The 72,089-nt window shown below is 45.3% G+C and overlaps 2 protein-coding genes across 5 annotated transcripts; both read left to right on the top strand.

Annotated features, from left to right (window-relative positions):
• The first annotated feature begins 21,868 nt into the window (after nucleotides 1–21,868).
• Nucleotides 21,869–70,984, top strand: MACROH2A2 (macroH2A.2 histone). Of its 2 annotated transcripts, none has more exons than XM_066600435.1 (9): nucleotides 21,869–21,959; nucleotides 53,389–53,609; nucleotides 55,120–55,226; nucleotides 56,465–56,662; nucleotides 59,458–59,565; nucleotides 59,861–59,960; nucleotides 64,541–64,630; nucleotides 67,231–67,405; nucleotides 70,367–70,984. In XM_066600435.1, exons 2-9 carry the CDS (start codon nucleotides 53,438–53,440, stop codon nucleotides 70,530–70,532), a joined length of 1,116 nt encoding a protein of 371 aa, XP_066456532.1. In that variant the 5' UTR covers nucleotides 21,869–21,959; nucleotides 53,389–53,437; the 3' UTR covers nucleotides 70,533–70,984. The 2 variants fall into 2 exon arrangements, with proteins under 2 accessions (XP_066456532.1, XP_066456531.1); XM_066600434.1 differs by lacking the exon at nucleotides 21,869–21,959 and adding an exon at nucleotides 22,067–22,225.
• LOC136625869 (lamina-associated polypeptide 2, isoforms alpha/zeta-like) lies at nucleotides 39,607–43,933 on the top strand. 3 transcript variants are annotated; one of them, XM_066600432.1, is made up of 3 exons: nucleotides 39,607–40,813; nucleotides 42,151–42,746; nucleotides 43,443–43,933. In XM_066600432.1, the coding sequence occupies exons 1-3, from the start codon at nucleotides 39,757–39,759 to the stop codon at nucleotides 43,737–43,739; spliced, it is 1,950 nt and encodes a 649-aa protein (XP_066456529.1). In that variant the 5' UTR covers nucleotides 39,607–39,756; the 3' UTR covers nucleotides 43,740–43,933. The 3 variants fall into 3 exon arrangements, with proteins under 3 accessions (XP_066456529.1, XP_066456528.1, XP_066456530.1); XM_066600431.1 differs by having other exon boundaries at nucleotides 42,151–43,933; XM_066600433.1 differs by lacking the exon at nucleotides 42,151–42,746 and having other exon boundaries at nucleotides 43,443–43,530.
• Nucleotides 70,985–72,089: the final 1,105 nt, after the last annotated feature.

Here is a 72,089-nt window from a genome sequence, read left to right as displayed (position 1 = left end):
GACAGAAATGGAGTAATGATGTGGTGAATGTTTTGGGGGGCACACCATAGGACCTCTGATACCCGTGGATAGATGTGCTGCTGAGATGCTGTGGTTTCAAGAAAAAGTAAATCAATGCTTTGCAGTTAACTGGCTTTCTATATTGATTACTAATAAAATAATGAAAATGTGGTTTGATTGTTACAGCTACATACAAATACAAGTTAGCGCTGGGCGATTTACCCTAAAATCAAAATCTTGATATTTTCCAAAATGTGCTCAGTTCTTGATTTTAATCTCAATTTTCTTGTTTATTTGCTAAACAAGCTAAAAGAATACCAAAACACATTTTTTACATAAGTGAATTGTATGCCCGGCAATTTCTTAATATACTGATTATCTGCATTGTATGGGACAGTGTTTCCCAACTCCGGTCCTCAAGGCACTCCAACAGGTCATGTTTCAGAATATCCTATGGTAAGAACACCTGTGGCAATGTCTGAGGTACTGACAACAATTACATCACCTGTGCAATACTGAGGAAATCCAGAAAACATGACCTGTTGGGGTGCCTTGAGGACTGGAGTTGGGAAACACTGGTATTGGACTATTCTGATAATCAATACATATTAAAGGGAATCTGTAAGCGCCTTTATGGACAGTAAACCACCAGCCTACCATCATGTAGCTGGGTTTAGGTTTCTAAATTTGCCCCTGTGACAAGCAGCTGTCTCACCATTATCTAGGGCTTTCGGTCTCTTTATTCCACTTTTGGAGCATTTGGGGTTTTCAAAAAAAAAACTAAACAGATATAACAGAAAGGCTTTGTTCCATTTGACTCCGTTTTTTTATCTGAATGATAAGTGCTGCCAACTGCATTATTTCTTAATTTAAAAAAAAACAAAAAACAAACAGCATGAAAGCAAACTGAAAGCTTTCCGTTTGCTGTTTTTTTTTTGTTTTTTTTTAAATCAATGGATAAAAAATAGATTGGTTTATTTCCATTTTAATTCTGTTTCTCTGCTCAAAAAATGAATGGAGAGTAGAGATGAGCGAGCACCAAAATGCTCGGGTGCTCGTTACTCGAGACGAACTTAGTGCGTCTGCCAGAGGAACCGCAGGCACACACTGCAGAGGGTTGGCACGGCTAGGCAGCGACCCTCTTTAAAGGGGACGGGGCGATAGTCCACAATGCTGTACAGAAGCAATGAGAAATCCAATCCTGTGCCACCTCCATCTGGAGCTGCACACGTGGGCATAGCAATGGGGAACCTATGTGCCACACACTATTCATTCTGTCAAGGTGTCTGCATGCCCCAGTCAGACCGCGGTTTTTTATAAATAGCCACAGGCAGGTACAACTCCGCAATGGGAATTCCATGTGCACCCACAGCATGGGTGGCTCCCTGGAACCCACCGGCTGTACATTAATGTATCCCATTGCAGTGCCCATCACAGCTGATGTAATGTCGTGCTTAATGCAGGTGGGCTTCGGCCCACACTGCATGCCCCAGTCAGACTGGGGTTCTTTAGAAGTGGACACATGTAGTTACAACTCCATGTGGACCGACAGCATGGGTGGGTGCCAGGAAGCCACCGGCGGTACATAAATATATCCCATTGCATTGCCCATCACAGCTGAGGTAATAATGTCATGTTTAATGCAGGTGGGCTTCGGCCCACACTGCATGCCCAGTCAGACCGGGGTTCTTTAGAAGTGGACAGATGCATTTACAACTCCCTGTGGACCGACAGCATGGGTGGGTGCCAGGAAGACACCGGCGGTACATAAATATATCCCATTGCATTGCCCATCACAGCTGAGGTAATAATGTCATGTTTAATGCAGGTGGGCTTCGGCCCACACTGCATGCCCAGTCAGACTGGGGTTCTTTAGAAGTGGACAGATGCATTTACAACTCCCTGTGGACCCACAGCATGGGTGGCTCCCTGGAACCCACCGGCGGTACAAAAATATATCCTATTGCATTGCCCATCACAGCTGAGGTAATAATGTCATGTTTAATGCAGGTGGGCTTCGGCCCACACTGCATGCCCCAGTCAGACCGGGGTTCTTTAGAAGTGGACAGATGCATTTACAACTCCCTGTGGACCGACAGCATGGGTGGGTGCCAGGAAGCCACCGGCGGTACATAAATATATCCCATTGCATTGCCCATCACAGCTGAGGTAATAATGTCATGTTTAATGCAGGTGGGCTTCGGCCCACACTGCGTGCCCCAGTCAGACTGGGGTTCTTTAGAAGTGGACAGATGCATTTACAACTCCCTGTGGACCCACAGCATGGGTGGCTCCCTGGAACCCACCGGCGGTACATAAATATATCCCATTGCATTGCCCATCACAGCTGAGGTAATAATGTCATGTTTAATGCAGGTGGGCTTCGGCCCACACTGCATGCCCCAGTCAGACCGGGGTTCTTTAGAAGTGGACAGATGCATTTACAACTCCCTGTGGACCCACAGCATGGGTGGCTCCCTGGAACCCACCGGCGGTACATAAATATATCCCATTGCATTGCCCATCACAGCAGAGGTAATAATGTCATGTTTAATGCAGGTGGACTTCGGCCCACACTGCATGCCCCAGTCAGACCGGGGTTCTTTAGAAGTGGACAGATGCATTTACAACTCCCTGTGGACCCACAGCATGGGTGGCTCCCTGGAACCCACCGGCGGTACATAAATATATCCCATTGCAGTGCCCAACACAGCTGAGGTTACGTCAGCTGTAATGCAGGTGGGCAAAAAATTTATTGGATTACACTGTAGGCGAGGGCCCCCAAAAATTGGTGTACCAACAGTACTAATGTACCTGAGAAAAATTGCCCATGCCCAACCAAGAGGGCAGGTGAAACCCATTAATCGCTTTGGTTAATGTGGCTTAATTGGTAACTAGGCCTGGAGGCAGCCCAGTAAAAATAAAAATTGGTTGAGCTGAAAGTTTCAACGCTTTAATGAGCATTGAAACGTATAAAAATTGTTTAGAAAAATTATATGACTGAGCCTTGTGGGCCCAAGAAAAATTGCCCGTTCGGCGTGATTATGTGAGGTTTCAGGAGGAGGAGCAGGCGGAGGAGGAGGAATATTATACACAGATAGATGAAGCAAAAAGGTCCCCGTTTTGGATGGTGATAGAGAACGATGCTTCCATCCGCGGGTGCAGCCTACGTATTGTTTAGGTACCGCTGCTGTCCGCTGGTGGAGAAGAGAAGTCTGGGGAAATCCAGGCTTTGTTCATCTTGATGAGTGTAAGCCTGTCGGCACTGTCGGTTGACAGGTGGGTACGCTTATCCGTGATGGTTCCCCCAGCCACACTAAACACACTCTCTGACAAGACGCTAGCCGCAGGACAAGCAAGCACCTCCAGGGCATACAGCGCGAGTTCTGGCCACGTGTCCAGCTTCAACACCCAGTAGTTGTAGGGGGCAGAGGCGTCACCGAGGATGGTCGTGCGATCGGCTACGTACTCCCTCACCATCCTTTTACAGTGCTCCCGCCAACTCAGCCTTGACTGGGGACCGGTGACACAGTCTTGCTGGGGAGCCATAAAGCTGTCAAAGGCCTTAGAGAGTGTTCCCCTGCCTGCGCTGTACATGCTGCCTGATCTCTGCGCCTCCCCTGCTACCTGGGCTGCGGAAATGCGCCTTCAGCCACTAGCGCTGTCGGATGGGAAGTTTACCATCAGTTTGTCCACCAGCGCCCTGTGGTATAGCATCATTCTCGAACCCCTTTCCTCTTCGGGAATGAGAGTGGAAAGGCTCTCCTTATACCATGGGTCGAGCAGTGTGTACACCCAGTAATCCGTAGTGGCCAGAATGCGTGTAACGCGAGGGTCACGAGAAAGGCATCCTAACATGAAGTCAGCCATGTGTGCCAGGGTACTTGTACGCAACACATGGCTGTCCTCACTCGGAAGATCACTTTCAGGATCCTCCTCCTCCTCCTCCTCCTCTGGCCATACACGCTGAAAGGATGACAGGCAAGCTGCATCTGTACCCTCAACAGTGGGCCAAGCTGTCTCTTCCCCCTCCTCCTCATGCTCCTCCCCCTCCTCCTCTTCCTCCTCCTCCTCTGGCCATAGACGCTGAAAGGATGACAGGCAAGCAGCATCTGTCCCCTCAGCAGTGGGCCAAGCTGTCTCTTCCCCCTCCTCCTCATGCTCCTCCCCCTCCTCCTCAACGCGCTGAGATATAGACATGAGGTTGCTCTGACTATCCAGCGACATACTGTCTTCCCCTGCCTCCGTTTCCGATTCCAAAGCGTCTGCCTTTATGCTTTGCAGGGAACTTCTCAAGAGGCATAGCAGAGGAATGGTGACGTTAATGATTGCAGCATCCCCACTCACCATCTGGGTAGACTCCTCAAAGTTTCCAAGGACCTGGCAGATGTTTGCCAACCAGGCCCACTCTTCTGTAAATAATTGAGGAGGCTGACTCCCACTACGCTGCCCATGTTGGAGTTGGTATTCCACAATAGCTCTACGCTGCTCATAGAGCCTGGCCAACATGTGGAGCGTAGAGTTCCACTGTGTGGGCACGTCGCACAGCAATCGGTGCAGTGGCAGATGAAACCAATGTTGCAGTGTCCGCAGGGTGGCAGCGTGCGTGTGGGACTTGCGGAAATGTGCGCAGAGCTGGCGCACCTTTCCGAGCAGGTATGACAAGTGTGGGTAGCTTTTCAGAAAGCGCTGAACCACCAAATTAAAGACATGGGCCAGGCATGGCACGTGCGTGATGCTGCCGAGCTGCAGAGCCGCCACCAGGTTACGGCCGTTGTCACACACGACCATGCCCGGTTGGAGGCTCAGCGGCGCAAGCCAGCGGTCGGTCTGCTCTGTCAGACCCTGCAGCAGTTCGTGGGCCGTCTGACTCTTCTCTCCTAAGCTGAGTAGTTTCAGCACGGCCTGCTGACGCTTGCCCACCGCTGTGCTGCCACACCGCGTGACACCGACTGCTGGCGACGTGCTGCTGCTGACACATCTTGATTGCGAGACAGAGGTTGCGTAGGAGGAGGAGGAGGGTGGTTTAGTGGAGGAAGCATACACCGCCGCAGATACCACCACCGAGCTGGGGCACGCAATTCGGGGGGTGGGTAGGACGTGAGCGGTCCCAGGCTCTGACTCTGTCCCAGCCTCCACTAAATTCACCCAATGTGCCGTCAGGGAGATATAGTGGCCCTGCCCGCCTGTGCTTGTCCACGTGTCGGTTGTTAAGTGGACCTTGGCAGTAACCGCGTTGGTGAGGGCGCGTACAATGTTGCGGGAGACGTGGTCGTGCAGGCCTGGGACGGCACATTGGGAAAAGTAGTGGCAACTGGGAACCGAGTAGCGCGGGGCCGCTGCCGCCATCATGCTTTTGAAAGCCTCCGTTTCCACAAGCCTATACGGCAGCATCTCCAGGCTGATCAATTTGGCAATGTGCACGTTTAACGCTTGAGCGTGCGGGTGCGTGGCGGCGTACTTGCGCTCGCGCTCAAACAGTGGCGCTAGCGATGTCTGGACGCTGCGCTGAGAGACATTGCTGGATGGGGCCGAGGACAGCGGAGGTGAGGGTGTGGGTGCAGGCCAGGAGACGGTAGTGCCTGTGCCCTGAGAGGGGGGTTGGATGTCAGAGAGGCAGTGGTGCAAACCAGAGGCGGTGAACGGCCTTCGTCCCACCTTGTGGGGTGCTTGGCCATCATATGCCTGCGCATGCTGGTGGTGGTGCCATCCCAGCTGATCTTGGCGCGACAAAGGTTGCACACCACTGTTCGTCGGTCGTCTCTGTGAAAAACTGCCACACTGTAGAGCACCTTGACCTCTGCAGGGTGGCATGGCGCGAGGGGGCGCTTTGGGAAACAGTTGGTGGATTATTCGGTCTGGCCCTGCCTCTACCCCTGGCCACCGCACTGGCTCGGCCTGTGCCCACACCCTGACTTGGGCCTCCGCGTCCTCGGCCGCGTCCACGTCCTCTAGGCCTACCCCTACCCCTCAGCATGCTGTATTACCAGTAATGCAGAAACAGAACGCTGTAATTAAATGTGCCGCTTATTGGCCTGTGGTTGGAGGCTGACTTCGCTTACGGAACGCCAGGAAATAATTTGGCGCAAGCCTGCTGTAACACTTAGCTGGCTGCGTATAATTTTGTAGAACTACTACACCCAGCACACACAGACCCAGAACACTGAGCACAGTGACAGGCAGGCCAAATAGATTTTTTGCCCAATATTTTTTAGAAAAGGCCCACTGCCTATATTCAATCAATAATATGTCTTCTGTCCCTGCCTAAGCACTTCTGTCCCTGGAGTATTACTGCAGGTGCAATGCTCTGCACGGCCGATATACCAAAAACAAAAAAAAATGTGCAACACTGCAAAAAGCAGCCTCCACACTACTGCACACGGTTAGATGTGGCCCTAAGAAGGACCGTTGGGGTTCTTGAAGCCTACAATAACTCCTAACACTCTCCCTATAGCAGCACCAGCAGCAGCACTTTCCCTCAGCTATGTCAGAAGGCATTTGTGGCGAGCCGCGGGAGGGGCCGATTTTTATACTCGGGTGACACCTGATCTCGCCAGCCACTCACAGCAGGGGGGTGGTATAGGGCTTGAACGTCGCAGGGGGAAGTTGTAATGCCCTCCCTGTCTTTCAATTGGCCAGAAAAGCGCGTTAACGTCTCAGAGATGAAAGTGAAAGTAACCCGAACATCGCGTGGTGCTCGTTACGAGTAACGAGCATCTCGAACACGCTAATACTCGAACGAGTATCAAGCTCGGACGAGTACGTTCGCTCATCTCTAATGGAGAGATTAACCATCATATAAGAGCTCTAGTATAGGAGTGACTGGGCCCTAAAAATTAATGGAGAGAAGTCCAGAGCTCTTCTCCACCTGCATTGAGTGCATGCACAGTGAAACAAAATGTATTGTCCTCAGCATGTGCCCGATGCTGGTTGAATAGAGTTCTGGATTTATCTCCAGTAAGTTATAACTCCATTTTTTAGCTAATTTAGCAAAGCTTGTTGCAAGGTCTATTTTGCATCTTGGACTGTTAAAAGTCTGGTAGCTGCTATTCTTGGGAGCTTTCAATCTTCATATTTCACGTTCTCCCCCTATTTTTTGAGTATTATTCACTGTCTAGTGCGGGTGTATGGTCATTACCAGTTTTTGAAACTTTTTATATGACACCCCTGATGAAACACAATAGGGTAGAAACGCGTTGGTTTAATCCATAAGAGTCTTTATTATCCATTATAATAAAGTTTGAGTTCGACACATCATGGATCGGATTTACAGAACACATTCCATCAGCCAAGTGTGCCGTGTACAATCATGCATTTGCAAGCGCTAGTAGCGTACTGTATTTGCTGTATGTACCACAAAATTCAGTGATATAGCGAAAAAACTCGGTGAAAACACAATTATATATGGTCTTTTTAAAATCCGCAAAGCACTGAAGCAGCAATCAGTGAACCGTGATATAGCGAGGGATAACTGTATATATATTTTTTAGGTCATATAACAATGAAAAAACAAAACAAACAAAAATGTTCCAACTTTATCGCCCAGTTGAAACAGAGGGAAGAAAGGGTACTGGTCAGTGTGCATAAGACCACCTCCACCTACAAGATAGACCAGTGGTAAGTGTAAATATTTATGGGAGAAGTGAATGGCTACTGATAAAAGCCTTGGGATCCGAGTGTTGCTCGGTCAGTTTTAGATTTACAGGGAAGGGCTTATATCTCAATGCCTGCATCCCAATGCTTTCTCAAAGGGGCCCTTTGAGAAAGCAGATGCAAAATATGCGTTGGGGCTCAGGATATAGGTCTTGACTAGGATGTGGTAACAGCTTTGCATTTATATTTTGTGTGATGTGACAGTCTTAATTTATTGTCTTGTTTGCCTGGCTTGGATTATATGACTCAGTAGATCCACTATTGTATTTATTGCAATCCTATTTATACCATGAATATATTTTTATTCTATTGTTTAGGTCCTGTTCCTGCAATCCAGATACTCATTTTTTCCCACAATATATATGTTTTTAACTGCTATTTTGTTTTGTAACAAAGTTTATCTATTTTAATTACTCTAAGCTCTATGTGTGGATCCATTTTTGTGTCCTCATAATTAATATACAATGTAATGAGCAGCATGTTCTATCTGGGCACATATTACACCTGCATACACGTCACTAGATCGCCGGGCAGGGAGGCAGAAGGGAGAATGCAGAAGACGCTGGACAGGTAAACAGATCCCCCCACGGTGCAAGCTCCCGGCTCGGCGTTCATGTGACCACTGGGGGGCAGGTAACACCGGCGGTCACATGATCGCCGGCCGGAATCTCTGTGCATTACATAGCGCTAATTGAGCACTATGTAATGTGTAAAGGAGAAGGCAGAAAGGGTTAAAAACCCTTTCTGCCCTCTCCTCGGGGGTGCTTGATGAGGATCAGTGCAGGAGTGCATCTGCACCCAATGTGTCTGATGATCGGGTGCAGATGCACTCCTGCACTGCAGTGTCGGACCTGTCCCGACATCGGAGCTATGGAGGGAAATGATGATGTCAGGGCAGGCCCGACATTGGATTGGAAAGGGTTATTATACAATGTAATGAACAGCATGTTCTATCTGGGCACATATTACACCTGCATACACGTCACTATAGTACATTGCTATGGTCAGCACGCAGCCAGTACACAATGTCATTGCACACTGCCAGATATGTTCTTGTGAGCCTGGCCTAAGGGCTTTTTATCAGAGGAATGTATATCGGCCGCTGTTTTCGTGGCCGGTTGATATACGCTACAATATGAGTTGTCTTCCCCCTTCCCTCCCCCTCGCTGCCTGTCTGCCGCTCTCCTCCCCTCCAGCTGTTTGCAATAGGAGAGGGCTGGATGGGGGTGGAGTTAAGCCCCTCCCCCTCCCTCCCATGGCTGGCTGCGGACAAGGGGAAGGGGCGGGAGCTTAGTTCCACCCCTGCTCCTCCCTCTTCCATTGCAAACAGCCAGAGGGGAGGAGAGAGGCAGAGTGACGGCGAGGGAAGGGGGGGTGGGGGATGACAAATCAGATGGTAGCATATATCGGCCGGCCGTGAAAACAGCAGCCGATGTATGCTCCTGTGAATAAGCCCTTAGGGTGTCCTCATGCGTGGCGGATTTTGGTTGGCATCCACATCAAAATCTGCACTATTTGCTGTAGATTTTGACTAGGATCCGCAGCTGACTAGATCCCAGAAACTAAAGGGGTGAAATCTGCTTTGAATCCTCATCAAAATCCACACATCGTGCCCTCAGTCATGGCATACTGGTGAGCGTGTATGCAGGGAATGAACACAACAGGCCACCAATTAAGTTGCATCCTTTAACCCCTTAAGACGAAGCCTGTTTGCACCTTAGTGACAGAGCCAAATTTTGGAAATCTGACATGTGTCACTTAACGTAGCATAACTCTGTAAAGGCTTTGCATATCGAAGTGCTTCTGACATTGTTTTTTCGCCACATGTACTTCATTTAGGTGGTAAAAATAGACCGATAGAATTAAAAGTGCCAATATTGGGAACATTTTTTTAAAAATTGTCATGTTTTTACATTTTCAACTGTAATATCTCAAATATGTGCAAACATTCTGTACATATTTCCATCTGTTTACTTTATTCTGAAAGCACATTTGAAAAACTTTCTTGTTTTTTAACATTAAAGGGGTTGTCCCGCGGCAGCAAGTGGGTCTATACACTTCTGTATGGCCATAATAATGCACTTTGTAATGTACATTGTGCATTAATTATGAGCCATACAGAAGTTATAAAAAGTTTTATACTTACCTGCTCCGTTGCTAGCGTCCTCGTTCCCATGGTGCCGACTAATTTTCGCCCTCCGATGGCCAAATTAGCCGCGCTTGCGCAGTCCGGGTCTTCTGCAGTCTTCTATGGGGCCGCTCGTGTAGAATGCCGGCTCCGTGTAGCTCCGCCCCGTCACGTGCCGATTCCAGCCAATCAGGAGGCTGGAATCGGCAATGGACCGCACAGAAGCCCTGCGGTCCACGGAGACAGAGGATCCCGGCGGCCATCTTCAGCAGGTAAGTATGAAGACGCCGGACCGCCGGGATTCAGGTAAGCGCTGTGCGGGTTGTTTTTTTAACCCCTGCATCGGGGTTGTCTCGCGCCGAACGGGGGGGGGGGGGTTAAAAAAAAAATAAAAAAAAACCCGTTTCGGCGCGGGACAACCCCTTTAAGGAGACATACAAATTTAACATTACTTTTCAGCATTTTGAGTAACACTTTGTTTTCCTGCCCCAAGTAAAGATTGCAAAGACTCATAGCTGTCAGAATGATAGATACCCCAACAAATGACCCTATTTTAAGAACTACACCCCTTAATGTATCCATTGAGGAGGGTCATGAGTATTTTGACCCCACAGGTTTTTTTCAGGAATTAATTCAATTTAGAAGAGAAAAAAGACATTCATATTTTTGCAACTATGCCATTTTAAAGACATATTTTTTTTTTATAGTGCACATGAAAATGTGAATTGACAACCCAAAATGGATACCCCTGTTTGTCCTGTTTTCAGAAACATACCCATTGTGGCCCTAATCTTATGTCTGGATGTACAACGGGGCCCAAAATAAAAGGAGTAGTCGATGGCTTTCAGAACAGAAATTTTGCATGAAGATGATTTAGGCCCCATTGCCCACTTGTAGAGCCCTTCAGCGGCCAAAACAACAGAGAACTCCCACAAATGATTCCATTTTGAAAACTAGACCCCTTAACGAATTCATCTAAGGGTGTACTGCGTATTTTTACCCTACATTTTTTGAATAAATCTAAGCAAAGCAGTAGGAAAAAATTACAATTTTAATTTTTTTGGTAATTGTGTCAATTTAAAAACACTTTTTTTTGTACATATGAATACACATATGAATGAAGACTTTCACCCCAAAATGGATCCCTCTGTTTGTCCCTCGTTCAGAAACATACCCATGGTAAGGTCTATAATGCAGGGAACACCCGTTGGATTGCAGGGCACAACTGAATAAATTCCAGGCCCCATTGCTCACTTGTACGGAATAAAAATTGACTCCCTAAAAATAATCCTCCCCCCCCCCCCCCCCCCCCGTGCCTTTTTGGCGTTCCTCAAATCTTAGATAAAAGTAATAATGTGAACTGTGTGGTATTTGCGAAGACAGGGGTAATTACAGAGGCTGTTTGGGATGGGCACATGGGTCAATAAAACCGGGTATGCCCTGTCCTCTCATGCTTTTTGGGGGGTACTTCTTGACCTTAGCGGCAGGGATGGGGTGTAAAAAGTAGCGCTCTGTGAGGCTTTGTAATCTTTTTGAGACGCTCAACAAGCTCTGCGGCTTTTGTGCATGTGTCAGCCACATCGGCGATGGGCGCGTGCGCAGAAGCTGGGGTACGGTCTGTGGATAAATCTGAGGGCCTTAGGTACATAACTTCACCCTCCCTCATGGATATGATCCGTGAGGGGAGCTGAAACATAAGTTTTTAAACTTTTTTTAAACTTTTTCAAACTTTTTTTTTACACTTTTGTTTTACTTCATAAATTACTGTTATCCATTGGATAACAGTGATCACGTGCCAGGTGACATCTCTCAGACATCTAGACATGGTAGCCAGGAGCAGAGGGATTTTGAATTTCCTGGGGCGTGAGCCCCTCTGTGCACACGCCCGATGAATGACATTGGGCGTGCATGTGCAGATGGGAACTTCAGGTCCCCGGACACCGGAACATCGCGGAGGACCTGGGGTGAGTATTTTTACCTCCACCATGGATCTGATTCATGAGGGGTGGCGAAACAAACTTTTTAAAAACTTTTTCATTTACATTGGATAGCAGCGATCACAACTCCACAGGGACCAATCAGAGGCAGCTCTCAGCTGTCATTCAATAGCTGAGAGCTGCCTCTGATTGGTCCCTGCGCTCAGCCAATCAGAGGCAGCACTCACTCACCCTGGTGAACCAGTTGAAATCGAAGACTCCAAGGTACTGACCATCAGAGTGGACGTCACCTGTAAGTCACTTTGTTTCTTCTTTCTGCGTCTAGTCAGTATTTTATTAATGTCTCCAGTCTGCAGGGGGTGATACTCTACAGCTGTCTGGGTAGTCTTGGACCACTACACGATCTCTGCAGTCACCCTCAAGGCCCATTTAGACACAACAAGAATTGCTTAAAAATCACTCAAAGCCGTCTTTTGAGCGATTCTCGTTCCGTCTAAATCCATTGACATTGTGCAGTTTTCGTGCACGAGTCACTGATCGCTTAATTCTAGCATGCTAGAATTTAGCAATCAGCTGTTATCAGCGGAGCAGGCTGTTATCGGCTGGCTGCGCTGATAAGATTCTCTGTGCCTGTGTCCTGCTGTGAATTCACAGCAGGGACACTAGCAGTCAGCACTTAGAAAAATACATCTGTTTGCTTATGCAAAACAGGTGTATTGTTCTATTAATGGCCACGACAGTGTCCTGCTCCGCCTGCATATCATATTAAGGCATTATTTAGTCATATATCTGGTCCCAGTATGGCGGTATTACACAGTCATGATAGTGATGTTATCTAGTTACTTTATGGTGGCCGTATTTAGTCAGTGCATGATAGTGATTAACAGTCACGGTACAGTGATGCTGTCCGTCCATGTGGGGGATTCGCCCGTTCTTCCATTATTTTTGGAGACTCCTTGACAATCCAGAAGCCCAGACAGTTCAATGTACAGAAGTAGCAAACGTTAACTTGACTATTCCAACGGCTTTAATTGTATTAAATGTCAACTTGAATGTTGAATGTGAATGTTTTCTACAGTTTGTCTGTAAACCAACGCTGCTGACTTGTTGGCCGGTCACTAAGGTTATATCATAGGGACGGGACTGGATTATACCATATACTATATTATTATGGGGCATTAAAAATAAAGTAAAATGTACTTTTTTGGGACTTTTGCCAGTTCAGGGAAGCAACAGCAATTAATAGTTGTTAAATTCTTAATCTAAAAACCACGGGGTAAAGGTGAGTAGCGGTGATAATGAAGATCCCCTTACCTGCCGTGCCATTATATCACATGGAATGGTTTATGAGTGTTCCTCTTATAATGTATATGTTTATTTACAGCATCTTCCGCTAAAGAGGTTCCGCATCAGGCTGCGGCTGATAAACATGCAGAGCGCCGCAAGCGTATTATTCATCTTCTGAAATGCTTTGGAGTCTTTATCAAGATGCGATGCCCAAAACTGGATGTCCTGAGTGCCATAGGACCAGTCATGGGGCTACAATTCATAGATCCCACTCTGACTATGGATGGTGAACAAGAGAAGAGCCTGTTCACCCCAGGAACCATAGTGTTCCAATACATGCCACCTACCACCAAATACAACATCAGCTACCACCAACTCCAAATATAACATCAGCTACCACCTACCACTAAATACAACATCAGCTACCACCTACCACCAAATACATCAGCTACCACCTACCACCAAATACAACATCAGCTACCACCTACCACCAAATACAACATCAGCTACCACCTACCACTAAATACAACATCAGCTACCACCTACCACTAAATACAACATCAGCTACCACCTACCACTAAATACAACATCAGCTACCACCTACCACTAAATACAACATCAGCTACCACCTACCACCAAATACATCATCTACCTCCAAATACATCATCAGCTACCTCCAAATACAACATCAGCTACCACCTACCTCCAAATACAACATCAGCTACCACCTACCACCAAATACAACATCAACTACCATCTACCTCCAAATACAACATCAGGTACCACCTACCTCCAAATATATCAGCTACCATCAAATACAACATCAGCTACCACCTACCACCAAATACAACATCAACTACCATCTACCTCCAAATACAACATCAGGTACCACCTACCTCCAAATACATCAGCTACCACCAAATACAACATCAGCTACCACCTACCATCAAATACAACATCAACTACCACCTACCTCCAAATACAACATCAGGTACCACCTACCGCCAAAGAAACACCAATTTTTCTTTGCAAACATGCAAGCTTCATTATGTTTCTCTAAATATATACTTTTGCATATAATATAAATAAATAATTTTAAAAAAACCTTTTTTCGTATCTGCTGTAGTTATCCTCCACAACCTCCACAAGAGAGAATACGGAGTTCGGGTAGTTTTACATGGGACAACTATCCGCCAAAAAATCTCTCAAATGAATGATTTCCAGTGGTAGTTGTCCCGTATACAGGGCGCCAGGTGGGGAAGCACTCAGTAATTGCTAGTCGCTACTCTTCAGCTCACCTAATAGCTTTTTTGCGCGGTGTTTCACGCATCCCCTTGGACATTTATATTCTATGGGGCCTTTGCTGTGCAAAACGTAGAAAGATCGAGCAGGTCCTATTATTTTCCTCACATGCGAAATGTGCGCACAAAACCCAGAAGTAACCCATTGCAATCAGTGGATCCTATCCTCTGTGTTTTGCGCACAAACACGGTCGGGTGAAGCCGCTCTTAGGCTCTATTCACATCTGCGTTAGAGATGACTGCTGTACCGGCGGCTATTACTGCTGGACTTTACACAGGAGCGATAGTCGTTCACGTGAATGGAAGCGGCATCCAGCGGTTATGGTGCACGTTGGCACGAATGAACAAATTACAGGTCAATGGAGGGCCCTCAAAAATGATTTCAGGGACCTAGGGTCCAAGCTTAGGGCGAGGACCTCCAGGGTAGTTTTCTCAGAAATACTACCTGCACCACAAGCCACAATAGAAAGGCAGCAAGATCTTAGGGAGGTAAACAATTGGCTCCGGAGTTGGTGTAAGAAAGAGGGAATTGGGTTCCTGGAGAACTGGGCTGACTTTGCTGTCGGCTACAGGCTCTACCGTAGGGACGGCTGCATCTTAATGGGGAGGGTGCAGCTGTGCTGGGGGAGAAGATGGCTAGAAAGCTGGAGTGTTTAAACTAGGGACTGGGGGGAGGGCAAAAAGAGAAACAAGGGGGCAGTCAGTGTAGCTAGCGACCTGGATCCAAGTAATAGAAATGGGGGTCAAGCAGGGGTGGGGTTAGTACAGTTAGAACTGACAGAACAGCCAATAATACCATTAGTAGCAAAATGAATGTAAAGAACAAAAACAACCGTATAAATTGTATGACTACCAATGCAAGAAGTCTGATCGGCAAAGTGGGTGAGCTTAAAGCGAGAATGACTGATGAAAACTACGATATTGTTGGAATAACGGAAACATGGCTTGATGATAAGTGCGATTGGGCGGTGAATTTACAAGGTTGCAATCTCTTCAGAAGAGACAGTGGAAACCAAACCCAAGGGGGAGGGCTATGTCTGTACGTTAAATCGTACTTAATGCCGAGGCTACGGGAGGATATAAGAGCAGGAGATGAACATGTGGAATCTCTATGGGTAGAAATACAGGGAGAAAGAAATAACAAAATCCTGAGAGGGGTTTTGTATATAGGCCACCAAAAGCAACAGAAGAAACTGAAATCTTATCACAGGGGTGATAAGTTCTTGAGAACAATTAAAGATGACTACCTTACCCAACTGGTACAGGAGCCAACTAGAGGGAGGGCCACTCTGGACCTAGTACTAATCAACAAACCAGACCGAAAAATGGGGGTGCAGGTTGAAGGGCACTTGGGGAACAGTGACCACAATATAATTAACTTCCAGCTGTCATTCAATAAAAAGCCTTATCAGGGAGCGACAAATAAACTAAACTTTAGTAAAGCAAAATTTGAACAGCTCAGAACTACTACTATCGGTAACATTAATTGGGACAACATCCTCAAAAATATCAGTACAGACGACAAATGGGATAAGTTTGAAAAGATCCTAATCACCTCATGTGAGCAGCTAATACCCTTTAAAAATAAAAGAAGCGGCTCGATAAGATGGTAAGAGGGGCAATAAACGAAAAAAAGAAAGTGTTTAAACTACTAAAACAAGAAGGCAGCAAAAAAGAGCTAAAATTATACAGGGAAAAAACTAAATATGCAAAGAAAAGATCAAAATTGCTAAGGAGGAGGCAGAAAGACTGATCGCCAAGGAGAGCAAAAACAACCCTAAACTATTCTTTAATTATATTAACACTAAAAAGATCTGCACTGAAAGCACTGGCCCTTTAACAAATAATGCAGGAGAAATCATTGAAGATGATGGGGGGAAAGGCAAACCTATTAAATATCAAGTGTATTCACAAATGAAAAAGAAAAGTCACATGAGATACAGGGGAATAAAATGAACCCCTCGCAAAATATTACATACCTAACACAGGAAGAAGTGTGGAACCGGTTCAAGAGGATTAAAATCGATAAATCGTCAGGCCCGCCCAGATGGAATACACCCAAGGGTTCTAAGGGAACTAAGTGATGTGATAGCTAGGCCGCTATTTTTAATATTTATGGATACTATTAAGACCAGGTGTGTACCACTGGATTGGCGCATTGCCAATGTGGTTCCAATATACAAAAAGGGGACCAAAAGAGAGCCTGGTAACTACAGGCCGGTAAGTCAAACTTCAGTAACTGGAAAAATATTCAAGGGGTTTCTAAGAGACACCATCGTAGAATACCTGGGAAAATATTCAATGGGTTTCTGAGAGACACCATTATAGAATACCTCAAGAACAGCGGAATAACTCCTCAACAGCACGGGTTCATGAGGGGTCGATCAGGTCAGACCAATCTGATCAGCTTCTACAATGAAGTAAGCTCTAGGCTGGACCTGGGAGAGTCTATTGATCTTGTATATCTGGACTTCTCTAAAGAATTTGACACCGTGCCGCATAATAGGTTGATATACAAAATGAGGCAGCTCGGATTGGGTGAAAACGTGTGTTACTGGGTAAAGAATTGGCTCAGAGGTAGAAAGCGGAGGGTGGTAATAAACGGCTCATACTCTGATTGGGCCACCATCGCTACAGGGTGCCACAGGGTTCCATAGGGTTCAGTATTAGGCCCGATTCTGTTCAATATATTTATCAACAACCTGATAGAGAAGCTGCACAGTAAAATATCAAAAATTATACAAGAGAATTAATACAACGGAGGGCCAAGTACGACTGCAACATTACCTAGATAAGCTGGGGGCTTGGGCAGAAAAATGGCAAATGAAGTTCAATGTGGATAAATGTAAGGTTTATATACATGGGCAGAAGAAACGGATGTTACCAATATACACTAAATGGAGTACTGCTGGGGACAAGTGATATGGAAAAAGACCTGGGGGTACTAGTGGACTGTAGATTTAACTGGAGAAACCAATGCCAGACAGCTGCTGTAAAAGCAAATCAAGTCTTGGGGTGCATTAAAAGAGGCATAGGGGTGAAGGATGAGAACATTATTCTCCCACTATATAAGGCACTTGTCAGGCTCCACATGGAATACTGTGTACAGTTCTGGTCACCGGTGCTCAGGAAAGATGTTGCAGTGCTGGAGGGGGTTCAAAGAAGGGCAGCTAAATTAATAAACGGAATAAAGGGACTGGAATACCCAGAGACACTATCAAAATTGGGATTATTTAACCTGGAAAAAAGACGGCTAAGGGACGACCAAATAACCATGTATAAATACATAAGGGGACAATACAAGGATCTCTCCCATGATCTGTTTATACCCAGGACTGCGACGATAACAAGAGGGCATCCTCTACATCTAGAGGAAAGCAGGTTTCATCACCAACACAGAAAAGGGTTCTTTATTGTAAGAGCAGTGACACTGTGGAACAGTTTAAAGGAGTTGAACAACCCTCCAGCTCCTGTCTGCATCATGTCAGCGGACCAGCTCTACAGCTTAGCAGTCACAGCCCTGCTCACCCTAACAAGGTATTTCTTTAACTTATACTCACTTCCCCTGTTCAGGGTCCTCGTAGATTCAGCTCCCGCATCAAGTGGGCAGTTCTCACCTCTCACTGTCAATCAGATGTTCATCCTTTGATAGTCTGGTGGAGACTGCCCACTTGACACATTCACAGCACCATGGGGTGACTCTACAAATAAGAAGAGACCATATGAGGGAACCAGGGGAGGGGGGATGGGAAAATAAACAAAACACGTTGTTGGAGTCAGGGGGCTATAGCTCCATGGCTCTGCAGCAGCCGGCCCCGCTGACATAAGGACATGACAAGTCTGCTTTAATCTTTACCATTTTAACCCTTTCCAATCCATTTTCCCTTCCCACGCACACTCCCCAGCTCTTATTTAATTTGGGTCGGAAAGTGCGTTGTGGATTACTTGGAATTACTCAACAGAAATGCATAAAAATGACCAATTGTGATGAGCAATTTTTTGAAAATTAAACATGAGTTCTGAGTGTTTCACATCGGGAAGATCATTTGTAATAATCCTGTAAATGTATGTATATTGATATAACATATTTATATAATAAGACTATTCATTCCCATGATCTGTTTGTACCCAGGATTGTGACAGTAGGAGGGCATCCTTTATATCTAGGGGAAAGAAGGTTCCATCACCAACACAGAAGGGGGTTCTATACTGTAAGATCACCGAGACTGTGGAACTCTCTGCCTGAGGACATGGTGATGGACAAATCCATAAAAGAGTTTAAGAGGGGACTAGATGTCTTTCTAGAGCAGAAGGATATTACAGGATATAAATTTTAGGTGACCATTGGGTTGTTGATCCGGTTCTTAAAGACAGGGATTAGTCTGACGGCCATTAGGGAGTTGGGAAGGATTTTTTTTCCCCGGAAGGGCTAATTGGCTTCTGCCTCTTGCGGTTTTTTGCCTTCCTCTGGATCAACAAGGAGGTAAAATCAGGCTGAACTAGATGGACATTGTCTTCATTTGGCCTTACAAACTATGTTACCTATGTTTGAATACTACTGTGTACTTCTTTTTCTTCCAGGGAAAGAAGTCTGGGTGAAAGATTGGCACCAGAGGCCTCACAAACCAAGGTGGAAGGGTCCATACACCGTTAGGCTGCCTGTCCATGGGTGTATTTTCCTTGTGTTGCCCGCGACGATAATCCGGCCGCGGGGAACGCAGTGAAAACTTTCCATAGCGTTGCTATGGAAAGCGCTTCCCCCCCTGTCGACGAGCGGAGAATCATAGCGATTCTCCGCTCACGGGCAGCAATTCACAGCATGCTGCGATTTGCCACGATTCTCTGCGGTCAGCCTGTCAGGCTGACAGCGGAGATCCATCTGCCAGCTCCGGGGCAGCGGCGATCCGCCGCGGGATAACACAATGCCCGTGGACAGGCAACCTTATTCTATCTACCCTGACTGCTGTTAAAGCGGCTGAGATAGGACCTTGGATCCACCATACCAGAATTAAATTGGCCTACACGGACCATGCCTGCATACCACACCCGACAGATCCCCTGACGTTCACCATAAAATACTCCAGAAGTGCCTTGGACCAGGCAAAGACCTTGTCCTCTGCTGGAAACCCGGAGAGTGGGCAGGCACCTGCTGACATATAAGTTTACTGCACAGAGACATTGTTTCCCCTCAATAGCAAGAACAGCCACAGCTGGTAGACAACAAGTAGAATGAAGAACCTACTAAAGACTGTGTTGGGGGTGGAGGGATTACTCTCCATATAGGACATCTGGACTTATCAATTGTGATAAATGTATACAAGAAGCTAGAACAGGTACATGTACCACAAGAACATTAGTGTAGCATACTTATTATACATGTACGGGGAGCCGAGTAGGGGGTTGCACACACAATATGACCATTCACTCCATGTGTGAACAGGATTCCCAGATCATATGCTATAATCCAATATATCCTCCTTCAGAATATAGAGACTTAGTTAAATTCTAAACCAGAAACATTGATGGCATGGGTACGGGCAGACCCGCCCAACGAGCCAGCCTTCCTGTTGTTCAAAGGATGTCGGGTAATGGAAGAGTGTGGTGGTAAAGAATGGAAGAGGACATGCACACACAATAAGAAATATATGTGCTATGCTAAATCATCCCCAGGACTCATAGGCCTATGTGACTCAACCTGTCCGAGATGGGGTTGTGTCTCACTGGAGACTAATGGAGCAAGAGATGTATTGGCTACACTCAATTCTATGAAGTCTATCTCTGCATGTGAAGCAGGAAATTGTAACCCTCTAAATTTTGCGGTCTTGAACCCAGAAGATCCTGATTGGGCACGGGGCGTGACTGTGGGATTGCTTTTGATCATCTGTTTATTGATATGATAGGCTACAAGCAAATGATAGCTATCAAAGGGAGGAAACTGTGGTACGAGGACATAAAAAAGTAATATTGTAACAACGGCTATTACTTTCTGCTATCAACCAGAAAGCTGAGTCAACTAAGGTGTTTCCTCCTAAAAATACTATATACTGCTGCTAGACTGCATCTGCCTCGCATGACTGTAACTTGATGCAGAGAAACACCTCGGATACATTTCCCCCTCTTCTGTATTCCTGTATGAAAGTAAAAGTAGATATTCTCTGCCTTGGCCCTTTGTTTGAACTGTTAACTAATAGTCATGGAGCTGTGAATAAGTCTGCCCACTTTTGTATATAGTTTTGTGTAATTGTGTTGTACCGCCTCTAGCTTGGATACAAGATGTGATACAGGCAGGCATGGAGGCTCTAGTACCCTGTTGTACCGCCTCCAGCTTGGATACAAGATGTGATACAGGCGAGCATGGAGGCTCTAGTACCCTGTTATACCGCCTCCAGCTTGGATACAAGATGTGATACAGGCAGGCATGAAGGCTCTAGTGCCCGGTTGTACCGCCTCCAGCTTGGATACAAGATGTGATACAGGCAGGCATGAAGGCTCTAGTGCCCGGTTGTACCGCCTCCAGCTTGGATACAAGATGTGATGCAGGCGGGCATGGAGGCTCTAGTGCCCTGTTGTACCGCCTCCAGCTTGGATACAAGATGTGATACAGGCAGGCATGGAGGCTCTAGTACCCTGTTGTACCGCCTCTAGCTTGGATACAAGATGTGATGCAGGCGGGCATGGAAGCTCTAGTGCCCTGTTGTACCGCCTCTAGTTTGGATACATGATGTGATATGGGCAGGCATGGAGGCTCTAGTACCCTGTTGTACCGCCTCTAGCTTGGAAACAAGATGTGATACGGGCAGACATGGAGGATCTAGTACCCTGTTGTACCGCCTCTAGCTTGGATACAAGATGTGCCACATGCGGGCATGGAGGCTCTAGTACCCTGTTGTACCGCCTCTAGCTTGGATACAAGATGTGCCACATGCAGGCATGGAGGCTCTAGTACCCTGTTGTACCACCTCTAGCTTGGATACAAGATGTGATACAGGCAGGCATGGAGGCTCTAGTACCCTGTTGTACCGCCTCTAGCTTGGATACAAGATGTGCCACATGCGGGCATGGAGGCATACAGGCTCTATACGGTATCCTGCAGCACATGGCTCCACACTTGCTGTAACTGACCCTCTGAATCGTGTAAACTCGTCGGCTGTGGAAGTCAGCACCCCGATGGTCCCATACATGTTCTATCGGTGATAACTTTGTGACTGGGTAGGTCACCGAAGTATAACAATGTTGTGGGGACATTCTTGTAACTCTCCGGCAGCTGAGACACTACAACTCCCAGCAGTTCCTAAAAGGCATGAGAGGCGGGAAAAGAACAGCGGAGATGTCTGTCATTCAGTCGGCCATCTCCACACACTAGAGGGGACAGTATGGCCTCCCGTTCAGCTCCTATCATGGTGCCTGTACAGAGGTCTGCGCACCGTCCGCTACTGCCGGCTCTCCTCACAGCCACATCTCCCGCTCACTGGCTGACGTCACGGCAATGGGCGGGGCCTGCAGGCAGCTGCTAGCTATAAGCCGCTGGGGGGGGGGGGGGGGGGGGAGACACAAAGAGGGGGTGACGGACGGACGGCTACACGTCTCCCCAGCTACAAGCATACAGACTAGCGGTGCCAGCAGTGGCGGATAGCCCGGCCGTAGCAGAGGATGGTAAGTACTGCCCTCCCCCACTCCCACAGCCAATCCTCTGCGAGCCGTCCAGCACGGGCGGCAGCTCCACCCCGGCCAGGACGTGGATTTGAATGTGACCGCAGCGCCTCCCTCTGTCCCTGCTCGGAGCCGCCCACCTCCTGGTTTTACTATCAGCCATTTACACACCGGCGGGGGGGGAGGGCGACGGCGGAATAATAGGAAAGACAAAACAAGGCGAACAATAAGCGAGGAGCCGGCGGGGGGCAGCCTGGCATCTGCGGGAGGTAAGTGCGCGGGAATGAATGGCTGCTGCACCGGCCGACACACGCAGCATCCTTAAAGGGGCCGCGGGAGCGCCGGACATACATGTGCGGCTACATGTTAACCCTTCCGAGCCTGCAGCGGTCACGTGTCCCCCGCGGCAGCAGATGACCTGCACTCTGATACATTCATAGATTTTTTTATTTTTTTGTACTATTTATTTTGTGCCATTTTTGTGTGTTTTGTAGGTGTAACATGACCTTGACATGTAATATGTATATATATATCCTGCACCGCTCACAGCGCCCCCTGGAAGCCAAGGAGCAGCAGTGCAGTCTCCCTGTCATCTGCGGTGGTCCTCGCTCTCCTCGGGGGCTTCGGCTCCTGGATCACAATATTCTGCACTTTAGTTTCTTTGTGTCTGTCTGTGTGTGATGCGACCCGGAAGAGCGCGTTGGGTGCAAGCGTCACCTGGAGGGGGCGCCGGCGCCGGTTACCTGCGCTGTAATCCTAGACGGACCGTCTTCATACATTGATGGATAATCCGGCTCGGCTTTGCTTTCTCTGGATTTGCAGCTAGGCCTCTTAAAGAGACAGGTACCACCGGCGGCGGGCGGATGGGCTTACGGTGTCGGACATGTTTCCTGGACATCTAGGTGGCCTTCTCACAGTCTGGCGGGCCTCGCGTGTTGCTGACGGGTGCGTTCATTCATTCTGAGGTGCCGCCCTCTAAACAGCGCGGTCTGTCAGGATCACGGCTGCGGGACTTCTGATAAGCCCGTTTTATAGGGGGTCTCCTGATCCGCGGCGCCTGGAAGGCCTCCGTAATCTGTCCTAGTGGCCTAAAAGGCGAAGACGGAGGCCGTGCTCACACAGCGATCGGTGCGGCGTTTGAAGCGCCGCAATAAACGTCCCCATTGATTTCAACGGGGCCCCGCAGAATAACGCTCGGCCGCGGCGATTTTCCGAATGCTGCCTGCTCTATTTTTGCGCTTTAATGCACGTCATCGCCCAACACAATGGTGGGGGGCGCTAAGAAAACGCAGCAGAATGCTTTCAAACCGCAGCACGAAATCTGTCATGTGAGAGCGGCCTGAGAGTAAGACGGCCTGATGGAGCGGGGAGGCTGCAGAAATTACCACAAAAAACGGAAGCGCTGGCGGTATGTTTTATTACTAAGAACTGTAACGTTTATTCATACCTTGGAAAAACCCGCGTCCTTCATGTTTAACCCCTTAGTGATGGCGCGTACGCCTTTTTACTGACCGCACTACAGCGGCACATACGTCTTTATAATACGGTTTCACACAGCTGAGAATGTCGCAGGAATATGAGCCCCATTCTCCTGAACGCGGTCGTACGCATCAGCGATGTTTTCCACGATGCAGGAGAACAATCGCGGCGGGCTCTGTCATCGGGCGTTCCCTCGCATCACATCGCCAATTGGACTCAATGGGGCCGGCGGCATCACACCAGGTGCAGGAGATGCCAGGTCTCCCACTGAAAACTATGGGGGAAATTCCGCAACCCGCCGCCGCGGCCGACCGCTGCTATCCCAAAGTGATGCGGGGCAGTTTGGATTTAAAAAAAACTCCTTGCATCCACAGAAAAATCGCATGTTGGCGAGCTCAATATCGGGTCTGCGATTCACGGCTCCATATCGCACTCACCCATGTGACATTAGCTTAACGGTCAGGAGAGGAGAAACCTCAGATCCCGCAGTTTAACCCCTTACATGCCACAATCCACAGCAACTGCAGCAGATGATGGGGGAGAGGCCCCCCCTGTTGCAAGGTAGCAATGGGTTCCCATAGCAACTGGAAGCCTGACCAAGACCTCTGAGTATGTGGTGTAACTCAGCCTATTAAGTCCCGCCTCTGGCAGAGTCTACTAGGCTGCTGTCATAAGTTTACTAAAATGCACTACTTAAGTAATGCAGTGTATTATCCTCGCATGTTCAAGTTTCCTTGTGGGACTAAGAAATGGTGTTGAAAAAAGTTCATAAAGTTTTTAATTTAGAAAAGAAAAAAATCCAATTTAAAAAAAGAAAAAAACAGTCCCCCCCCCCCCCCCCACTAAACTAGTTTTTAAATGGATTAAATGTCAAAAGCTACGTTTTTAGAATGACCCAGATAATGAAAATATTTTATTTTTTCGCGCATGGTGAACACTGTAATAATTATTTTTAGACCTCTCGCCAGAATTGCCATTTTTCTTTTGCTCACCTCCTAAAAAAACAAAATCAAAAGCAATCCGACGTCACACGTGCCTCAAACTGGTCCAATAAGAACGGCAACTCTTCTAGGAAAAAACAAACCCTCACAAGGCTCCGATACCGGAACACTATAAAAAAGGTCTTGGGGCTCGTGGCCATGTGTCCACCATGTATTACACGTGATACACATTGGATAGAGTCAGTGGACTCTCATTGATCCATGTTACCAGCATGTGGACACTGTATGTAGATAAGCTAGAGAAATGGCAGCATGCTGTCTCTGCGCTCATACGCCATGTGAGCCCTGCAAATTGCGTTTGGACATCGTTTTCATAAGTAACCTCGTTGTTAAACAGAGCAGGGAATTTAAGAAAAAACCCGTCACATTGTCCATGACCGTGTGTGATACGTGGCCATGACCGTGTGTGATACGTGGCCATGCGCTCTACACTCGCAGCCAAACACAGTCTCTACAAACAGCGGTAAAACATGGCAGGGAGACCCGCAGCGTCATACGGGTATGGCCCTGGACCGGACGCCTTAGAATGCAGCGATGCACGTTCAATTGTGTTCTTTTAGAAATGATGGTTTCATTGTGTAAAAGTGGTAAATACAAATAAAATCTCCATAAACGTATCGCAGTAATCGTGCCGAGCAGGTAAGAAGGTTATCGTGGTGGTCTTCCCAAATGGTGAACGCTGTAAAAAAAAAAATAAAACAGTGGCTACATTTCTGGCCTTCTTTTTTTCCTCAAAAAGTGTAATAAAAGTTCCACAACCCGTTCTATGGACCCCAGAGTGCGGCCTCTAAATATATAACTGGTCCTACCAACAACAAGCCCCCCGACAGCTGTCAGCCAGTTCTGGCTCTTGCAATGCAATGATGAAAACCGCTTGGTTCTTAAGGCACAAAATAGGCCGGTCACGAAGGGGTTAACCTAGTTTTATTAAGAAAAGGAAAAATCTATATTTCCGCTCACTTGTGTTTGTACAGAATTAGAGATGTCATAACTTCTATGTTTATTTGAAATTTTTCATAGTTTTTTCTGTGACCCAACTTCGGCCTGAGCGTATGTGCAGAACAGTGTGTTGTGCGGCTGTGGGAGCCGGCAGCACCCCCCCCCCCCCACACTGGCTCCATTCACCACGTTGTGTGTGTGTGTGTGTGTGTGTGTAATATGTGATTAGATTACGGTGGTGTGAGCCCAGCTAATAGCAGGATATGGAAATGTTTACTTTTTTAATTTTTTTTTTTATGGTTTTCCTTGCGGTTTCATGTTTTGGGGTTTTTTTTCTACCGTTGAATTTAGTGGAATTGCACCAGATATTTTAGATTAAAAAAGGTTGTACCAAGATCTAAAGCTATTCTCTATCCTGTTAACACCGCTGGGACCCCACTGATCCTGAGAATGGGGGTCCCGACGGTTCATGCAGAAACGGATTGGAAGTTGCGCATATACGCTGCATTCCTTTCAATGATTGCGCCAGGGATTGCGGAGTATGAGTGCTTGGTAATATCTGGCACTGAAATGAATGGAGTGGCGACCTCCATTGTATTCATGCAGGAAGTGTTGGGAACCCCGTTCGTGTCATCACAGGGGTCCCAGCAGTCGGACCATAAAGTTATTTCCGCGAAAGTATATGCAAGTGTGGAATATATGGTAATGAGCGAGCGTGCATGGGTTGTTCAAAGGCGTTGTGCCAACATTAAAAGTTATATCCTGCCCATAGGATAGTGGATAGTTTTTTTTCATCAATGGGGTCCAACTGCTGGGATCCCCATTGATCACAAGAACGGGGGTCCTCACATAAATGGTCACATATGTGCAGCGCTGCTTCATTTACTTCAATGTTACTACCAGAGGTAACCAAGCGCTTGAACTTGGCTAACTCCGATAGTCCCATTGAAAAGAATAGAGTGGCGGGACGCACAGTCAACCAGTGGTCCACTCATGTCGGGTCCTTTGGGACCACCGTTCTCAGAATCATTGGTGGTCCCAGTTGTCATGAGATAACTTTCTGATCGGTGGAGGTCTGTCTTGTGGTTGGGAGATAACTTTTAATATTGGTACAATCCCATTAATGTTAATGTAGATAAAGCGATTTGAAGGGCCAGTAATAAGGGTGCGCGAATAGTCATTTCCACAAGCCTAAATCTCTTTTTGACATTGTGGTATGTAAAGTGAAATCTCTTCACATGGATGTACTGTGGGTTTCAGCTGCGCAATTGTGTGAGTGTTAATACAGTATTTTGTCGCATAAACGTTCATAAAATGGGATCTGCCTCAATTTTTCTATTTGCGCGACTGAAATATGCCAGGAAAATATGCAAATATGAATGAACCCATTGAAATCAGTGGGTTCTATTCACGGGAATCACACATGCGTAAATACGTGCCATATATGCGCTTATGTGACCTTATGGCTGACGTTAGACATTATTAAATGGCAACCAAACAACTTTTCTCAATTACTGAGAATGAGTGTAAATGCTCTGTAGAACAGGGGGTTCCCTGACCCTATCCCCACTGGAGAGGTGAAGTTATGTACACAGACCAGCTTGCAAGTGCCACGCTGCTGCCATAACTCCCATAACAATGAATAAGGCTGCCGGTCCACGGGCGATAATCCGGCCGCGGGAAACGCAGTGACCGCTTTCCATAGACTTACTATGGAAAGCGCAGCCCTGCTGTCCACAAGCAGGGGATCATAGCGATTCTCCGCTCATGGTTTTTAAATCGCAGTATGCTGCAATTAGCCAAGGTGAGCCAATGTGTCAGATAGGCTCAGCGCAGAGAACCGCCAGCTCTCCCTGGCGGCGGAGATCTGCTGTGGGATATTGCTATGGCCGTGGACAGGAGCCCTAAGGGTGTTGCAGAATGCTCCACTCCATGACCATCACTGTTTCCTCACCGCTCATTCACTTGGGTGTTCTGGAAACAACATGGCAAACTCTGCTGTTCTCATAATCCAGACTACCTCTCTATCCACTGCCTGGATGCGGCTGCCAGAGACCTCCTCACCTGGTGGAATGGGGTCGGGGATCCTCCATTCTAGAGATCCATGCAGCGCCCATTGCTGCCCTTGTGAGACATATATGGGATATCCTGGGGACATGCTATAAATATCTAAGATGGGAATACACCTTGGTGCAGAAAATAGAGATTTTTCATTTTTCACCTCTCGCAATTTAACAGCCATACTTTTTTGTTTTTCAACATTAATGTAGCAGTAGGAGAACTTTTTTTGTTTACATGCAAAACAAGGTACAAAGAGCAAAGTTAGTATTCTATTTATTGTTACGTTATTTAAATCCCAAATATGTTTGTGTTTTTATAGTCTTGTTATGCTTTTTCAATAACATTTATTTTCCTTGTATGTTTATTATTTTGTTTTACTGTTATCTTGATGCTTTTTGTTTGTTTTTTGTTTTCCTTTGTCCCATTACAGTAATTTAAAGGAGATGTCCCATGAAAGCAAGTGGGTCTATACACTTCTGTATGGCCATAATAATGCACTTTGTAATGTACATTGTGCATTAATTATGAGCCATACAGAAGTTATAAAAAGTTTTATACTTACCTGCTCCGTTGCTGGCGTCCTCGTCTCCATGGAGCCGACTAATTTTTGGCCTCCGATGGCCAAATTAGCCGCGCTTGCGCAGTCCGGGTCTTCTGCAGTCTTCTATGGGGCTCCGTGTAGCTCCGTGTAGCTCCGCCCCGTCACGTGCCGATTCCAGCCAATCAGGAGGCTGGAATCGGCAGTGGACCGCACAGAAGAGCTGCGGTCCACGGAGGAAGAGGCCATCTTCAGCGGTGAGTAGAGAAGTCACCGGAGCGCGGGGATTAAGGTAAGCGCTCCGGTGAGCTTTCTTTACCTCCCTGCATCGGGGTTGTCTCGCGCCGAACGGGGGGGGGGTTGAAAAAAAAAAAAACCCGTTTCGGCGCGGGACAACCCCTTTAAGGCCAGTCTCACACAGGTGGTGGTGTTTTTAAGCACTGTGTTTTACAACGTTCTGGAACAGTATTTTTAACACACCCTGTCATTGCATTGGGTGATGGGGTGTGTTTAAAAAGCGCTGCAACGCGCAAAAATAGGACAGAAAGCGTTCGATTAGTGCGGCGTTGAAAATCCAGCGCTAAAACGCCTTTCTGAGAAGCCCCATTGAAATCAATGGAAGCTCAGTACAGTGTTTTTTAGTGATCGTTTCAAACACCCGCTGTAAAAACCTCCTGTGTGGGAGCGACATTATCCTTATCATATGCCGGGATATTACTGCATGCTATGGCATTATACCTGTGAAATTTAGGCTGCCGGCGTAATATGGTAAAGGCCGTTCTCACATGACGACTGCATGTTTACCGCACATTACGCAGTAACTCGCAATCAATTACCTTAGCATTAGGTTGTCAGATGCTGTAATACATGAATGCAGAATGTTCTATTTTTCTGCGCATATACACAAGATAGAGTCCATTGTTTCCTATGGCTGTGTATATACATTGTATATGGGCGGCTGGTATACGTGTCTTCGCTAAGTAACAATGCGGAAAATATATACCAAAAAACAGGTGTACTGTGCATGACAGCATGCGCGAGTACGCAGTAATTTCTGGAGAGGAAATGGAAAACTACGGACTTGAGGAAGATGTGACTTGGTCCAGCTGTAAATTACTAAGTTTCATGTATTCAACTGTATCACTAATTAATGTAGAGCAACTGCTACACGTTTGAAGAGAATGTCAGCAGAAATGAGCACCATAAACTCTTAGGTCACTCTCACACAAACGTTTTTTTCAGCTTTTAGCGCAGCGCTTTTTGAGTGGAGTCTGTTCTATTTTGGGGGCATTTTAGAGCTTCTCATTGATGATGAGGAGTACTAAGAGCTGCGGCTGAAAACAAAAGTAAAACGTGGCAATTTGCCACGTTCGTGTGTGAGGGAGGACTTAAATGTTCGCTAGCTTTTAAACAACTTGCGCTTATTTCATAGCCAACATAAGTAGCAAAAGTGCAAATCTTTTTACCTAAAGTGACATTTTTGTGTGGAAAAATCTCCTGACGAGCTGGCCACTTTTCCCTTTCTTCTAATTTGCTCTTAAGTAAAATTTTGGGGAGGAGGGAGACATAAACCGAGACACACACAGAAGTGCTGCTGCAGCTAATGGTGAGTTGTTTACTGTGTCAGAGCTACTGAACCCATTTACACTGCTCTGTATTGCTGGAGTATCCACATGATTGTGTGTGTGTTACAGACAGGTAGCAGTATCTGCTCCATGTGTAAAACACTGTATAATAGCAGGTTTATCCCCAGGAGCTCAGGGACAGCTGAAAATTAGAGATGCGGTCTGCAGAGGGAACAACTAGTGGAACATGCAGGATCCAAGTCATAAGTCATGCTTACTCTGAAAAGTCTGGTTTAATGCCGCTAAATAGATGCGAGGTAAACGTGTTCCTCGTATTTGAAATAATAATTTTTTCCAATCTATTTGGCTTATCCTTTATTTGCTCCGCATGCTAATGAATCATTAAAGGGGTTGTCCCGCGAAAGCAAGTGGGTCTATACACTTCTGTATGGCCATATTAATGCACTTTGTAATGTACATTGTGCATTAAATATGAGCCAAACAGAAGTTATTCACTTACCTGTTCCGTTGCTAGCGTCCCCGTCTCCATGGTGCCGTCTAATTTTCAGCGTCTAATCGCCTGATTAGACGCGCTTGCGCAGTCTGGTCTTCTCCGTTTTGAATGGGGCTGCTCGTGCTGGAGAGCTGCCCTCGTAGCTCCGCCCCGTCACGTGTGCCGATTCCAGTCAATCAGGAGGCTGGAATCGGCAATGGACCGCACAGAAGCCCTGCGGTCCACCGAGGGTGAAGATCCCGGCGGCCATCTTCACAAGGTAAGTAAGAAGTCACCGGAGCGCGGGGATTCGGGTAAGTACTGTGCGGTTTGTTTTTTTTTTAAGCCCCTGCATCGAGTTTGTCTCGCGCCGAACGGGGGGGCTATTGAAAAAAAAAAAAACCCGTTTCGGCGCGGGACAACCCCTTTAAGTGTCAGCCGTGCATTCCTTCATCTATGTAGTGTTCGGAGTTATCATTTACAATGTCTTCCTCTCGATTCTTGGTGGACTTCTCTTGCCTCATCTGATGTCCTGTAAGTCTGGTTTATGATGGCAGACATGGGGATGTCCTCCCAGCAACAACTTAGTAGTGTAAGGCTGTCTGTCCACGGGCGGGTTTGAATTGTGTTCCCCGTGGCGATAATCCAGGAACGGAGAAGCATTGCGATTCTTTACTCGCGGGCGGCAATTTGCAGCATGCTGCGATTTGCTGCGATTCTCCGCGGTCAGCGCATTTGTCAGATAGGCTAACAGCGGAGATCCGTCTGCCGGCTCCTGCTCCCGCCACGTGGGATACCGCCACGCCCGTGGACAGACAGCCTTAAGAGTTTGAGAATCAAACCTGCTGATCGGTTCCATTCAAAGAACACAAGTTGAAGTCTATACAGTGTATGTACTAAATACTCCCCCTTCATATGTGGAGGATAGTACTGCATCATGTTCTCTCCTACCAAGCACATTATGGTCTCATGAGGCACGGCCAGCCATTGCAGTAATCATTAGCATCTGTTCAGGCTATATTGGGAGTTTTGCCTTAATTAAAAGAGGAAAGTCAGAGCCCGACTGGACTGTAAAGACATCAGTTGGGAAATAATCTTTTGATTACCTCCCATGTTTCAACTGCTTCATCTTGTTAATATAATTCAGTTTGATACAGAACTTGGGGGGGCCCCCCTAGACCACTAAAGGAGAGTGCTGTTCGCATCTGCGCCAGAACATGCAGCTGGATGTTCTGTCGAAGATCTGCTGCAAATGCTGGAAGAAAAGTGCTACTTGCAGTGCTTTTTCCTCCATCCCAAAGCCAGTCAGCTAGGTGGACCCCATTATAGTCAAAAAGGTCCACCAGGTGCTGTTCGTTTCCGTGTAGAGATGGGACCATTCGGCCACGAAGATTATCCCCAGGGCAGATGTGAAAGCACCCTAACAATAAGATTTGATTTGTATGAGAAATGGAACACAAATAAAAACTTTTTTTTTTTTTTTTTTTAAAGATGATATAAAATCTTTAGATGAACTGGCTGCCTGACTTCAGTGACCTGTCCAGCTGTAGAGGAACGTCTCGTGTATTTAACTCTAGTTTGATTCATTAGATTTAGGCCCCCTGTCCACGGTAGTGATTTCGCCGGCGGTAAATTGCCAGCAAATCATGCCATCTGCAGCTTTCCATAGCATTGCTATGGAAAGCGCCGGCCCCCTGTCCACGAGCGGAGATTCATTGCGATTCTCCGCTCGCGGACGGCAATTGGCAGCATGCTGCGAATTGCCCCGATTCTCCACAGTCAGCCTATTTATCAGATTAGGCTGACCGCGGAGATACGTCTGCGGCTCCTGCTCCCACGGCGGAGCTCCGCCACGGAATACCGCAACGCCCGTGGACAGGGGGCCTTAGGTTTGCAGAAGAGAAAGAATTTTTAAACTTTGCAACATTTTTTTTTTGTTTTCTACAATCTTTCTGGGGTGTCCATTTTGGCGTTACACCGACACCGTATTGTCTCTATAGGCGTGTTCTCTGTGGCAGCTGAAATTAACAGGAGTCGCTTGACAAATTTAATATCCTTGATAATCGCACTTTTTAGGGAATTGTAGAATATAGCTCCCTTTCCCAGGGAAGGGCAAACGGAGCGTTATTTGTTTGCATGGGGTTTCTATTTATGTGACTGAGCAAATAGAATAGAGTCTTGTCTTGTTTAGGCCTCAGTCAGCGCCGTAGAACTACTAACCCTTAGTGACCAGCCATACATGGTTTTACGGAGGTCATGCTGGCATGCGAAATGAATCTTGTCGTTTTACACTTACAGCCGCATGAACCTGACCTAACACTGTATTTAGTGTTTGAGGTTCTTTAGTAAATGTTACTGTGTAATTACCATTCTATCCAAAGCTCTCTGTTTATAATGGAAGCCTCTATACTCTGCCGTATTTATCACACAAATGACCCCCTTGACCGCGAGGTGTCTTTAGTTTTAAGACTCAAATAACTGTTGGGGCTCGTTCATATCCGTATTAGGCCAGGCTCACACGAACCGGTAGCCCGCAGCGGATTCAGACGGAGAGGCCGGCCGGTCATCCTGTGTACCTGGTTTTTCATGCGCAGTGCAGTTTGTTTGCTTTTTTTTCCTTTATGGTTTGTATTTCCCGCGCTGTTGCAAAGTGATTCCCGCAGCTCATACGCAATATTAGTTGCGTATGGGCTGCGGGGTCGGATGGCCTCCATTGACATCAATGGAGGCCGTCCGTGGCCATTTTTTTTTTTTTTTAAGAATATCGTATCACTTCTGCCCGCGATAAAATTGCGCACTTGTTTTTATTGCAAAAGTCAATAGGACTTTCTAATGTTAACATCATGTTTCGTGCGTTGTCATGTGATAAAATACAGGCTTCATGAAGAAACATGGGCAATTTAAAAAAAAAACCCAAAGATAAAGCATGCTGCGATTTTTCTTTTGCACAATCGCATTAGTGAAAACCTCTTTAACGGAAAGGAGAGTATTGTAAATCATTGCATTCATAATTTGCTTTTTTTTTTTTTTTTACTGAGTCGCATGATTTTCTTGCCCGTGTGAAACCACCCTAAGGACAATTCTACATGGGCGATTGCGATAAAATCGCACAATTATTATTTTTTTTTTGCAAAAGTCAATGGGGCTTTATAATGCTTAAGTCACAATGTGCGTTTGTAGTGTTGTGATGCAATAAAAAGAGGCCTTCATGGGAATACATGGGAGATAAAAAAAAAAAATAGCACATCGCAGAAAGATAGAGCACGCCGTGATAGTTTTAATTTTTTTTAATCCCTACAGCATTGCATCAGTGAAAACATCGGAGATGGGAATGAAACCAACGTAAATCATTGCTTTGATATTCTGCTTTTCTACTGACTATCAGAGCAGGCAAAAATCGCCTGTTTTTCCTGCCTGTAAAACCACCCTTAGGTCTTCAACTGCAAGCAGTAAGATTGATCCATTTAGAAGAAAGCTCCTTGACAATAACATTCCAGTCTTATCCCAAGTGGTTCGTGTTCCTTAGAGAATTCTTATTCTCAGTGTCTTGGAGGTTGTTGATTCAGCTATTATTGTTCCTGAATTACTACCATCTTCAGCCTCTTGTTGGGTCCCAAAGAGCATCCCTTTTGTCCAACCCCCTACATAACCCTGTATGTTGTACTAAATGTCTCCCTTCAGAATCATTAGAACAGTATCTGTGCACCATAAGATGCGATGAGCATGGTCGAATTATCGCCCCAGTGGACAGATATTTAATGATCAACCGCTATCAAATATGTTGGTGCTTCCTCATCCCTCCTCTTGTGATACCTCCAGTTATTCTCCAGCACCTTGATATCTGCTTCATTCGTTCTAATGGACCTTGATGAAAATAGGCACAGTAAATAAGATTTGGCTGTATATTGGTATTTAAATCGGTCTGGAAAGTTTGATAATTACTGTATGTGGTTTTCTTTATAGAGAGATGCGTTTTTCTTTCTTTTCCACCCCTGCTAACCGGCCAAAGGGACCCCTGCTGAAAGTAGAAAACCACAAGCAGTGAGTCACCATAGAGCAATGATATGCTGGTATACAGGGACTATATAGTATTCGGAGTGGCTGCGGTGGCAAAATAGAAATGGTCTGCAGGGATCAGTAGATCTCTAATATGACATGGTGTGTTTCCCAACGGGGAAGAACTCTCAGGCGTCGAGGAGGGAGAAAAGAGAAGACCGTGTAAGACATGGAGGGGTTTGTTTTTATGGGATAACCTCGGTAACGCCAAAATTTGCTGCATATTAAGTGATTACAAATATATATAATTTTTTAATAGTATAATTTTTTTATGGTCCTTCTACACGGGGCAGTTATTCTTTTGACCAGACGAGCTGTTTGTTTTCACTGATTTACATGCATCGATAATCCTTAATATTTTTTTTCCTATTCATTTGTCCTAGCTCGTCGAGTCCATCGTTGCCCGTCATGGGAGTATGGGAACAGTTTGCGAATGATTGCCTTTTACACCCAGCGACTGACAAATGATGATTTTTACGCTCGTATAAAAGGAACGGCAAATGATAACCAAAAGAATTGTCGCTCATTCATCGCCAGGTCATTGTTTATTTTCGCACGATTCAACGATTGTTTTGAGCCGACGATCGTTCCATGTAAAAGGGCCCAAAGGCGAGTTAATCAAAGGGGTATTTTGTAAACACCAGCTGTCAATTCCTGTCACTTGTTCTTGAGTGGAGATGTGTGCGCTGTAAGGTGCGAGGCGTTCAGGTCGGTATAATTATTATTTCATCACGTATTTATGCCAAACGCCCTTATCCTGCCTTTCCTGTATTTCAGAGTGCTAATAATAAGTAGGCCATTGTACGGTGAGGCCTTCTACTTCACGGTGGAGGCACATTACAGTAATGTAGACCATGATTGTACTACTGTAACGCAGGACATTGAGCCTCATTATTATTTTTTTTCTGAATCTAAAATTTCACAAACTTTTCAGTTTTAATAAGCGTTGGACTTCTAAGGAAAGAGCTTTGTTTGTGTCACCCAAACTTCACCGCACCCACATCCTGAGCTCCTGTGCGTTGGGCAACTGTAGAGGAAGCCTCTCGTATAGAACGCTTTCCTTTATGGTGTGTGTTACACAATCTCACTTCGTTAACCAAAATGACACTTTTTAATCTTCGGTTACACATGCGGAGAGGTGGTGCTGGAGAGTTTTATGACTTCTGGGTAAACTTTCCTTCTGGTATATAGTAGTATCTAGAGAGGTTTCCCTGTATTATATAGTTGTTACATTCCCCGCACTATTTATCTGCTCCTCCATAAACTGCTGGCAGCTCTTCCAGATCTCTGCTGCACCTCCTGTGTTACCGGTTCCAACATGTCCAACACGCCTGCAACTTCCTACCCACCATTATGACTTGCGTAACTGACAGGCAATGCCTTCAGCCCAGCCATGTGCATGTGGAATTTGCAATGAAAAAGTACAAATGAAGTAGATCAGAACATACGTGAATGAATGAATGAATGAATGGTGTTCAATGTGGAAACAAAACCTACAGATTTAACATGCTGAATATTATCAGATTTAATAATTCGATAACTTTTTAACTTATTTTTCTAAACTTTCATCAATGCCGAGCTCATACTGTCATCGTAAAATGCTGCACGAGTCCTGCAGCGTTTTTACAGCTGTGGAGCCAGCTGTGACCCTGCATACTGCCGCGTATGCTGGCGAAGTCGTGCTGCACATGACCGCGTACTCACTAATGCTGTTATGCGCAGTACACCTTTTTTCCAAGGGGGTTTATATTTCTCGTGCCCTCGCTTAGTGATTACAGGTATACCCGCTACCTGTATGCAGTGGGTTCTATTTTACATATATACATGGCAAAATGGAATATGCTGTGTTCTATTTTGCGCTTGTGTATTACGCAATTCTAGCACACTAATGTGAGCGGAACTGCATAAGAAATGTAATTGCCTGCGAGTTACTGCACATCACGTGGGCGTACAGAGACCACGTAATACATGGTGAACGTACGGTCGTGTGAGTGGCCTTACTCGTCAAAAGCTGAAATAGGCTTTACAACAAAATCATGTATATTAGAAAGTATGGCGGCAATGTAGCACTAAACGTTGTAACCTGACAGCAGGTGGTAGATTTTCTGGGGTATATCCCCAAGCTGGGATGCTAAGAAGCAGAGCGGGAAATTAAGGGAAAAAAAAGGGGGGGAAACGGTGACCCTACGCAAGATAGCGTGTGTGAGATACGCTGTCATGCGCAGTGCACAATCTCCGCCGTATACAGTGATAGTCGGCTTGCACGGTGGTGACATGCTGCATAATACACGCAGCTGTTTAGGCATACAGCCGTGTGAATGAGCCCTTTTTGTACAGCCTGTACAAATAAAAATCGCAGCCTGTCCTATTCTGGTCCAGCCTCGCGGACAACAATCGCCCATTGAGGGAAATGGGTGCACACAATAAAAAAACACAAGGTACAAGAAAATTGGGTATCCTTCACTTTATTTTTCCTTTAGCACACGAGAAAAAAAATGACACCCAGAGATCAGACAAGGATGTAAGGCTAAATAAAAAGGCACACACAGCACATGCGGATGTCACGTGGACATGCAGAAGCATTATGAAATCATCCGTTTTTATGCGCGAAATTGGATATGCTCATGTGAGTAAGACCGAAAGGGCCAGCCCGGGCCCCCTAGTGTTCTTTTTCATGTGCAATTACACAATCTTTCATGCATCTCCTAGCGTATTTTGCACGCACCTGCGCATCTTCATTGACTTCTATGTGGACTTTTGCTGCATACAGGAAAATAGAGCATGTTGTGTTTTTTTTTTTTTTTTTTGCGTGACAAAATGCACAGGAAAAATATGCGTATGTGAACCAACCTATTGAAATCAATGGATTCTGTTCGCGTGCGCAATTATATGATCGCAAACACACCCGTGTGAATCTGGCCTAATCGTTCAGTGTGCACGCAGCCCATGACTGAACTATGACCGATAATTAGTTTTGCTTATTGTTCATTTCATGTAGACATAACAATCATTGTTCCCGTCAGATGCTCTCATTCACCGGTATAGAGAACTGAATGAGTGTTAATATACTATCTGTCTTTGTGTTTAGACTGAGCGACCTGTAACATGTACTCGCTCGGGCGACTGATTTCTCGTTACGTATAAAAGCGTTGTTAGCCCCGTGTGCAGATGATATCCGCAGGAACGTTCTACCCGGTGTTGGACATAAGTGAGCAGCCGTCGCTGGCATCGTACCGGCTGCTGCCTCGGACTCCTTACATGTAATAATGTACAGTATATTAAAGCCTCATCCTAAGACAGTGGAGCGTAAGATGTAGCCGTGTGATACCGCTGGCAGTAATATATTGCGGCCGCGCAGTTACTGCTCTTTCTGCTACGTCTACAATTACTTGCTAAATTAAATAGTGAATTTAAAGCATACCATAATATAATTTATTGACTGGCAGCATTTAGCACGTCTGTCTCTTCTGATAGCAATCCATTATTTCACATTTAATTGTCCCCTGACTTCATGAAGAGAAATCCCATTAAGCCAGCTGGTGAATGGTATTCAGGTCTGACAGGTGACCACGCGCAAAAATTGATTTTTCAGGAAAGATTCATTATGCAGTAACAAGACATGGAAAAAAGCGTCCTCACAACACCCCTGTTAACCATTGGATTCCTTATCTGGTAGCACCATTGGCCATCCCTACATTATTCATCTGTTCCTATTAGGCCGGGCTCGCACTGGCAGACCAGATTCTGCATGCGGGAGGCCTGCAGCCGATTCCCGTGGTGAGCCCGGCTGGTGACCCTGCCTACCTTATTTTGCTGTATTGTGGAGGTCTACAGCGGCTCGCCATCGGTGATGCGCAGTACTGTTTTTGTGGGGTTTTTTTATGTTTGCATTTCCCGCGCCGTCGGTGATCCTGACAGGTGCACGCGATAAAGGTGGCCCCGTAGGCCAGGATCACATAGGCGGACTGGATTCCACATATGGGAAGCCTGCAGCGGGTTCCGGCTGTGAGCCCGGACGGCGACCCTGCGTACCTGAATTATTTGTATTGCGGATGACTGTAGCAGCTCATCATCGGTCATGCACAGTACAGTTGTTTGTTTGTCTTTTTTTTTCTTTTTACTGTCTGTATTTCCCATACCTTCGCGTTTAGCGATGGCGCTGGTACCCACATCAATGGAGGCCATCCACATGAATCTGCAGCAAAGTAGCGCGTGCTGTGTTTTTGTTTGTTTCTTTCTTTCATCTGCTGGCTGAATATGCAATTTGTATCTGCGAGTGTAAGAGAAATAGCGAATTTCCACGTTTTTTAATGCGTATGTTTTGCTGCAGATCCTCCGCACAGAAGCCAGCCGCAGATTCTGCAATTGGAATCCACACATGTGAACCCAGCCTAAGATAAGTTAGTGTAGGATGCCCCCCGGAGATTTCTTTCAGCCTCCCGCTTCCATTAATAGTAAACAGGCAGTTGTTAATAGATGCACTGAATTACTAGCCATAAGGAAATTAATTATTGCTTACACCATTTACACTGAACGATTACCGTCCAGTTTTGCTCAATCCAGTGATAAACTAAGCTAAAATCTCTCCATGTAAAAGAGCGCTAAGAGGCAGTGCAAATGCTTGTTTTCACCACAGCACAACTGGTGGAAGAGCGGGGTACTACAATTCACCTGCTGAAATTAACGTTTTCCAGAGCGTCATCCCGACGGCCCCATTACATATGGAGGTTGCCCTCTGACCCAGGTAGGGACAGGAAGAGTTTAAAAGCACCTCCCTTTCCACCCGTGCTTCAGTGTCTTCCTGTCCCTACGGTGGGACAGAGGAGCAGCTCCAGAGCTGCAGGAGATAGGAAGCTGCGGAGGCAAGAAGACTTACCGCAAAGAAATACTTACCGCACGCTGTGCGGCCCCCCTGGAGGGGTAGAGGTCGGGGCCGCACACTCAAGAGTCCCTGCATCCCCGACCTGCGCCGCCGACGGAGCCGTCAGTCGCCTAGTAGCGCTGGTCTCCCTCGCGCGGATCGCATGTTCGGGCCGCCGCTGCTGTGATGGGATAGTTCCTCCTGGCAGGGGAACGGCAGCGGCGGCCTCCCTGGACCTCGGGCGCATAGCGGTGACGTCATCCGGCGTGGTGACGTCACGCGCACAACGTAGGGGGCGTGGCTACCGGCGAAAACCCGGAAATGGCGCCAAATTCGAAAATCCTCCCCATAAAAGCAGGCTAAACTCCATGGAGGTTCCTGCTGACTGCCAGACAAGTGTATGTGAGTATGTCTACCCGCGACAGCTCAGCACGTGAGGGAGAGATTGACACCCTACCAACTGTAAGTAGGCTATACGCCAAAACATGCGCAAATGGTCACTTGTACAGCGGATGCATATATGTTCCCTTTCTTGTCTCCCCTCTCCCCCACTTTCATGGGTAGATGGATAAGGAGGGTCCAAAGAAAATGGACCCGAGGAAAAAATCGAAAAAATGCGTCCTCTGCAACAAAAGGCTCGAGGGGAGCTATAAAAAACCCCTATGCGAGGAGTGAGTGTATTACCGCAAGTAATGCTCCTGAATCCAACGCTTGCACTGCTATAACAGTGAATTGCTCTGCCTTCACAGATGCACGGGGAAAATTCTCGCAGAGGAGAAAGCAGCATTCAAATCCGATATCCGCTGCATGATAAGGGAAGAGCTGCAGGCTTCCATGGCGTCCCTTCCCCAGGCCCAGCCAGGTCCGTCACGGGTCCCTAAAAGACCTAGACAGACCGAGTCGGCGAGTTCGATCTCCGGTGAATCGCTGGAGCTCCTATCCGAAGGGGAATTAGAGGACCCACCGGTTCCCATAGAAGACGAGAAGAAATATTACTTCTCATCAAACGACATTGCGCACCTCATCAAGGCGGTGAGGGAAACAATGCAAATTGAGGAAGATAACCCGCCGAGAACAATCCAGGATGAGATGTTTGGCGGCCTCCGATCTAGAAGAAAGATCATGTTCCCAGTCAACCAGACGCTGCAGCAAGTGATCATAGATGAATGGCAGGAACGGGAAAAAAGGATCACTGTTCCAAAAGAGATCCGAAACCGGCTCGCATTCGCTACCGAGGACGTCCGCCTGTACAGGGAAACCCCCAAGGTGGACATCCAGATCGCAAAAGTGGCCAAGAAGACCCTCTTGCCCTTCGAGGACACCTCCCAGCTATCCGATCCGATGGATAAAAAAATCGACGGATTAATGAAGAAAGCCTGGGAGGCAACATCCCTCACCATCGAGGCTAACATAGCCTCAACCTCAGTGGCTAGATCCATGACGCTCTGGCTAAACAGGCTAGAAGCCTCCATAAAGGATCGGGCCCCCAGAGAGGAGTTGGCCAGCTGTCTCCCCCTCTTAAAAATGGCTACCGCCTTCCTGGCTGACGCATCAGCGGAGACGGTAAGATACGGGGCAAAAACCGGAGTCCTCAGCAACTCAGCGAGAAGGGCACTATGGCTGAAGACTTGGGCCGCAGACATTACATCCAAAAATAAGCTCTGCGCCATCCCCTTCCAAGGGGAATATATGTTTGGGCCCGTCCTGGACAAAATCCTGGAAAAAGTCGGCGACAAGAGTAAAACCCTGCCTGACAGACAACCTTTCAGGAAACCATCCTTCCCGAAGAGGACGCGCCAGCCTCCTCCCGAAGTTAAAGGGAAAGGGAAGACTGGAAGATGGTCGTACCCCAAGGGAGGTCGGGGTAAGGAAGTCCAACCCTCCCCTGAACAAACAGGGGGTAGATTAGCGGGCTATCTAAGCCAGTGGCAAGGGGTAACGTCTAACCCCTGGGTACTCCGAATAATCGAAGTAGGGTACCAAATTGAATTCCACTCGCTACCCCCTAGGAGATTCCTTATAACCTCCCCGGGGTCCCTACAGGAACAAGGGAACCTCATAAAGGGCGTTCAGGAACTTAAGGACCTAGGGGTCATTGCGCAAGTCCCCGATCACGAAAGGGGTGAGGGATTCTATTCCCCCCTATTTCTAATAAAAAAACCGAATGGTTCCATTAGGACTATATTTAATCTTAAAGCCCTAAATAAATTTATCTCGTACAAAAAATTCAAGATGGAAACAGTAAGATCCATCGTCCCACTAATAGATCGAGATAGTGTAATGTGCACCATAGATCTTAAAGATGCATATTACCATGTCCCAATAACGGCAGCCCATCACAAGTACCTGAGGTTTGCTCTGCGGGAGGGAGACAAGATCCAACATTACCAATTCACGGCCCTTCCATTCGGAATCTCCACCGCCCCTCGGGTATTCACGAAAATCGTAATAGAGATGGTAGCCTACTTCAGGCGGAATCAGATCCGCATATTTCCGTATCTGGATGACTTTTTGTTGGTGTCAAGGACGGAAAAGACCATGCGTATAGACCTATCCATGGTCTTATCCACCCTAAACAGTTTAGGGTGGATAGTTAACAAGCAGAAGTCCGACTTGAACCCTGGTACACAAAAGGTGTACCTGGGAGTATTACTAGACTCCCACATCCAGGAATCCCGGCTTCCATCATCTAGGAAGGAAGACCTCACCCAAAGAGTAAAATCCTTCTGTCAGGCTACGGCGGTTTCCATTAGAGAAACAATGAAGGTGCTGGGCATCCTGACGGCTTGCATTCAGATAGTCCCATGGGCACAAGCCCATACCCGGCAATTACAAGGATTTATCCTTGCCAACTGGGACAAACGGCAGACATCCCTGGATAAGAAGGTGAGCCTGTCCGTCCGAGTCAAAGAGTCCCTACGCTGGTGGACCTCACAGAGGAACCTAAGCAAAGGTACCTCTTGGTCACAAGAATCTACCGTACCCATCACAACAGATGCCAGCAAAACGGGATGGGGAGCCCAAGTAGCCGACCAAAATCTACAGGGGATTTGGGACCCCCAAGTAGCTAAACGCTCATCCAATTTCAGAGAACTAAGGGCAATCTGGGAAGCCCTTCAGGCGGCAGAACCCCTTATAAAAGGAAGGCATGTCAAAATCCTAACCGATAATATGACAGCTCTGTCATTTGTTCGTCACCAGGGGGGAACGCGACACCCGCACCTGCAACGACTGGCAACAGAGATACTCCGCTGGGCGGAATCCAACGTGCTGTCCCTCTCAGCGATCCACTTAAAAGGGTCCACAAACGTCGCTGCCGACTTCCTGAGCAGACAGAGCATCCATCCAGGAGAATGGGGACTGAATCAGCGAGTCTTCGACCAACTAATCTGCCAGTGGGGAGAACCGCAGATAGACCTGTTCGCCACGAAGAGAAATTCAAAGTGCCAGGACTTTTACTCGCTGAACCCCAGAGACAATCCACGCGGGGTAGACGCCCTGTCCCAAAGCTGGGACATGGACCTAGCCTACGCCTTTCCTCCCTTCCCACTGATCCCCCGCACCCTCAGGAAAATCCAAACCAGCCGGGCGTCAGTCATACTAGTTGTCCCTATGTGGGACAAAAGGCCCTGGTATCCCCTGCTAAAAGCCTTGGCGATCCGGGGTCCATTCCTACTACCAGCCGTAGAAGATCTTCTCCTCCAGGGCCCACTAACATACCCAGGGGTCGAGAAATTGAAGCTAGCAGCATGGATGCTGAAAGCATGATACTGCGTGGGAAGGGACTCTCCCATAATGTAATTACTACCCTAACAAAAAGCCGTAAACCTATCACGATAGCTATCTACGATAGGATATGGAAAAAATTCACAGAGTTCTGTAAAATAGAGCCAGGGAAAATCCCAGGAATTGACATTCCCGTAATCCTGGAATTTTTGCAGGCAGGCCTAGAAAAAGGCCTTAGTCCTAGAACCCTTAAAGTCCATACAGCAGCACTAGGGTCCTATCTAGATTTTCCCTTGGCAGAACACCGCTGGGTGCGTAGGTTTCTCAAAGGGGCAGAACGGCTTCGACCCTTTGTTAGAGAAACCTTTCCTACCTGGGACCTAAATATAGTCTTAACTAGCTTTTGCCAATCCCCCTTCGAACCCCTCTCACAACTCTCCTTGAGGCTGCTCACACTAAAAGTTACCCTTTTAGTTGCCATAACATCGGCTCGGAGAATAGGGGAATTGCAAGCATTACATTGTATTGAACCATACATGGTAATACAAGACGACAGGATTACCTTCAAACTAGACCCAGCCTTCCTTCCGAAGGTAGTGTCAAAATTTCATAGGGAGCAGACGATCACTCTGCCCTCCTTCTGTCAAAATCCCCGTAACGAGAAAGAGAGAGAATTTCATAACCTAGACGTTAGGAGAGCTGTTCTAGCGTACCTAGAGGCCACCCGCTCTTTCCGTAAAAATAATAACCTCTTCATTCAATTTCAGGGGCTGGCAAAAGGAAAGACGGCAACTAAGAGCACCATCGCGAGGTGGATCAAGACCGCCATCCAAGAGGCATATAAAGCCAGGGGTCTCGACCCTCCGGGAAAAATTAGAGCTCACTCCACTCGCTCTCTTTCCTCCTCTTGGGCAGAAAAAGGCCAGGCGTCTGCCGAGCAGATCTGCAAGGCGGCGACCTGGTCGAGTATACATACATTTACCCGACATTACAGGGTTAACGTCCAGTCGGACAAAGACCTGAGTTACGGACGTAAAGTCCTTCAGGCAGTGGTCCCACCCTAGGGCCACGTATAATTTGGTATACTCCATATGTAATGGGGCCGTCGGGATGACGCTCTGGAAAGACACGGATTACTTACCGGTAGTCCCTTTTCCAGGAGTCATCACGACGGCCCATAGTTCCCTCCCCTTTAAGAATAATTTATGTTCTTTAAATGTAAATATGACCGAATAAAGGTAAAATTTGGTTTAGTAAACATTGTCCACCGTAATGATTTATAAGTCACTGAAGCACGGGTGGAAAGGGAGGTGCTTTTAAACTCTTCCTGTCCCTACCTGGGTCAGAGGGCAACCTCCATATGTAATGGGGCCGTCGTGATGACTCCTGGAAAAGGGACTACCGGTAAGTAATCCGTGTCTTTCTAGACTGCATTGATGAAAGCTGTGCTGGATGGATTTTTTTGCATATAGGGTCAGCGTCACAGACCTAACACTTTGCATGTGCTAATCCTGTCATTAAAAATGAATGAAAAAGCAACTTGCAGCTATTTTTTTTTTCTTTATACAGACCATCAATTCATTAAGCCCTGTAATAGCCATTATGGGGCCAAATATACTTGCATCTGAATGGGTCTCTAGGGAGGGATCTATCCTCCAGATAGGTCATCAATAGTTAATTGCTGGAGACTCGCCGTACAGAATCCCCAGTGATCACCTGTTTGCCCGGCTTGTCAGTGTAGTAGGCCAGATGTGCGTCATAGATAACATGAATGAAAGTGTCCTAGATGGCCTCGCTATCCTTGAAATTAGTGGGAGCTGAAGTGGCTGCTTCAGCTTCCATTGATTTGTAAAGAGTGCAGCCATCTAGGATACTTCTGCGTCTGGCCTACTGCACTGACAGCAGACTAGGTGATCGCCAGGGATCCCGGCGATTGGGTGGGTCACTGGCGGTTAACTATTGATGACCTATCTTCAGAATAGGTTACCAGTAGTTTTTGCCAGGAAAGTCCCCTTTAAGGCTTTGTGGCTGATTTTGTGTTGAATTGTATGTCTATATTGAAGCCCTACCTGTACTGAGACATTATATAGATAAGGAATCTGTCAGATAAGGGAATCAATGAAGATTTGTTTTGCCACCATTTTGCTAACAAATCAATTTATTTATTTTTTTTGTCCATATTTTACTTGCGTAATTAGACAAAGGAGTCTGAAAAAGATCTGTAAGCCCTCATGTCCATGGCACACGAATTCCGTGCAGGGAATTCCGCACGGAATCCAGCACTGCACGCGACCAGTGAGCTCTGCTTACCTGCATTTCCCTGGCAGCATAGTCCGCGTGGATCCCTCCACTTCTGGGTTCGCGCTACTGCGCATGGCCCTCACTGCTCGCCGTCAGACATGCACAGTACAATTTTTAGTTTTTATTATTTTTTTAAATCTCCTGCTTTCCCGTGGATCTGTGACAAGTCAGCTGCGGACAGGCCGCGAATCGGACGGCTTCCATTGACTGCAATGGTAGCCGGCTGTGTGGGAGCTGCACAAAAATCGAGCATGCTGCTATTTGTTTTCCAGACCAAAAGGTGCACAAATCAAATCTGCATATTTTAATGCGTTTGCGGTCACTCATGCATCTCTATGGGCTGCTTGATTTGCGGATCTTCTGCGCGGGTGCCCCACGTAAACTCCGCAAATCAAATTTACCCATGGATATCGGCCTAAAAGCTCACTTACATGCAAAGACCATCTTTCAGTTTTAGCAATCGTTTTGTATAAACTGCTAATGGACACTAATGTCCATTAGCAGTTTATTACCTTCATTTGCGTGTGAATGAGCCTCCACCAGTTGTTTGCAAATCCCAGCTTGTGGCCTGTTCTCTGCATTCAGCTCCTTTTGTTCTGCCGGGGCTGTCAGCTGAATACAATGTGATCAGCTGCTCCCGTGGAGAGCACAGCATGTGGTCCCTGTTATCTCTCTGCATCTGAACTATGATTTTTAGGTGAGCTTAAAATCTTTTCATCAGTCGAAGAGTGAAAGATGGAAGCGTTTACATGCAACAATTATCGCTCAAAAGCCATCGTTTGAACTGATTTTGAGCGATAATTGTTGCACGTAAATGGGGCTTAACTTTTTTGCAACCTCTGTCTTAAAGGGGTTGTCCCGCGGCAGCAAGTGGGGTTATACACTTCTGTATGGCCATATTAACGCACTTTGTAATATACATCGTGCATTAAATATGAGCCATACAGAAGTTATACACTTACCTCCTCCGGTGCTGGCGTCCCCGTCTCCATGGCACCGTCCGAAGCTGCCTTCTCCTTCCATTAGATGCGCTTGCGCTGTCTGGTCTTCTGTTCTCTTGAATGGGGCCGCTCGGGCCGCCGAGGTCTTCTTCGCATGCGCAGACCAGCTCTCCGGCGCGAGCACACCGGAGCGGCCCCATTGAACAGAGCAGAAGACCGCACAGCGCAAGCGCGTCTAATGGAAGGAGAAGACAGCGTTAGTCGGCGCCATGGAGACAGGGACGCCAGCACCGGAGGAGGTAGGAGGAGGTAAGTGTATAACTTCTGTATGGCTCATATTTAATGCACGATGTATATTACAAAGTGCATTAATATGGCCATACAGAAGTGTATAACCCCACTTGCTGCCGCGGGACAACCCCTTTAAGGCCTATTTACAGTTTGAGTGACAGCTTTGAGCTATCATTTTGCATAAACTATTAAGTAGCTACTCAGCTACTTAATAGCTTCTTAGCATGCGAATGAAGTCTTGAGCTTAATGCAGTTAATAGCTGGAGGGCTCTTATCTGCATTCAGCTCCTTTTGTTCTCCGATGGGTTAAATAGCTGAAACAATGCTATCAGCACTACCTGTGGATAACTCAGCGTGCGGTCCTGATAAGAGCACACGATGATTTTTAGGCTGGCTTGAATTTAACGATCAACTAGCAGTGCCCGAAAAGTACATGATGGCCGCGCGGTTAGACGCAACGATGATCGCTTTTGAGCGATCGCTCCATGTAAATGGGCCTTTAAATGTGGGAAATAAGCCAAGTATTGGAATATTAGTGTATCTAATTTGGCTCAACACTAGCTTGCCAATAAACAGTTAGCAGTTATTTAGATTCACTGAAGCTGGCTACACACATTGAATAAACCTGTAGGGTTTGCTTACAATCTAATGCTCAACGGGACAGCTTGACAGTCCACGAACCACAAACCTCAAGAGGGAAGAAGGATCGGCTGTTGGTTTTTAAGATACCAGATCTTATGTTTGGTTGGAAGATAAGCCACTGCCAAAAGGGTTTGATGGCAGCGTAGCCCATTTCCCTATTTAAAGTAAGGTAAACATGGTGTAGGGCAATGATAGGGAAAATGCCAGCAGCCCTGGTGGTCTAGAAGAGTGTAGAGGGTAATGCCAGTTGGCTGTTGGGGAGTGCTGCCACTCAGTGATGGTATCTTCTGTCTCTGACCTGAAAGAGACCAGTGTAGAGGCTGAAAGTGAAGAGCTATAACCCCTCCACAAACCTGTCCATAAGTATATATGGTGTGTAACTGTGTTTGTATATACTTTATGTGCCTGCAAATCATAGGTTCCCAGAGTTTCTTTATTAAAGTGGTTTTGCGGGCACAAACGCTATTGATGACCTGACCTCATCACCGGTCATCGATAGTTGATCGGCCAGAGTTTGACTTTCAGGGGCGCATGCTGTCAGCACTACTGTACACAGGGGTCGGAGCAGAAGCCACTGGGTCTCATTGAACTCAATGGGAGGTGCGCCTGGAATTATAAGCTCCGGTTACTACACACGGGTCCGAGCAGCGGCTTCTGGAGACTGGTTATCAATAGTATTTGTGCCTGGAAAACCCCTTTTAATATTTATTTTTAAATCTACGACAAAATTCAGACATTGAAAAGCATGCAAATTTGTCTTTCCTCTCATAATCGCGGATACGAATTGTGTATTCCACAAGCGGAAGGAAAAATGGCAGTATGCTCCTATTTTGTTTCGTATTCCATGTGGACAGCCTCCATCAAAGTCAATGAAGGCCGTCCGACCCACAGCCCATACACAAATAATATTACACATGGGCCACGGGTACCCGCGTCTTAGCTTAGTGGTCCTACGCAATACAGAAAATACAGATGTGTGGGGTCATTGACTGGCTTCACAGTCAGAATCCGCTGTGGGCCTCTCGCCTGTGTGAAGTCGGCCTTAAAGAGGTTCTGACACGAATAAGGTTTTTATGCTTCAACAGCCATTGTTCCCTGGTCTGCCTAATGGACACAAGGAACCCACAATTTTTGGCGTGCTAAAACATAAAAACCTAATGCTTACCTTTTTGTGTTGTGCAGCGGGGGTCATCTCCCAGCAGGCTTTGAGCTTCCTGTGACGAGCCAGGACGGGCCGCCACCCTCCGGGATTGCGCGCAGTCGCAGAAGACAAAGTGCCCCCTGACAGGAGTCAGGACAGGCCGCCTCTCCACTGCGCACGCGCAGAACTTGGAGTTTAGCCAGGACGGGTGGGCCGCCCACAGCAAGCACTGCTTGTGACGTGGCGCCCATCCCTTCACTTCGGAAGTGGCTCACGGACGGAGCAGAGCAGGAAGCGGTCATTTTGACCGCTATAGCTCTGCTTCAAGAAGCACCAAAGGAAGATGTCAGATGGAGGGGACATGCCTGAAGATCAGTCCTGGCCAGGCCAGGCAAGGTAAGTAAGTATTATTTATTTATTTTTTTTTCTCATGTCAGAACCCCTTTAATCTACAACTTTCCTTTGATCCTATTTTGTCTCCTCTTATAATTAAAACAGACATCTACTGTTTAACCCTTTCATGACCAAGGGTCATTTATGCGTCTGCGTCCAGGTCATATTCTGCAGTTCTAGTATTCTAGCACTTTGAAAAAAATCATAACTTATTTTTTGGGTAAGCTGTATTTGAGGGTTTGTTTTTTGCAGGATGAGTTCTGTTTTTCATTGGTGCCGTTTAGGCCTCATGTCCACGGGGACATGAGCGCTGAAAATAAGAATAAACTTAGCTCCCGCCTGCTCCGGATCTTCCCTTCGCCGCGGCGCCATCTTCTCTCCGTCGCGGCCGGATCTTTTTTCTTCGGGCCGGCGCATGCGCGGGGCACGTCACCGGCGTGCCCTGCGCATCCGCCAGGCCGAAGAAAGAAGATGCCGCGGCGAAGGGAAGATCCGGAGCAGGCGGGAGGTAAGTTTATTCTTATTTTCAGCGCTCATGTCCACGGGGCAGGAGGGACCCGCTACGGATTCTCCATGGAGAATCCGTAGCGGGCCTGATTTTCCCCGTGGACATGAGGCCTTAATCTACCGGAAGACTTAAAACCTGTATAAGTGGGGCGAAATGGGGAAAGACGCAGTTGTACCATTTGGGGGAGGGGGACTATTTTAACGGTGTTTATAGAATAAAGACTACATTACTTTTACTGCACTGTGGGTCAGTACAGGTACAGCAATATCAAATTTATATAGTGGTAAAAAATAAAATTGGATTTCTGTCGCTATATTATTCTGTCAATGGCACTCTGTGAAGACTCCTTTCATTTGCGGGTCGACCTGAAGTTTGTATTAGTACTAACTTCGAAAAAATTTTGTTTTTGTTTTTTTTTAATTCAACTTTTTCTTGAAGATGGAGTGACCAAATAAAAGTGAAATCCTGCATTTACTTGGTGTCTTTTTTTTCCTGTGATGGAGTTCACCATGCATGATTAATAATGTGCTACTTTAAATAATAATGTGCTACTTTAATAAATTTGGACCTTTTTCGTAGATGTAAGGGATACCAATTTTTAGATTATCATTTTTTTATTTTTTTGGGTGTGTGTGTGACTGTGAGAAGCTTGCTGTAGTATTGCATTTTCTGTATTTTAATTTTAGGCTTTCTATTAAAGACGTGCCACAGAGACACCATGGGCAAATGATCATAGCAGCCCTGGGGAGCTGCCATAACACCCCTGTGGCACTTCTGCAATCTTATCATGGGAGGGCGATTTGGGACATTTAAATCCCTTATTTACGTGGTTAACAGCTCCAATCATAGTTATCTCAGATCGTGGCTGGGTTTGGCTTCAGAAATCTATAAAATGCCAGTGTGTAGTAGGCCGAAAGGGGGTGGGGGTCTTAACAACAAAATAGCACTATATATCAGACCAACAGTTCCTTATAGAAAGTATTGAGCCTAATTGGTGATTTAAAAAAAAATAATGACGTCTAGATATTCGAGGGGCTGGAGATGACTGCGTTGGGATTGAACAGCTGCAGACTTTATGGTTGGTTAGATCGCTTTATGTGCTTGATGAAACAGGGAGAGTTCAGAGAGTTTTCTGCTTCCCTCTGCCGTTGATCCCCCTCGCCCGTCTTTGGGAACAACCGCCATTTCTTCATCTCACTACTTCAGCAGAATTAGTAATCTGCGGGGTTGTGATAGACGTCGTTCACCAAGTAACTGATAAAATCATACATTTTAAGTAGATTAATTTGGCATTTTATGGTTCACAAACTGATGCGAATTGCCCCGATTCTCCGCGGTCAGCCTATGTATCAGATTAGGCTGACTGAAGATCCGTCTGCGGCTCCTGCTCCCGGGCGGCGGCGGCTCCCGCGAGATACCGCAATGCCCTTGGACAGGGGGCCTAAAAGGGTATGTCCGACACACAGGCCAAAAATTTTCAAGATGACATGGACTCCAACAAAAGTGGGGATATGTGCTATGGATTTGCATTACAGCAGCCATAAATCTGCACAAGAATTAGTCTCATTGAATAAACTAATCCTTGTGCGAAAAACTGACCTGCTGCTTTTTTTTTTTTTGACAACCCAGATTTCAGATCTAGGCAGGGAAAAAAATTATGTTGTATAGACTATGGAGTAGATTCAAGTAATCTAAATGGGTCTCTTATTTGGTGCAGAATTGATGTGAGTTCCATGTCATATATGCTGCGAAATACACCATGTGACCAGGGCCTTAGCCTTCTGCTTAGTCACAGCTACACTGCTCGGTACTGCTGTGTAAGGCTTTGCTCACACTTGGGTTCATGCATTCCGTTTTTTCTGTTCTGTAATGAGAACAGGACACCTAAATACCTGCCGGATGGATCTGTCCTGTGCCGGAAACAAACTGCACCTGACGGACTCCATTTATTATTATGGGGTCGGTAGGGCCTCCAGTATGTCATTTGACATTTTAGTAAATGAAATGGCGCAGAATACTGCTGTGTTTTCTCAGGGATTTTGTGCTGGATTTTCCAACTAAAGCGTCCGGTAGAGATGTGAATGGAGCCTGATGTCCTCCAGAACAAGTTTGGGACCAAAACCAATTTTATTCAGAACTCTCTCAATTGAATCCAAAATCGCCAACAATTTAACTCCTCCAGAGTGCTACAAATGACTCCATGCAGTCCTTGTAAATCTACACACACCCCACTTTGGCGGCTCAATGTTGGGAGGTATTTCTTATGTATTTGGTTGGCATAAGCAAGAAGAAAATCTGCAATACTCTATATTACATTGGTATTTCCATGTGTTGCTGTAGGTGTCTGCATCATATTGCGAGTCTGTACAAGTCTCTCGCTTGTTTGTTTTCGATCCTCCATTATTTCTATCACTTGTGCCTTTAATTATCTTCAGAGGATGAGATAAGAGAGCCATGTGGTTGCCATAGTAACAACCTCCATTTTATAAAGGTGTCAAAAAGGTCTGAGGAGCTGTAACGGAGGTAGCGTCCTGACGAGATGGTGGGAGAAACTGATTTATTGATTTAACGGTGCATGCAATGAAGCAGGAGGCAGGTAAGATGTCTTATTGACCTGGAGAAAATAACAAAAACCTACCAGATTGAGGCTACATTCACACAAGCGCAAATCGTGTGCATTGGGAAAATGCACAACTCGCGCGAATATGAACCCCATTCTTTTTATTAATGGAGTCCTACACGAGTCATTTTTTTAATTACCCTGGACCGTACCACCCATTGTTTTCAATGGGAGAGTCAAACACATCGCATGCCGTGTGATGTACACGCGAGCGTGATGTGATGTTGCCTATTGAAATCAATGGGAAACCCTTGCCAAACCTCCAAGCGTTAAACCAGCACCAGAGGACTGGAATTTCCTAGAAGTGATGGGAGGCATTTTTGCATTAACGTCCGTGGGTGAAACGCACATTCTATCTATCTATCTATCTATATATAATTTTTTTTTTTTTGTTTTGCTTTTAGTCGTCTTTTTTCCTCTTGTAGATTTGTTGTTCTTTCTGTGTATGATTTAGGAGTGCGGCCATCTTGCCTGATCTTTTGCTAACATCATTCGATGATCTTTACAGCAGCCGCATGGACCATAAGAAGTTATAGACAGAAGGTGTTCATTGGCATTTTATGGGAGAGTGTTCTGAGCATGTTCTGTACAGAGGTCATTGTGCAGGGAGGGGTAGGAGGTGAGCTGTGACCATCTCCTATTGGGAATTGTTTGGTGCTTTTTAGATGGAACAATTATTGTTACAAAAATTGTTCAAATGAGCAAAAGCGAACAATAATCGTTTGGTCTAAACACAAGCCAACCACCAAGCAATGAAGGATAATCATTCGCTTTTAGTTCATCGTTCATTTTATGCAGCATAAAACTCATTGTTGGCTCATTCGCTTATCGTTGGGTTTACGCAGCTCTGGATCAGTCCCTCTCAGTCACTGATATGGGGACTGAACAATTTTCATATGAATGAGCCAACGATGCATTTGCCTTTCTAAATAGGCTGCACAAGTGCGAACGAAAATAAGCCCTAGCTACACTAGATGGAAAAAAAAACAGCAATATTTACCTAGCCAACATCGTCTGGGCCCCTTGTGCCAGTGCTGCGGCAGGCTGCGGTGTAATCCTCAGCGTTGACAGAGCAGTCTTCCTGGTAACTGGGCTTTGAATACCCTGCCTCTTGCAAGAGAGTGCTGTGATTGAATCACGAGCGCCGTGGCTCAGCCAATCAGAGCCGGCGCTCGATTATTCAAAGCCATTCAGTGAATGACATCACTGAATGACTGTGATTGGTTCATAGAGCACTGGCTCTGATTGGCTGAGCAACGGCAATCATGATCCACTCACAGCACTGGCTTGCTGGAGGCAGGGTATTCAAAGCCCCGTTACTAGGAAGACTGTTCTGTCAACACTGAGGATAACCCTGCAGCCTGCCGCAGACTAGCACGAGGGACCCAGATGCCGCCAGCTTAGTGAGTATAAGACACTGCCTTTTATAGTGCAAAAATTAATATAAGACAAGGTCTTATTTTCAGGGAAACACTAACTGTATATCCACATGACTGCTGCAGCCAGTCACCGGCCTCCGCGGTCATCGCTGAGGATTACATGCAGCAGTCATGTATGTATATGGACACATCACCGCAGCAGCCATGTAAATCAAGATGGGGTGGACCAGAGCTGAGGGGGATCGAACCAGCGAGTAGACCATCTGTTTTAGAACATTCCCTGCATTTACACAATTCTTTGTATAATTGACAACCCTGTTAATATAGATACTGGAAAATTAAAAAAATACCTTACCATAAGTCTTATAATGTGTCAAGCATAAAAAAACTGATTTCCACACATTGAACATATTCCCTTTTAATCTGAAGATTTTTAACCTCGTTCCATCCTGTAAATGTTACACATCTAATCTGATTATTTTATTTCTTTTTTTCAGTGATTCCTTTTTATAAAGTTCATAGAAACATCCACCAGACAAAACAAAGATGTCTGCGCGAGGGGGGAAGAAGAAAACTACCAAGCTGTCCCGCTCGGCCCGGGCCGGAGTAATATTCCCAGTTGGTAGAATGATGCGTTACTTAAGAAGAGGCACACACAAGTACAGGATAGGCATGGGCGCCCCCGTGTACATGGCGGCTGTCATAGAGTATTTGGCCGGTAAGTAAGTGTAGGGAGCTATTGTACAAAAGGTTCTCCAGCGTGACCGAATGTCTTTGTGGTGATTCAAAACAATTGTGCAGTGATTGGACCTTTTGGGCTCGTGGACATGGCTCACGCACAGGCGACTGTACAGAGGCGTATAGACTCCCCATCTCTGTTAATAGTAATTTCTCTTTATGCTTCTGCATGGCAATTTTTAAATATATATCTCTGCTCAATACCGATCATTACCCTTTCCACTCCAATTCCTGGTTTTCCTAGGGAGCTTACTCTTTTTGGGGCGCTATCTGCTGGCTAAAGCCAGTACTGTATGAGGTGACACATTGGATAGGCTCTGACAATAGAGAGCCTGGCAATATACAGTAAGAGAACCCCAACGGACGTCTTCCAACATCGGAGCTGTACAGCCTTAAATCATAATGTCTTTAAACGTCAGACAGTGGATTGGAAAGGGTTAACCCTTTGCAATCCAATTTTGGATTCAGGGTTTCCTAGGGGGCTTTCTCTTTCTGCCATTATATAATGGAGCCATCTGCTGGCTAGAGCCAGTACTACAGTATGTGACATACCGGAGTGGCTCCCGACAACAGAGCAGCCAGCAATATACAGTAAGAATACCCTGCCGGACTTCTTCCAACATCAGAATTGTACAGCCTTCAATAAGAATGTCTGAAGACGTCAGACAGTGGATTGGAAAGGGTTAATGCATAATGGGCGAAAGCATTTTGGATACTTTTTATTGCAGAATTGAACACTTTCATTAGTGGTCTGACATAGAAAAAAAAATGTTCGACTATATTGATGGTTTGTTACTAATTTATGGCTAAGGCCTCATGTCCACGGGGAAAATCAGATCCGCTGCAGATTCTCCATGTAGAATCTGCAGCGGGTCCCTCCTGCCCCGCGGACATGAGCGCCGAAAATAAGAATTTAAAAGTATTTACCATCCGGCGCGGGCGGAGAAGATCAGCTGTTCCTCACGGCCGGATCTTCACTTTCGGCCGGCGGATGAATCCCTGACGCCGGCGGCACGTCGCCGGCACGTCGTCGACGTGCCGCGCGCATGCGCCGGGCACATCCGCCGAGCCGAAGCAAGGAAGATGCGGCCGTGAGGAACAGCTGACCTTCCCCGCCCGCGCCGGATGGTAAATACTTTAAATTCCTATTTTAGGTCTCCCGCGGATCCGGACGGCTTCCATAGGCTTCAATAGAAGCCTGCGGGAGCCGTCCCCGCGGGAGACCCGCACGAAAATGGAGCATGGTCCGGATTTTTCCATGCTCCATTTTTTTAAAAATGCCTTTTATTGACGATCCGCGGGTATTTATCTACCCGCGGGTGGTCAATGCATCCCTATGGGGTGCGGATCCGCATGCGGGAGATCCGCTGCGGATCTTAAATCATAATTTGCCCGTGGACATGAGCCCTAAATGTATGTATTTACTATTATTATTTTGGAGTTATTCATAGTTATTTTGTTATTTTTACTTCTATTTTCTTGACTCACAGCTGAGATCTTGGAGCTTGCAGGGAATGCAGCCAGAGATAATAAGAAAGGAAGAATTACTCCAAGGCACATCCTTTTAGCAGTCGCCAATGATGAAGAGCTCAATCAGGTACATGTATAACTTTTCCTGGATGGAGTTGGCCGTAAGCAAGCTGTTTCTAGAAGGAACCTTCAGTATTAAAGGAGTTTACCTGGTGCCAGGCTTCCAATAGGCAGTAGATCTATTCTGCATGGAACTCTAAGGATCACAGAAACGGTCAAGTTGTCTGTTTCTGCATCTTCCATAGAGTGCATTGGAGAATGGCTGCACACGTGTGGCCAAATCTCTGTTGGGACCAGGGGATGGAGAACCCAGTGTGTAGTTCTTGTGGGTCCCAGCAAACGTGCATCAAACTGATATGCATTGTGAGTAAGCCCCTTTGAGGCTAGAAGTGCACATGCAAATTTAGTGGCGGTATTTGATAGAGTTTTTTAGCTAAAGCCAGAAGTAGATTCAAAAGCAAAGAGAAATGTAAAGGAAGGATTTGCACTTCTCGTTCCTGCTACATCCAAAACTGCATTTCCATCCAAACCATAGATTTCTGTAAACAGAGAAGCTATTGCTGGCCTTTCCATTTATCTTCCATTTATAACGCCAGTCTTTTTCTTTATGTAGTTATTATGTATGACACCTTATTTAATCCCTTTGAAAAAGGGGTAATTTTCTGCTAAGTATTTGTAAATCCTGAGTTTCGTGGGGGCATTGTATGACTAGCTGGTCCCCTTTGCCCATTTCTGATAATTCTTCTCCTGTGCCATATCATGCTGCAATCCCTGTCATTTGCAGTCCAATGCAAAAGCCACCTTGTTACATCATTTTCTAATGATATATCATTGTCTCCCTCAGTCATAACATTTTTTTATGTAGACTTTTCCACTTTTTTTTCCTTCGTGCCCCATTCTCCAGTTACACTCTTACATCTAAAATGTTTATAGCTGCATTCTGTAATAGCAAGAAGTTCTGATGTTGGGATGTTCTCATTCGTATTGATGTGGCATCCATGGCTGCACTTGATGAGATGCAGCTATGAGATGTAACATCATATAGATGAAGAATTACAGAAATGCAGTGAGCACCTGGGGCAACAAGTGAGTATACTGTATTATAATTGCCTATAGATTGCAACACATTTTAGGTTAGCTTTGAAAGAAATACAATTTATTCTATGCTGTGATGTGGACTGCAGAAAATAGATCACCCTATAACCTCAACTGCAATACAAAAAAAAAAAACAACATTTTTTATATATATATATCGCATTTCTGTAGTCTTCCATTAAAGTTTTGTCCACTTTTTTGTAATTTCAGTTACTCAGAGGAGTTACAATTGCAAGTGGAGGAGTCCTGCCAAGAATTCACCCTGAGCTCCTGGCTAAGAAGCGTGGCACCCGTGGCAAAGAGACCATCCTTTCTCAACCTGTAGAGAAGAAAAAGAAAAAGGGCGGCAAATCCTTGGACAAGCTGGCAAAGAAGCCCAAATCTGGGAAGAATAAATTACTGAGAAAGGTAAGCATCATTACCTGGGACTGTGACTTGTCAGGTTGATTTTACTAGCTACAAGGCCAGGAACTTCTACACTTTCCAACATAGAGGTTTCAGTTCCTTAGTAACCCCAGAGCACAATGGAGCACCATAGAAGGTTTTCTCCAACCACATAAATGGGGTTATACAGGAACCTAGTGTTATACAAAGGTTGCTGAGCTTGCAGTAGTAAAATCACAGAATACATATTCACCCTTCCGTGCTCACCTGCTGCCGTCTCTCCAAATATATTAGTTATGCTATTATTATAGCACAGTATTTGCAAATGTAAAGAGGTTGTCCAGTTGTGAACTATTGATGGTCTACCCTCAAGTCATCTATAGTAGATCGGTGGGGTTCTGTCATCCAGGACCCCCGCTGATCTGCTGTTTACTGGGCCAGTTGACTCATGCCTTGAACTCCTTTTAATAGGAAGCAGCTCTGTTCCTACCGCAGTGGCCAGGATAGGTATTGCAGGTTAAACTCTGTCTGCAGTACTAACCCTGGCCACTTGAGTAAGATTGGAGCTGTCTGCTAGCTGCAAAAAAACATTAATTACATGAGTTTGCTGGCCTAGGTGAACTTGGTGGGGATCTTGCAAATCTACTGTTTATGACCTGCCCTAAGGATTGGGCATAAATAGTTTGCAACTGGGCAGTCCCTTTAATTACAGACAGAAAATGGCAGTTCAGGGGTGTTGGCCAACATTTGATTGGCCTATAATTTGAGTATGTTGCTAAAGTGCTCATAAAATGATTATAAACCACATGTCTTAAAGAAGCATCAGAATAGTATTGTCAGAAGTTATAGAGGAGCTTGATAATTGTTACGCTACCTGTAGCAGAGGTGGATCCTCTTTCCCACAATCCATTTTGCACAGGGTGAACTGGACACGTGGTCTAATGTATCATGTTCACTATTAAACTCCCTCACAGAAGTATGGAATTAGCCATAGGAAATCGCCAGGTTTGTGTTACCATTAGTATTCTGGATTGGCAGTACATGTGGAAACAGAAGAGCAGTTGAACATGCAGGGATCATCGGCAACGTAAGGTCAGCAGGGGTAACAAGAATAAGCAAGGTTCAGTAAACAAGCCACAGGTCAGATCTGTAGAACTAGATGTCTCAGCAAGCCAGGAGTTGTTAAGGGTTGGAATCGGTCCAGAGATCATTAGTTGTAGACAGTCCGCAATGGCAGAGACAACTACAAGAGTCACAATCTGTACTTGAGCAAGCTTTGCAGATGAGGAAGTACGTTTTAAAGGGAACCTGTCAGCACTTTTGAGCCCCATAAGCCAAAGGTGAGGGAATGGCAATCCAGTGAGCAGTGCTTGATACACAACGGGTGCCCCGTTCCTGCGCTGTGTCAATGCAAAATTGTCAGACACACAATGCTTTCTATTCCATAGAGATGAGTAGGGTAGTGCGCGCCAAGAGCCGCCTCAAAAGAGTCACACTGCTTGTGCGCCAGCCTTTTGGGGGACACAGCGTAGCAATGGGGCGCCAGGTGAGTATCAAACACTGCTCCTTGGACTACCCATTTCATCAGCTTTGGGACCGATAGTGTAGTTTATGTAGCTCAAAGGGGATGATTTCATATGACGCAGCGGCGGTGGGCGGGGAAGCGTTTTCACGCTATCTTCCGCTGTGCTACAGCGGAAGATAGCGTGAACGGACGGCTTCCATTGACTGCAATGGAAGCCGTCCGCACGTACACCCGCGGCAAATAGAGCATGCCGCGGGTGAGGACGGGTGAATCCACGGTGTGGAATTCCGCACCATGAGCCCTGAGCTATTAGGTTCAATAGAACCTAATAGCTGCGGGCAACGCAGCGGATTTCCGCCGCGAATTACGCGGCGGAAATCCATTCGTGGGAAGGAGGCCTAAGACTGCCGTAATTACATCTTTGGGCATCGGCTGTCTCAGCAACCCCACAATGCAGTTCGTTCTTCTCCCTCCTTCCATCTACAACACTAGAGGGAAACAAAGCAAGTTTTTTTGTCTTAGACTTGGTCAGCCAAAATATATTCTCTACGGAGACTGAGTTCTGTAAGTAAAGCTTGCAAAACGTATGACCTAAACTGTCTACTGGACAAGTGCATCTCCCAACTACACTGTGCACACACGGGTCAACAGCTTATCTCCTCCTAGAACAAAGGATCAGCATCTTGAAACTCAACATGCAGAAATCAGCCATTTTGTATATTTATATTATCAGACGATCCTGCCGAAATAAGGTTTTTAGGTCCATTTTGTTAAATTTTTGTTTTGTGATTTTTAGATTGAAAGAGACAAATTAAGGTCATTGGCACAACAGATCAGATAACGCCATTATGTTCTAAAGGTCCACTGAAGATCATTGTGCTACGCTCTCTTCCACTTCTGTATATTGAAGTCGTGCATGCAGGACTTTTGTCAGTAAAAATGCCAGACAGATGCAGGAACCGAATGGACCCCACTGTAGTCAATAGCACAGTTTGGTTCTGTCTTGAGAATGATCCATTGACCCAGGGGATTCCGTTTTGCATAGCGAGAAAACTGAATCCTAGTGCAGATGTGAACTTAACCCATATAGTAGAAGATTGAGGGGAAAAGGGTATAAAAACAGACTCCATATACAATTTATTTATTTTTAGTTTTTTTATTTTTTTTTTATTGAAAAACCTCTCTTGTGATTTTAGGCATTGTCTCTGACTGTACATTTTTAATGTACTCTTAGCAAGTCTAGTAGTCTGTATAGTGGTGTTAACTAAAGTAGATTTTCTCTACTTCCTAATAGGAAAAGCAAGCAGAGGGAAAGGAAGGTGCTTCGAGTTCCACATCAGATGACGGACCAGGCGATGGCTTTACCATCCTTTCTTCAAAGAGTCTGTTGCTTGGGCAAAAGGTCAGTTTTTAATTCAATTGTAATTTTAAAATGCATTGGTAAGGCTTAGTTCAGATCTAGTACAGGGAAAGTGACGGGTTGCTGGTAGCACACTGGTGCTCTAATTCTTCAGTGGCACCTGAAAAAATTGGAGCTGAATCTTTGGTTTGTCGCTGTGGGGACCGGCTCCACTTATCTTGTATTCTAGACTTGATTAATCGACTGTGATCTTTTACCTTGACAGTGTTAGACATAATTATTGGCACTGAACCCCATAATTTGAAAAGTATTTCAATATTTTTTTTTCTCCACCCAGTTGTCCTTGACTCAGAGTGATCTTGGTCACATAGGCTCAATGAAAGTGGAAGGCATTATCCATCCAACAACAGCTGAAATCGACCTCAAGGAAGATATAGGTAGGTTTGCTAACTGTAGATGTGTCTTATAGTATTTATATACCTACATAATTAGAGGTTTATTCTCTCTGTATTCAGAGGAAGGTCCGTTGGACCAGGGAATTAATCGACTAGGATAAAATAAACAAAAAGTGACACGAATCGGTTCTACTGTACTCTGTACTATCAAAGCTGTTTTTTGTAGAATAATCATACTGTTCACTCAAACCTAAACAACTAGATTTTGTAAAGAACTTGCCGTAAAATCTGTTTCTCACCTTGTTCATTGGGGGACACAGCTTTGACCTTAGTATATAGCACCTGCTGATTGGAGGCGGACACTAAGCAGACAAACGACACAGCACCCACCCTCCTGCTTACTATATACCCTCTGCAGTTACCAGGTACTCAGCTAATCAGTTTTGTATGTAAGCAGTAGGGGTGCCCCAGTGGGGCTTATTACGAAATGGCAGTGCTTAAAATAACTTAAGGGAGCGCAGGGCGACCATAGACAAACAAAAAAGAACCCCTATCGGGTGGGTGCTGTGTCCCCCAATGAACATGACGACAAAGAGCTTTTCCGATAAATTCTTTATAAAATCTAGTTTTCTGTGTATCATTGGGGGACACAGCTTAGACCTTGGAACGTTCAAGAGCAATACCCAAGGGGTGGGAAAATATAATAATCCACATGTGTAAAGAAGCATAATCTTCTCTTTGATAGCAACTAGTGGGGGCCTAGACATCCAGCATGCTCAGAGACTGGGCGTAAATAAAGTGTGTGTGTGTGTGTGTGTGTATAATATATATATATATATATATATATATATATATATATACACTACCGTTCAAAAGTTTGGGGTCACATTGAAATGTCCTTATTTTTGAAGGAAAAGCACTGTACTTTTCAATGAAGATAACTTTAAACTAGTCCTAACTTTAAACAAATGCACTCTATACATTGCTAATGTGGTAAATGACTATTCTAGCTGCAAATGTCTGGTTTTTTGTGCAATATCTACAAAGGTGTATAGAGGCCCATTTCCAGCAACTATCACTCCAGTGTTCTAATGGTACAATGTGTTTGCTCATTGGCTCAGAAGGCTAATTGATGATTAGAAAACCCTTGTGCAATCATGTTCACACATCTGAAAACAGTCTAGCTCGTTACAGAAACTACAAAACTGACCTTCCTGTGAGCAGATTGAGTTTTTGGAGCATCACATTTGTGGGGTCAATTAAACGCTCAAAATGGCCAGAAAAAGAGAACTTTCATCTGAAACTCGACAGTCTATTCTTGTTCTTAGAAATGAAGGCTATTCCATGCAAGAAATTGCTAAGAAATTGAAGATTTCCTACAACGGTGTGTACTACTCCCTTCAGAGGACAGCACAAACAGGCTCTAACCAGAGTAGAAAAAGAAGTGGGAGGCCGCGTTGCACAACTAAGCAAGAAGATAAGCACATTAGAGTCTCTAGTTTGAGAAACAGACGCCTCACAGGTACCCAACTGGCATCTTCATTAAATAGTACCCGCAAAACACCAGTGTCAACATCTACAGTGAAGAGGCGGCTGCGGGATTTTGGGCTTCAGGGCAGAGTGGCAAAGAAAAAGCCATATCTGAGACTGGCCAATAAAAGAAAAAGATTAAGATGGGCAAAAGAACACAGACATTGGACAGAGGAAGACTGGAAAAAAGTGTTGTGGACGGATGAATCCAAGTTTGAGGTGTTTGGATCACAAAGAAGAACGTTTGTGAGACGCAGAACAAATGAAAAGATGCTGGAAGAATGCCTGACGCCATCTGTTAAGCATGGTGGAGGTAATGTGATGGTCTGGGGTTGCTTTGGTGCTGGTAAGGTGGGAGATTTGTACAGGGTAAAAGGGATTCTGAATAAGGAAGGCTATCACTCCATTTTGCAACGCCATGCCATACCCAGTGGACAGCGCTTGATTGGAACCAATTTTATCCTACAACAGGGCAATGACCCTAAACACACCTCCAAATTGTGCAAGAACTATTTACAGCAGAAGCAGGCAGCTGGTATTCTATCGGTAATGGAGTGGCCAGTGCAGTCACCAGATCTGAACCCCATTGAGCTGTTGTGGGAGCAGCTTGACCGTATGGTACGCCAGAAGTGCCCATCCAACCAATCCAACTTGTGGGAGATGCTTCTAGAAGCGTGGGGTGCAATTTCTCAAGCTTACCTCAACAAATTAACAGCTAGAATGTCAAAGGTGTGCAATGCTGTAATTGCTGCAAAAGGAGGATTCTTTGACGAAAGCAAAGTTTGATGTAAAAACAATGTTATTTCAAATACAAATCATTATTTCTAACCTTGTCAATGTCTTGACTCTATTTTCTATTCATTTCACAATGCATGGTGGTGAATAAGTGTGACTTTTCATGGAAAACACAAAATTGTTTGGGTGACCCCAAACTTTTGAACGGTAGTGTATATATATATATATACACATACATACATACTAAAGTAAGTGTGTGTGTGTGTATAATATATATATACTAAAGTGTGTGTGTGTGTGTGTGTGTGTGTATGTATATATATATATATATATATATATATATATATATTTTACACATATACATTGTGTGTGTGTGTTAGATAGATATGATTTATATTTATTTATATAGAATTATTATTTATTTATTTTTTAACATGTATACATTTGTATTCGTCAGGCTAATAGTGAGCTTTGCCCGAGACTCTTGGGCATAACTTTCACTGCACATCACACGGACAGGGTGTCTGTACGGTGCGAGACAACACACATTGCAAGTCCTATTCTTGACTAAGAATCACATGAAAATAGGATCTGCTTCAGTTCTTCTGTCTTGCACTATCTGTGCAAGAGAAAAAACACTTGTGTAAATGAACCGATTGGAAATAATGGGTTATTATAACATTAGCTCTGTGCATCGCGCAGTCACACAAAACTTGCACGTTTATTTCGTCTGGCATGTCGGGTTGAGGCTTGATATCACCTCTGAGCCCTGCGTCTGTGTCCTTATGCTGGTCAGGTGGGCCTGGTGACACACATGACTGGGATTCCGAGCCAAAGAAGTCTCAGCCTAGACACGTCGGAGGGAGGACTAGTGAGTGACCTCATTCCCCTCCTCTGCTGGACTAAAACACATGGAGTAACATAGTATATTAAGCTGAAAAGACACGTGTCCTTCCAGTTTAGCCTATAACCCCCAATGTTGATCCAGAGGAAGGCAAGAAAACTCAATGAGGTAGAAGCCAATTTTCCCCATTGAAGGAAAAAAAATCCTTCTTGACTGCAATCTGGCAATCGGAATAATCTCTGGGTTCACCGACCCTTCTGAAGTTATTAGTGATTATAACATACAATATTATATCGCTCAAGAAAGGCGTCCTGGCCCCTCTTGTAGTCACGCTGTGTTTAATTTCAACTGTTGAACAGAGGTGGCCCCTTTGGCGATTGGGGGGGGGGGGGCCCTGTGCAATTGCTTTCTCCACCCCTCCTGCCAAACACCAGCCTTATTTCCGTGAAACTATAATTACCACTCGCGTGTGAAGGTGTAAAATTATGAGATGTCCTAGATTTAGACAATGAATACCTACAGTATTTGGTATTACGATTAGAGATGAGCGAGCGTACTCGGAAAAGCACTACTCGCTCGAGTAATTTGCTTTATCCGAGTATCGCTGTGCTCATCCCTGAAGATTCGGGTGCCGCTGCGGCTGACAGGTGAGTCGCAGCGGGCAGCAGGGGAGAGCGGGCGGGAGAGAGGGAGAGAAAGATCTCCCCTCCGTTCCTCCCCGCTCTCCCCTGCAGCTCCCCGCTCCGTGCCGGCACCCGAATCTTCAGGGACGAGCACAGCGATACTCGGATAAAGCAAATTACTCGAGCGAGTAGTGCTTTTCCAAGTACGCTCGCTCATCTCTAATTACGATGCACTGGAAAGTTATAGGTTTAATATTTGTTAAATATAATGTAGTATGTTATTTTGTTTTGAACAAACTACCTTAGAATAGATTGCCAAAGAAAATATTTTGCAGGAAAAGGAAACTGTGTAAAGTAAGAAATTAAAACCAAGATTTGCTTATAAAGTTCTTACATTGTATCTTATGCATTTTTTTTTTTTGCGAAATGTTTATGGGGTCAATAGAGCATATGGACGTCATAGCAGGGCATCTCCTATTTAAGACCCCGCCTCTCCGAGAGAGTAGAAAGCCACTGTCAGCAAATCTTGCCTTACATCAAGTGTCCTTGATCTGATGGACCTTGCAGGGAAAATGCATAGCTGGTTAAAGCTTCCCTCCGTTTGTTGAGGATCTAGAGATGGACCTGTGTCGGCAAATCATTACGATGGCTGTTAGATTAAAGTGGCTGTCTATGAGACCACTATTTGAAACGCTTAAGTATACATAATCAAAAATGGTTTGTATACAAAGTACATCTTCAGTGAGACTTCCTATAGCCGTGTCTATCCAAAACATAACAAAAATTTTAAATTCTGGAATACCACAATGAAAGATATAGGAGGGGATTCCTCAAGCCCAAAATGGTTTGTTCCTAGCATGCTAATCATTGTTCTTCTAATAAATATATAGGGAATGCCTTGGAAAAAGCTGGAGGAAAAGAGTTTCTGGAAGCTGTGAAAGAGCTCCGTAAATCCCATGGACCCTTGGAGTTGACTGGAGGTAAAGTAAAACGACCCCAATTTTTCTGTGTAGCTTGACCCAGAAAGTGAGTTATTTTGTACACGAAGACTTGGTTCTGCTTTACATGCTCTTGCACTGACACTACATCTTTAATTTCTGAATGTTTAGGGCCATATAGAGGGGCCATTCATGAGCCCAATGAAGTGCCCCCTCCCCTAAAGATTTTGTCTTTCGAGGTATACACATCACATTAAAAAATTAGCCCTCTGAATAGATATAAACACGTTTATTGGAAAAGGTTTTTGCCTTCAGTTCATGGCGTGTTTGATTATAGCTGGTCACTGTCGCTTCTATCTGGCCCAGAGACTTCCTACAGCCATGACTGATCTCTGTGGAGTTTGCTGCCCAGACATCTGTGACTTCTTGCTTTGACCAGCAGCCTCTCCACCGGTTTCCCACCCACAACACCAGCTTTCCCTCCTGCTCCTACACCTTATGCGGTGCTGTCGCTGCCCTATTTGCACAACACTATGTCTACTCTGTTATTCAGGGCTGTCAGATATTGTACTTCAGAAATCTAGGAACACTTAACTCCAGAAAGCTTGGTGTCGTAACAATATCTAAGCCAAAAATAATGCGCCACAGTGACCCCACAATAATAGTAGCGTCCAGATTGTGCCACGCTTGTTGCCTCAGAGTAAAACAACCTTTTTTGTTTCTCACACAACAATAAGTGCCCTAATTTATGCCCTGCATAGTAATATTGTGTAAACTTTGCATAATTCTCTTTTAGCCTCCATTCACTTTTTGCATTCTCTTTTTAAAGGCGTTTTCCAGGCAGCACCTGCCTTCAGTCGGGATAAACTTGGTCGGAGAAAAAGCTGCTGTTCTGGCCATTGTGTAATGGCTGGCGCTCATAATTGCAGGTTGGGGTCTCACTGGAATCATTGGGAGCTGCGCCTGCAATCCCGAGCAGCGGCCATTATACAGGGGCCAGAACAGCGACTAATCCCGGTGCTTGGAAAAAAACTTTTAGTTATATTTTACTCATCAGTCTCCATCAGCTCTGTCCTGATCATTGAGGTCGGTGGGCGGTGCATTGAAATACATGATTGAATAGAAAGAAGCTGAAGGAAATTGTCAATCAGTTTACATGATTTGCAATGTAAAATAGCTTTTAGGCCTTGGTCACACAAAGCAATATTGATCTTGCACTGAGAACATAAAGTAAGGTGGGTTTTTTTTTTTTTTTTTTTTTTTTTTTTTTATATCCTGTCCTGGTTCTGGCTTTAAAAAGATTCACAGTTTATATCTATTTTAGAAAAGAGGTAACTTTTTTTGTGTGAATTTGTAACACAAAATTATAATAAACCTGTAACAATTACGTTTCACAATATTTCATGTCCCAAAGCCCAACCAGCTCTGTTCTCATCCCCTCTTTTGGGAAGAAAGAAAAGAAAAAAAAACATCAGCAATTACTCCAAAAATTGCCTCTCTTCTTTTCCCACGGGGAGGTTAGAGTAGATAACCTTTAGCTCCAAATATTAGACCAGTCCTCTAATTTACCCTTTGGATCTGAATAGATAGGCCTTATGAGATAAAGGCAAGAGCTTTTTTGCAACACATACCTCTAGTTGGAACATGAGAAGACAACCAGAGGGGAGCCATCACACCTCGAGAAGCAAACAAACATTTCAAAATGAACTTAGAAGTAGGTTTATCACTCTAAGGTGATAATGAAGTATAAGGCAAGATAAGTAGCTGGAGATTGCCTGAAGTAGATATGCGATTAATGTTAGAAGAAAGAAACCGCTTTTGACTGTGTGCCACGTAAGATGGGTCCAATGAGCCTGGGGCCTTATATACTATGGACATTGATCCCTTTTCTTACCAAACTGGGTGAATAATACAACATGTGAGTAACCATAAACTGCAGAAATCTATAGATTTTTGAGAATCGCTCAGTAAAATCCTACCAGAGGGAAAACATTTGAGGCCATTTCACTTTAAGGGCAACATAGACTTCTGTGAAATGAATACAAACACTTAAACATTATAATTTAAGTTTAATTTTCAAAAAATTGCTAATAAAATCATCATGTTTCTGTTCAGCGTGCAGGGACAGGGAAATTTGATTGTAAAGTGTTAAGCTTAGAGGCAACTAAGTAAAGTTTCCTATTGGGGACTAATCCTCCACTAACTATAGCACAGCATAAAACTCCACCTAGCTGGTTTGTCACTTTTTGATTAAATTGTGGCACAATTTTAATTTGTAAATAACATTTCACAGTTTTTATGTAGGATAGAAAATGGATAACTTGATAAATGTGAGTCGTGTGAGCTCCCACAATGCACTGCTGCGCAGCGGTAACAGAAACCCCAATTCAGAGGTCTGCTAGTTTCCTATCTTAACGGAAAAGAAAACCTATTGTAAGTTAGAATTTATACAAGATAAGTGAAGTAGTTAGAAGGTTACTCAAGATGTTCTGTAAAATGTAACTGTAGAATTTTGTTAGAATTTCTTTCTAATCAGTTAAAAAAAAAATTATGTTTATATTAAAGGTCTTTTTTTAGGTTCGAGTACATTATTTCACGACTTATGACTTCTACTACTTTTCTTTTTTTTTTTTTTTTGTTAGCTGCTCTCAGCCAAGCAAATGGATTAGCGGCCAAGTTTGTCATCCACTGCCACATCCCACAGTGGGGCTCAGATAAGTGTGAAGAGCAGTTGGAAAAGACCATCAAGAATTGTTTATCGGTTGCTGAAGACAAGAAGCTTAAGTCTGTGGCATTTCCTTCCTTCCCAAGTGGCAGGTATACAAGGTTTTGTGCTTAGTAAGACTCTGATAAGGTTTTTATGTCTGACTTATACAGGGGGTGGACAAAAATATGGAAACTCCAAAAATATCATGGTTACCATTGTTAGGTCATGAAAGTTTTTAATAACAAACCAAAACAAAGTGGTAATGAACATTTCACATTGCTGATTTGATACATAATACAACTAACCAAGGGCTGTGAAGCTAATCCGTTGGTACATACCATGTTTCCCCGAAACTATGACCTACCCCAATAAGAAACCCTACCCTGATTTTCTAGTGGGGAAAGTGAGGCGAAAAAAATAAAAGCCCTCCCCAAAAATAAGCCCTAGCTACACTACATGAAGGGGGGAAAAAAAGCAATGCTCTCCTAGTAGATGGCGTTTGTGTTCCTCGTGCTGGGCCGCGGTGCTGCTGCAAGCTTCCGTGTAGTCCTGAACGCCAACAAAGCATTTCTTCCTGGTAGCGGGGCTTTAATACCCTGCCTCCAACAAGCGATTGCTCTGATTGGCTGATGTGGCGCTCAATGAACCAATCAGAACCGGCGCTCGATTAACCAATCACAGCCATTTATTGAATGACAGCATTGAATGGCTGTGATTGCTTAATTGAGCACCGGCTCTGATTAACTGACGTGGCCCTCAATAAACCAATAGGAGCAATCGCTTGCTGGAGACGGGGGTATTCAAGCCCCACTACCAGGAAGAAATGCTCTGTCGGCATTCAGGAGTACATGGGAGGCTGCCACAGCCCAGCGCAAGCGACCTGAACGCCGGCTAATAGGTGAGTATTAAGACACCGCACCCCCCTCTTGAAAATGAGACACTGTGCCTCTTTTGTGGCAAAAAATTAGACAGTGTCTTATTTCTGGGGGAACTCTGCAACCTACCCATAAACCAAAACTATTCCCTTCTGAGGGACAAATGTCCTTATTCGAAAAGCAGCTAGTTGGGAGGGGTGGGAGAAAGCCAAGAAGATGGAGAGGAATGTGGGAGGGCGGTAAACATGCATGTAACCATGTTTCCCAGCAATATGGCTGAGAGCAAGTCCTTACAGGAATGACATTGATCTCTCTTTGACAAAGACCTCACTCTAAAGCCCTTTTTAGTTAGGAGTTGCAGACCTTATGGAACTCCATGAAATCTTGGCATTCAATCCAGTAGTACAAAGTTTTCATGAACTTGTCATGTGTATCTTTCATTGATGCAGTCAGGTCCTTCATCTTCTCCGCTATTATATTTAATACCATGGAAATGGAGGGGGAAACAGTCTGTTGCCATAACATGGGGGATACATGCTCTTGCTGCATTCATCAGATGTCTTACCACCAGACATTTGTATGTTGCCAAAAGCATGCCGTTGGTGCAATCAGAACAGCGTGGGTGATTGGGGTAGGGTGAAATTCATGAATTTGGAAGTGATCCACCATACTTCAGTCCAAATGCTGGTCAACATTGGTCATTCTCAGAATGTATGTAGCATTGTACCCTGTTCTCCTCCAAATCTCCTATACAAAAGGGAAACGGAAGGAACATGGCATGCAAGAGGTGGGCACCCTGTACCTTGAATTGGGGTTAGTATCTTGAACCCCCGATTCCTGAATCTTGCTGGAGATAGATTTATGTGTGAATGTAAAAATGTTACGTTTCTGTTCTATTGTAAGCGGCATCAACAGGTCTCTTTCCCAGTGACTTAGGTATGATGGGGCTTGTGGGAATTCAGTTAGTTATGAATGCGAGAAATAGTATGTCTAGCCGGGCCCTCTGCCAAGCACAGTTGCTCCAAAGGGGTCTTTGGGTGGATGAAGCCCAGAGGAGGTAGAGATGTAAGAAAGCGTGGAAGCTGAATTATGTGCCACGTTGATAGGGGGGTCGAGTCCGTGGACTCGCTCAGTACCTCTGCTGACAGGCAAGACGTAACTTGTATAAAGTGGCCTGCTCTGAATTTTTTTGTTGGCTGTCCATCTGCTGAACACCCCATACTTCAGTCCCGGTGGGAAGGTGAGGTTTCCTAAAATTGGGACTAACTGAGATTGGGTGGGGGAAATATTCAGTCTTCTAAATACCTTAAGGGTTGTCCTATTGTTGGGTGGCCTTTGACTTCTAGGAGAAAATCACTTTGTATCCAGGGTAAAGCTGTTAAGTGCATAGACTAAGCCTCCCCTTCTATGAATATCCACTGCTTGGTGTCCCTGTGTCTATGTCAATCAACTACTCTGATCAATGAGATGCTTAGTGATATGCCTTAATGTCAGTAAGACCCAACCCTCCCACTAATTTAGGTCTCACCAATGAGGAACGGGCTATGCGAGTTAAATTGAGATTATATGGCGATTGGGAATGTTAATTTTAAAGATCACACATTCCCCCCCCCCCTCTTCCTCCCCAGACAGTTGTGTATACTGACGAAGCTCTGCTATTAAGTTAAGAAGTGAGACGTGTGGTGTTAAGAGCATGAATAATAATTCATCAGCATAGGCAGCTACTTTGCGCATAGTTCCTCCCGACTGTATCCCCAAGATGTCTGGGTTAGCCCGCATATGTCCAATACATGTGATTTTAATTATTAGCACTAAGCTGCCCTTTTGATCCCTGCTTAGCTGAGACTTTTCCCACCAAATTTGTGTTTTACTTCACCTCTTGGCCAACTGGTAACAGCAGCTGAATGGCTCAAACCCCTGACTAATGGAACCTTGTTGCTCAGGTAGATGTTCACTTCTGCCCGGCAGCATCCGTGTCATATTACCTCCACTTAAAATCGATCTCTACATGTCTTATTGAAATATGATTTATAATCCAATGTAACTGAAGGCATGAATTTCGTACAGTGTTTCCATATTTTTGTCTAACAAAAGATTACAACATAAGTCACCGGTATGTTAAGCAGAGTCTTCCATTCTTTAGCAAAAATAAATAAAATGACCAATAATCTTTCTTGCTTGTCTCATACCATACAGAAACGGTTTTCCTAAGCAGACAGCAGCTCAGGTCATTCTGCGAGCCATTTCCAGCCATTTTGGCTCCTCCAGCTCATCCACTGTGAAAAATATTTACTTCCTACTGTTTGACAGCGAAAGCATCGGCATCTACGTGCAGGAAATGGCCAAGCTCGACACAAAATAGAAGCAAGAGATCACCGAGCAACTTCACACACAATGATGGTTGTAAACCTGTAGAAAAGGATTGAAGACCTAGAACTGAAGAATAATTATTAAGAAGGTATTGAAACATGTTTTTGAGGTTTTGTGGTTTGAGGACAGATTTTAAGTTTATTTTCCCATGGTTGAAGAGGTACACTTGGGCTAATCCTCCTAATGAATTTCTCCTATTTCTGTACCAAGCCAGCACCCGATTTGCATTTTTATAGAACCTGAAAAATATATCCCTCTGTCATCAACCATGTTTTATTCTTCAAGGATGTTGTTCCCATGCATTCTCTTACTTTTCCTGTCTTATTATTTTAGACTTAGTGTAATAACAGCTAAAGAAAACCTGTTTTAGATTTGTAGTATTGGATTTTACAAGAGAAATAAGACCACAATATTATTTAAAAAAAAACTTAAGAAAAGTTCTTACATTTTGTGTCTCGTGTCTTCTTTATTGGGGATTTTTCCTGATATTCCACACATAAAAATTTAGCTTTTTACTTGTAGATTGTACTTTTCACAAGGAAAACCTGAGTCCATCTTCAGGGAGGCTCCACACACTCCATTTTTTGTGGGGGAGGGGGTTGGGAGTGTAAGCCAAAACCAACAGAGGATTCAAAGGAAGGTCATGTATATCTCCTTCTTACATAGTATGTTAGGCCTAAAAAAATGCATGTCCATCCAGTTCAGCCTATTACCCCCAAATGTTGATCCAGAGGAAAGCAAACAAACGAGGTAGAAGCCAATTTTCCTCATTTAAGGGGAAAAAAAATTCCTTCCTGACTCCAATTTGGCAATCAGAATAATCCACAAATCACCGACCCTTCTGAAGTAATTAGTGATATAACATGTAACATTGCAACGCTCAAGAAAGATGTCCAGGCCCATCTTATACTCTTTATCAAGTTCGCCATCGCTATGTGCTCAGGAGAGAGTTTCATAGTCTCACTACCCTTACAGTAAAGAACTCCCTTCCATGTCGGCATAGAAACCTTTCCTTGTTACAGTCACAGTCCTAGGTATAATAGATGATGGGAGAGATCTCTTTATTGACCCCTGATATATCTATATATAGCTATTAGGTCACCACTCAGCCGTTTTTTTTTTTTCTAAACTAAATCCCAATTTTGATAACCTCTCTGGGTACTATAGTCTGCCAATTCCATTTATTACTTTATTTGCCCATCTTTGTATCCGCTCAAGCTCTGATATGTCCTTTTTGAGTACCGGTGCCCAAAACTGTCCACAATATTACATGTGTGGTCTGACCAGTGACTTGTAAAGAGGAAGAACAATGTTCTCGTCATGTGCCCCTAGATGTGTTTTATTGCTCCCCATGATCCTATTTGCCTTGGCAGCAGCTGCTTGACACTGGTTGCTCCAGTTAAACTTACAGTTAACTAAAATCCTCAAGTCCTTTCACATGTCAATATTTACCCAGTGGTTTCCCAGTTAGTGTGTAATGGTGACAAGTATTTCCCTGCCCATGTGTAGAACCTGACATTTACCAGTGTTAAACCTCATTTGCCACTTT

This window comes from Eleutherodactylus coqui, chromosome 4, assembly GCF_035609145.1.
Source record: "Eleutherodactylus coqui strain aEleCoq1 chromosome 4, aEleCoq1.hap1, whole genome shotgun sequence".
Classification (NCBI taxonomy): Eukaryota; Metazoa; Chordata; class Amphibia; order Anura; family Eleutherodactylidae; genus Eleutherodactylus; species Eleutherodactylus coqui.
This window is presented reverse-complemented; position numbering and strand designations above follow the sequence as displayed.

Bases quoted from the DNA above. Each gene is read 5' to 3' on its own strand.
- LOC136625869 (XM_066600431.1), top strand. From the start codon at position 39,757: ATGATAAGGGAAGAGCTGCAGGCTTCCATGGCGTCCCTTCCCCAGGCC. The intron at 40,814-42,150 runs GTAAGGAAGTCC...GTTCGTCACCAG, and splicing joins GTACCCCAAGGGAGGTCGGG to GGGGGAACGCGACACCCGCA.
- MACROH2A2 (XM_066600435.1), top strand. From the start codon at position 53,438: ATGTCTGCGCGAGGGGGGAAGAAGAAAACTACCAAGCTGTCCCGCTCG. The intron at 59,566-59,860 runs GTCAGTTTTTAA...TTCTCCACCCAG, and splicing joins GTCTGTTGCTTGGGCAAAAG to TTGTCCTTGACTCAGAGTGA. The intron at 64,631-67,230 runs GTAAAGTAAAAC...TTTTTTTGTTAG, and splicing joins ACCCTTGGAGTTGACTGGAG to CTGCTCTCAGCCAAGCAAAT.